Consider the following 71,486-nt stretch of genomic DNA (forward strand, 5'->3'; position numbering starts at 1 on the left):
CTCTCGTGGGTGTGGCGTCTCTTGATGCTAAGTCGGCTTCTCCACGTCTCACGGTGCCTGTACGGATTTCTACTTCAGCCAGCTCTTCCCTCTCAGCCGTGGCCTGCCTGGACTCTGGTGCCTCTGGGAATTTTATTCGGGAGTCCTTGTTGAATAAATTCCGCATTCCGGTGACCCGTCTTGTCAAGCCACTCCACATTTCCGCGGTCAACGGAGCCAGGTTGGATTGCACCGTGCGTTACCGCACGGAGCCCCTCCTAATGTGCATCGGACCTCATCACGAGAAAATTGAATTTTTGGTCCTTCCCAATTGCACTTCCGAAATTCTCCTTGGACTACCCTGGCTTCAACACCATTCCCCAACCCTGGACTGGTCCACTGGGGAGATCAAGAGTTGGGGTCCCTCTTGTTCCAAGGACTGCCTTAAACCGGTTCCCAGTACTCCCTGCCGTGACCCTGTGGTTCCTCCTGTACCCGGTCCCCCTAAGGTCGTTAGGGACTCTGCCTGCCACAGGAAATGCCTCTCCCCCCCTCCCAGTCCCATCAGGCAAGCCTCTGTGTCCCCTCATGGCCCTCGTCCTGGTGTCACACTGCCCCGTGCCAGGTCTCGCCCTCTGCCCTCCCTCCCCATTCCTACTCCTGCTGTTCTGCCTGCCGTTGAGGAATCCCTCCATCCTTTCCCGGTGTCCTCATCCCAGGGGAGGCAGTTACCGGACAAAGAGAAGGGGAGACCTAAGGGGGGGGTACTGTTACGCCTAGCGCTCCGGGTCCCCGCTCCTCCCCGGAGCGCTCACGGCGCCTTTCTCCCTGCAGCTCCCCGGTCAGTCCCGCTGACCGGGAGCGCTGCTCTGTCATGGCCGTTGGGGATGCGATTCGCACAGCGGGACGCGCCCGCTCGCGAATCGCATCCCAGGTCACTTACCCGTTCCCGTCCCCTGCTGTCATCTGCTGGCGCGCGCGGCTCCGCTCTCTAGGGCGCGCGCGCGCCAGCTCCCTGAGACTTAAAGGGCCAGTGCACCAATGATTGGTGCCTGGCCCAATTAGCTTAATTGGCTTCCACCTGCTCCCTGGCTATATCTGGTCTCCTCCCTTGCACTCCCTTGCCGGATCTTGTTGCCCTTGTGCCTAGTGAAAGCGTTTTGTGTGTCTAAAGCCTGTGTACCAGAACTTCTGCTATCCACCCTGACTACGAACCTTGCCGCCTGCCCCCGACCTTCTGCTAGGTCCGACCTTGCTTCTGTCTACTCCCTTGTACCTCGCCTATCTTCAGCAGTCAGAGAGGTGAGCCGTTGCTAGTGGATACGACCTGGTCACTACCGCCGCAGCAAGACCATCCCGCTTTGCGGCGGGCTCTGGTGAAAACCAGTAGTGACTTAGAACCGGTCCACTAGCGCGGTCCTCGCCAATCCCTCTCTGGCACAGAGGATCCACTACCTGCCAGCCGGCATCGTGACAACGTATATTTACGTCCTGCGCCGGCTCTCGCGATATGAAGCGGAATCCCGCCGCGATCCCGCATCATATCGCGTCGGTCCCGGCGCTCATCAACGACCGGGACCCACGGCTAATACCACACATCGCCGATCGCGGCGATGTGCAGTATTAACCCTTTAGAAGCGGCGGTCAAAGCTGACCGCCGCTTCTAAAGTGAAAGTGACCCGGCTGCTCAGTCGGGCTGTTCGAGACCGCCGCGGTGAAATCGCGGCATCCCGAACAGCTGACCGGACACCGGGAGGGCCCTTACCTGCCTCCTCGGTGTCCGATCGGCGAATGACTGCTCCGTGCCTGAGATCCAGGCAGGAGCAGTCAAGCGCCGATAACACTGATCACAGGCGTGTTAATACACGCCTGTGATCTGTGTAAAAGATCAGTGTATGCAGTGTTATAGGTCCCTATGGGACCTATAACACTGCAAAAAAAATTTTTTTAAAAAGTGTTAATAAAGGTCATTTAACCCCTTCCCTAACAAAAGTTTGAATCACCCCCCTTTTCCCATAAAAAAATAAAACAGTGTAAAAAAAAAAAAATAATATACATATGTGGTATCGCCGCGTGCGTAAATGTCCGAACTATAAAAATATATCATTAATTAAGCCGTACGGTCAATGGCGTACGCGCAAAAAAATTCCAAAGTCAAAAAAAGCGCATTTTTGGTCACTTTTTATACCATTAAAAAATGAATAAAAAGTGATCAAAAAGTCCGATCAAAACAAAAATCATACCGATAAAAACTGCAGATCACGGCGCAAAAAATGAGTCCTCATATCGCCCTGTACGTGGAAAAATAAAAAAGTTATAGGGGTCAGAATATGACATTTTTAAACGTATAAATTTTCCTGCATGTAGTTATGATTTTTTCCAGAAGTGCGACAAAATCAAACCTATATAAGTAGCGTATCATTTTAACCGTATGGACCTACAGAATAATGATAAGGTGTAATTTTTACCGAAATATGCACTGCGTAGAAACGGAAGCCCCCAAAAGATACAAAATGGCGTTTTTTCTTCGATTTTGTCGCATAATGATTTTTTTTTCCGTTTCGCCGTGCATTTTTGGGTAAAATGACTAATCTCACTGCAAAGTAGAATTGGTGACGCAAAAAATAAGCCATAATATGGATTTTTAGGTGGAAAATTGAAAGGGTTATGATTTTTAAAAGGTAAGGAGGAAAAAACGAAAGTGCAAAAACGGAAAAAACCTGAGTCCTTAAGGGGTTAAAGTGACAGTGGTCAGATGTTCAAAAAACGCTCTGGTCCTAAGGTGTAAAATGGTCTGGTCCTTAAGGGGTTAAAGGGGTACTCCAGTGGAAATCTTTTTTTTTTTTTTTTTTTAATCAACTGGTGCCAGAAAGTTAAAACAGATTTGTAAATTACTTCTATTAAAAAATCTTAATCCTTCCAGTACTTTTTAGGGGCTGTATACTACAGAGGAAATGTTTTTATTTTTGGATTTCTCTTCAGTCACGACCACAGTGCTCTCTGCATTACCTCTGCTGTCCATTTTAGGAATTGTCCAGAGCAGCATATATTTGCTATGGGGATTTTCTCCGGGACAGTTCTTAAAATGGACAGAGAGCACTGTGCTGTGACTGAAGAGAAATCCAAAAATCCAAAAGCATTTCCTCTGTAGTGTACAGCCCCTAATAAGTACTGGAAGTATTAAAGGGGTACTCCGGTGCTTAGACATCTTATCCCCTATCCAAAGAATAGGGGATAAGATGCCTGATCGCGATAGTCCCGCAGCTGGGGACCCCCATGATCTTGCACGCGGCACCCCGTTTATAATCTGTCCCCAAAGCGTGTGCGCTCCAGGTCTGATTACCGGCGACCACAGGGCCGACGGCGTGTGACGTCACGCTCCGTCCCTCAATGCAAGCCTATGGGAGGGGGCGGAAGATGTCTAAGCACCGGAGTACCCCTTTAAGATTTTTTAACCTCTTCAGGACATAGGGCGTATGGATACGCCCTGCATTCCGAGTCCTTAAGGACCGAGGGCGTATCCATACGCCCGTGGGAATTCCGCCCCACCGCTAGCCGGTTGGGGACCGGAGCCGGATGCCTGCTGAAATCGTTCAGCAGGCATCTCGGCATATCGCCCAGGGGGGTCATTATGCCCCCCCATGTTGGCGATGGCCGCAGATCGCTGGACAATTCAGTCCAGCGATCTGCAGCGATTCCGGGTCAATCGGGTCTCCGGTGACCCGGAATTACTGGCTGATCGGGGCCGTCTCTGACGGCACCGAACAGCCATAGCCTGCAGGGGTGAGGTGGCACTGGTGTCACCTCACGATCGCTCTGATTCGTCGGCCGGTTTACCGGACGACCAATCAGGGCGCCTGCTGCGGGTGTCACTCCCGCAACCCGCTCCGCCCCTCTTCCGGAGCACGTAAGCGGGTGCGGGATGTGTACCCCGGGAGCTGGGGACCCCGATCCCCGGCGTCAATGTTGGGCTCGGGGCCCCAGGAGCAGCAGCGGCAGCGGCCAGGGACTGACCTGATGCGGTGTGGAGCAGCAGCAGGAGGTGAATGACAGCCTCCTGCTGTTGCTTAGCAACAGCTCCCAGCATGCAAAAAGGGCCTGCTGGGAGCTGTAGTTATGCAACAGCAGGATGCAGACAACGACAACTCCCAGCATTCCCTTATGGGCATGCTGGGACTTATGGTTTTGCAACAGCTGGAGGCTGTTTTCTATGGAAAAGTGTACCTTCAGCTGTTGTATAACTACAACTCCCAGCTTGCACAATCAGCTAAAGTGCATGCTGGGAGTTGTAGTGGTGCATCTGCTGGTTGCATAACTACAACTCCCAGCATGCCCGTTGGCTGTCGGTGACTGCTGAGAGTTGTAGTTTTGCAACAGCTGAAGGCACAATGGTTGTGAAACGTAGAGTTTTTTTTTTTACCTAACTCAGTGTTTCACGACCGGTGTGCCTCCAGCTGTTGCAAACTACAACTCTCAGCAGTCACCGTACACCATGCACCGTACATGCTGGGAGTTGTAGTTTTGCAACAGCTGGAGGCACACTGGTTGTGAAACACTGAGTTAGGTCACAAACTCAGTGATACATAACCAGTGTGCCTACAGCTGTTGCAAAACTAAAACTCTTAGCATGTACAGCCTGTCAGCGCATGCTGGGAGTTGTAGTTTTGCAACAGCTGGATGTTCCCCCCTCCCCAATGTGAACGTACAGGGTACACTCACATGGGCGGAGGTTTACAGTAAGTATGCGGCTGCAAGTTTGAGCTGCGGCAAATTTTCTGCTGCAGCTCAAACTGCCAGCGAGAAACTACTGTGAACCCTCACCCGTGCGACTGTACCCTAAAAACACTACACTAACAAAAAATAAAATAAAAAGTAAAAAACACTACATATACACATACCCCTACACAGCCCCCCTCCCCTCCCCAATAAAAATGAAAAATGTCTGGTACGCCACTGTTTCCAAAACGGAGCCTCCAGCTGTTGCAAAACAACTCCCAGTATTGTCGGACAGCCGTTGACTGTCCAGGCATGCTGGGAGTTTTGCAACAGCTGGAGGCACCCTGTTTGGGAATCACTGGCGTAGAATTCCCCTATGTCCACCCCTATGCAAGTCCCTAATTTAGGCCTCAAATGGGCATGGCGCTCTCACTTTGGAGCCCTGTCGTATTTCAAGGCAACAGTTTAGGGTCACATATGGGGTATCGCCGTACTCGGGAGAAATTGTGTTACAAATTTTGGGGGGTATTTTCTGCTTTTACCCTTTTTAAAAATGTAAAATTTTGGGGAAAACAAGCATTTTTTTACATATGTAAAAGTCGTGAAACACCTGTGGGGTATAAAGGTTCACTTAACCCCTTGTTACGTTCCCCGAGGGGTCTAGTTTCCAAAATGGTATGCCATGTGTTTTTTTTTTTGCTGTCCTGGCACCATAGGTGCTTCCTAAATGCGGCATGCCCCCAGAGCAAAATTTGCTTCCAAAAAGCCAAATGTGACTACTCCTCTTCTGAGACCTGTAATGCGCCAGCAGAGCACTTTTCACCCCCATATGGGGTGTTTTCTGAATCGGGAGAAATTGGGCTTCCAATTTTGAGGGGTATTTTCTGCTATTACCCTTTTTTAAAAATGTAAAATTTTTGGGAAAACAAGCATTTTAGGTAAAAATTATTATTATTTTTTACATTTGCAAAAGTCATGAAACACCTGTGGCGTATTAAGGCTCACTTTATCCCATGTTACATTCCCCGAGGGGTCTAGTTTCCAAAATGGTATGCCATGTGTTTTTTTTTTTTTGCTGTTCTGGCACCATAGGGGCTTCCTAAATGCAACATGCCCCCCAAAAACCATTTCAGAAAAACGTACTCTCCAAAATCCCCTTGTCGCTCCTTCCCTTCTGAGCCCTCTACTGCGCTTGCTGAACACTTTACATAGACATATGAGGTATGTGCTTACTCGAGAGAAATTGGGCTACAAATACAAGTAAAAATTTTCTCCTTTTTATCCACTTGCAAAAATTAAAAATTTGGGTCTACAAGAACATGAGTGTAAAAAATTAAGATTTTGAATTTTCTCCTTCACTTTGCTGCTATTCCTGTGAAACACCTAAAGGGTTAAAACACTGACTGAATGTCATTTTGAATACTTTGGGGGGTGCAGTTTTTATAATGGGGTCATTTATGGGGTATTTCTAATATGAAGACCCTTCAAATCCACTTCAAACCTGAACTGGTCCCTGAAAAATATCGAGTTTGAAAATTGTGTGAAAAATTGGAAAATTGCTGCTGAACTTTGAAGCCCTCTGGTGTCTTCCAAAAGTAAAAAATCGTCAATTTTATGATGCAAACATAAAGTAGACATATTGTATATGTGAACCAAAAAGAAATGTACCGTATTCGTAATATTCATTTTCCTTACAAGCAGAGAGCTTCAAAGTTAGAAAAATGCAAAATTTTCAAATTTTTCATCAAATTTACGGATTTTTCACCAAGAAAGGATGCAAGTTACCAAAAATTTTTACCACTATGTTAAAGTAGAATATGTCACGAAAAAACAATCTCGGAATCAGAATGATAACTAAAAGCATTCCAGAGTTATTAATGTTTAACCTGTACAGGACCTAGGGCGTATGGATAAGCCTTCTGTACCTGGGTCTTAAGGACCCACGGCGTACCTGTACGCCCGTGGGAATTTCGGTCCCCGCCGTGCAGCGGGAGGGGACCGGGCCGGGGTGACTGCTGATATCGATCAGCAGGCACCCCGTACAAATGCCCAGGGGGTCATCAGACCCCCCATGTCGGCAATCGGCGCAAATCGCAAGTGAATTCACACTTGCGATTTGCGCCGATTCCGGGTCATACGGGTCTATGGTGACCCGGAATATAAGGGGGATCGCAGTTGTCTAAAACACCCACGATCCCCCTCTAGCGATAGGAGTGAGGTGGCAGGGGTGCCACCCCTCCTATCTCTGCTATTGGTGGTCTAGACGCGACCACCAATAGCAGATCAGGGGCGGGGGGGTTTACTTTAGTTCTCCCCGTTCTGCCCACCCACAATAGGCGGGGCAGGATGGGGAAACGACGGGGACCGAACGCCGAAGATCCACTTACCCGTCGGTGGAAGCTGCGGGACGGATCGGCGGCGGTGATCGGCGCGGGCGGCGATGTCGTGCAGCAGAAAAGGACGGCTCCCTGGATCCGACGGAAGCCGGTAAGTTGTCTAGCAACATCTAGAGGGCTACAGTCTGAGACTGTAGCCCTCCAGATGTGGCAAAACTACAACTCCCAGCATGCCCAGACAGCTGCTGGGCATGGTGCGAGATGCAGTTTTGCAACAGCTGGAGGTCTACAGTTTAGAGACCACTGCACAGTGATCTCTATACTGTAGCACTCTAGATCTTGCAAAACTACAAGTCCTAGCATGCCCACATAGCTGTTTGCTGTCTGTGCATGCTGGCATTTGTAGTTTTGCAACATCTGGAGGTCCAAAGTTTGGAGATCACAGTGCAGTGGTCTCTATCTGTAGCCCTCCAGATGTTGCAAAACTGCAAATCCCAGCATGCAGAAACAGCTGTCTCGGTATGCTGGGAGTTGTAGTTGCGATCCCTCCAGCTGTTGCATAACTAGATCTCCCAGCATGCCCTTCGGCGATCAGTACATGCTGGGAGTTGTAGTTTTGCAACAGCTATAGGCACACTGGTTGGAAAATACTGAGTTAGGTAACAGAACCTAACTGAAGGTTTTCCAACCAGTGTGCCTCCAGCTGTTGCAAAACTACAACTCCCAGCATGCACGGTCTGTCAGTACATGCTGGAAGTTGTAGTTTCGAAACAGCTGGAGGTTTGCCCCCCCATGTGAACGTACATGGTACATTTACACGGGCGGGTTTACAGTAAGTTTCCTGCTTCAAGTATGAGCTGCGGCAAATTTTTCGCCGCAGCGCAAATTTCTAGTGGGAAGCTCACTGTAAACCTGCGCCCGTGTGAATGTACCCTAAAAACACTACACTAACACATAATAAAGGGTAAAACACTACATAAACACCCCCTTACACTGTCCCCCCAATAAAAATGAAAAATGTATTGTACGGCAGTGTTTCCAAAAAGGAGCCTCCAGCTGTTGCAAAACAACAACTCCCAGCATTTCCGGACAGCCACTGACTGTCCAGGCATGCTGGGAGTTTAGCAACAGCTGGAGACACCCTGTTTGGGAATCACTGGCGTAGAATACCCCTATATCCACCCCTATGCAATCCCTAATTTAGTCCTCAAATGCGTATGGCTCTCTCTCATTTCAGAGCCCTGTCGTATTTCAAGGAAACAGTTTAGGGCCACATATGGGGTATCTCTGTAATCGGGAGAAATTGTGTTACAAATTTTGGGGGGCTTTTTCTCCTTTTACCCCTTATGAAAAGGAAAAGTTGGGGGCTACACCAGCCTGTCAGTGTAAAAAAATTTAAAATTTTACACTAACATGCTGGTGTTGTCCTTTACTTTTTATTTTCACAAGTGTTAAAAAGAAAAAAAGCCCCCCAAAATTTGTAACGCAATTTCTCCTGAGTACGGAAATACCCCATATGTGGGCGTAAAATGCTCTGCGGGCGCACAACAAGGCTCAAGAGTGAGAGCGCACTATGTACATTTGAGGCCTAAATTGGTGATTTGCACAGGGGTGGCTGATTTTACAGCGGTTCTGACATAAACACAGAAAAAGAAATACCCACATGTGACCCCATTTTGGAAACTACACCCCTCACGGAAAGTAACAAGGGGTATAGTGAGCCTTTACACCCCACAGGTGTTTGACAAATTTTCATTAAAGTTGGATGGAAAAATGAAAAAAATGCTGGTGTTACCCAAAATTTTTCATTTTCACAACGAAACATAGGAAAAAAGCCCCCCAAAATTTGTAACCCCATTTTTTCTGAGTAAGAACATACCCCATATGTGGATGTAAAGTGCTCGGCGGGCGAACTACAATGGTCAGAAGAGAAGGAGCATCATTGGGATTTTGAAGATAAAATATGTCTGGAATTGAAGGCTACGTGTGTTTACAAAGCCCCCATGGTGCCAGAACAATGGACCCCCCCACATATGACCCAATTTTGGAAACTACACCCCTCACATAATGTAATAAGGGGTACAGTGAGCATTTACGCCCCACAGGTGTCTGACAGATTTTTGGAACAGTGGTCCGTGAAAATGAAAAATGTAATTTGATGTAAATATTCACTGCACCCCTTATAAAATTCTGTGGGTGGTGTAGTTTCCAAAATGGGGTCACGTGGGGGGGGGGGGGGTCCATTGTTCTGGCACCACGGGGAGGCTTTGTAAACACACATGGCCCCCGACTTCTATTCCAACCAAATTCTGTCTTCAAAAGCTCAATGCCGCTCCTTCTCTTCTGAGCATTGTAGTGCGCCAGCAGATCACTTGATGTTCACACATTGGATATTTCCATACTCAGAAGAAATGGGGTTACAAATTTTGGGGGTCATTTTCTCCTATTACCCCTTGTAAAAATATAAAATGTGGGGGAAAACCAGCAATTTAGTGAAAAATATTTTTTTCTTCATTTACACATCAGACTTTAGCAAAAAGTCGTCAAACACCAGTGAGGTTTTAAGGCTCACTGTACCCCTTGATGTGTTCCTTGAGGGGTGTAGTTTCTAAAATAGTATGCCATGTGTGTTTTTTGCTGTTCTGGCACCATAGGGGCTTCCTAAATGCGACATGCTCTCCAAAAACCATTTCAGCAAAATTCGCTTTTCAAAAGCCAAATGTGACTCCTTCTCTTCTGAGCATTGTAGTGTGCCAGCAGAGCACTTGACGTCCACACTTGGGGTATTTCCATATTCAGAAGAGATTGGGTTACAAATTTTGGGGGGTATTTTGTCCTATTATCCCTTGTAAAAATGTAAAATTTTGGGGAAAACTAGCATTTTAGTGGGAAAAAAATAAATAAATCATTTACACATCCAACTTTAACAAAAAGTCGTCAAACACCTGTGGGGTGCTAAGGCTCACTGGACTCCTTGTTACATGCCTTGAGGGGTGTAGTTTCCAAAATAGTATGCCATGTGTTTTTTTTGCTGTTCTGGCACCATAGGGGCTTCCTAAATGTAACATGCCCCACAAAAAACAATTTCAGAAAAACTCACTCTCCAAAATCCCACTGTCGCTCCTTTCCTTCTGAGCCCTCTAGTGCATCCACAGAACACTTGACATAGACATATGAGGTATTTCCTTACTCAAGAGAAATTGGGCTACACATTTTAGGAAGATTTCTCTCCTTTTACCCCTTGTAAAAATTCAAAAACTGGGTCTACAAGAACATGCCAGTGTAAAAAATTATTTTGAATTTTCTCCTTCAATTTGCTACTATTCCTGTGAAACACCTAAAGGGTTAACAAACCTTTTGAATGCTTTGAGGGGTGCAGTTTTTATAATGGGGTAATTTGTGGGGGATTTCTAATAAGAAGACCCTTCAAAGCCACTTCAAAACAGAACTGGTCCCTGAAAAATTTTGATTTTGAAAATTTTGTGAAAAATTGGAAAATTGCTGCTATAGTTTGAAGCCCTCTGATGTCTTCCAAAAGTAAAAACTTGTCAACATTATGATGCAATCATAAAGTAGACATATTGTATATGTGAATCAATATATAATTTATTTGGAATATTAATTTTCCTTACAAGTAGAAAGCTTCAAAGTTAACAAAAAAAATGCAAAATTTTCAATTTTTTCATCAAATTTTGGAATTTTTCACCAAGAAACGATGCAAGTATCGACAAAATGTTACCACTGACATAAAGTAGAATATGTCACGAAAAAACAGTCTCGGAATCAGAATGAAAGGTAAAAGCGTCTTAGAGTTATTAATGCTTAAATTGACAGTGGTCAGATGTGCAATAAACGCTTCGGTCCTTAAGGCCAAAATGGGCTTGGTCCTGAAGGGGTTAATAGAAGTAACTTAAAGGAGTAGTCCAGTGGTGATTCAGTGGTGAGCAACTTATCCCCTATCCTAAGGATAGAGGATAAGTTGCAGATCGCGGGGGGTCCGACCCCTGGGGCCCCCCGCGATCTCCTGTACGGAGCCCCGACAGCCCGCTGGAAGGGGGCGTGTCGACCTCCGCACGAGGCGGCGGCCGACACGCCCCCTCAATACAACTCTATGGCAGAGCCGAAGCGCTGCCTTCGGCAATCTCCGGCTCTGCCATAGAGATGTATTGAGGGGGCGTGTCGGCCACCGCCTCGTGCGGGGGTCGACACCCGCTATCTCAGCGGAGAGCCGGGGCCCCGTACAGAGAGATCGCAGGGGGTCCCAGCGGTCGGACCCCCCGCGATCTCAAACTTATCCCCTATCCTTAGGATAGGGGATAAGTTTTTCACCACTGGACTACCCCTTTAAAAATCTGTTTAACTTTCTTGCATCAGTTGATAAAAAAAAATAAAAAAAATAATAGCAGTATTTCCAGACCAGGGTGCCTCCCGCTGTTGCAAAACTACAACTATCTGGAGGCACACTGCTTGGGAAACACTGACATACAGATATGCAGGCTGTCAGGCTTTATTCGTCGAAGACTGTTCGGGCATGCTTGGAGTTGAAGGTTTGCAACAGCTGGAGGCACCCTAGTTGGGAAACACTGATATATAAATATACAAGTGGCCAGCTTTATCAGATTTCAATCTCCCAGTGAAAATGTCCGGACAAAATATACTTTTAAAACCACATTTTACAGCCGCAATTCATATAGACAGCAATGAAGAGCCGCTAAGCCTTCTCAGCCTCCATACTAGACGGAACGGAACTGTGCAGCAGCTCTTACATCTCCCCGTAGCGTCAACGTGCCGCACTGCATGCCGGACAACGTAGTCTTTTGCCTCGCTAGCTCAGCAGACAACATGGCAGTTAGAGACTACAAATCCCATCACCGACTGAGAGCTGAACCCGGAAGTATAGCCTGCCGCTGGCTTCTCAAGGCTTTGCTACAAACATTCAAATGTGTGATCGATGGTAAGAAGTGGGTGATGCTGCCGCCCTGGTGGATGGAGAGTCTGTGATTGTACTAATGCATATTGCTATGGGGAGCAATAAGATATAGTCTGCAAGAAGGTGAGAGCAGTGCAACATTTATAAAGTGAATTGGCTCCTAAAACAAAGGGAAACCGTCAGCAAGTTTGTCTTAATTGTATCTATTTTAATAGCAATATGTGCAGAAACTTTTGCTGCTACTTAATGCATCTAAATTTCCACACCAGGGTGCCTTCAGCTGTTGCAAAACTACAACTCCCAGCATGCTCGGACAGCCAAAGGCTGTCCGGGCATGTTGGGAGTTGTAGTTTTGCAACAGCTGGAGGCCCACCTGGCTGGAAAATACTAAAAATAGAGCTTTTAGTAAATGTTGCAAAGGCAATCATGTTTATGTGGATGAATATCATTTTCGGTTTGGCGCATGAGACCGTACCCCCTAATAGGTCCTCATACACAGTGCAGTGCTCGTAATCTGTGTGAAAGCACCTCATATACCTATATCGTATGGGTTTCTACTATAAAAGTTAATCTTGGTGAACTACAACTCCCAGCATGCGCTGAGAGACAGAGGCGGACCCCCCCGCCCCCCTTTTAAAATTTACAATAATCCTTTTGACTCATGGATTTTAAATATTTAAAGGGATACTCTGGTGGAAAGTTAAACAGATTTAAATTACTTCTACTTAAAAATAATAATCCTTCCAGTACTTATTAGCTGCTGAAAACTACAGACGAAATTATTTTCTTTTTAAAACACAGAGCTCTCTGCTGAATCAAGAGCACAGTGCTCTCTGCCGACATCTCTGTCCAATTTAAGAACTGTCCAGAGCAGCATATGTTTGCTATGGGGATTTTCTCCTACTCTGGACAGTTCTTAAAATGGACAGAGATGTCAGCAGAGAGCACTGTGCTCGTGATGTCAGCAGAGAGCTCTGTGTTCCAAAAAGAGCCTAGAATAAATAAAATTTTTTACCGTTCAAGCCTTTTGCAAATGGATGTAAAAGGATCCCATTGATGTCTATGGGATTGTTTTGCAATCCTTTGTCAACCATTTGGTTTCTATTGCCTTTTTTTGACAGAAAAAAAAAGACTGTGCACAAAAAAAATAAAAAATAAAAAGAGCAACGTATATAATAAATTAAACATTAAAGTCTATTACAAAAGGATGAGATGAGCCTTTAACCACTTAAGAACCCAGGGCATACAGGTACACCCTGAAGCCCTGGTACTTAAGGACCCAAGGTGTACCTGTACGCCCGTGGTAATTCCGGTCCCCAATGCTTGTTGGACGGGGACCGGACCATGAAGGGATAGGAGTGAGGTGGCAAGGGTGCCACCCCTCCTATCCCTGCTATTGGTCGGTCAGAAGCGAACTACCAATAGCAGATTGGGGGCGGGGGGGTTAAAGTTTGGTTCCCCCGTTTTGCCCACCCACGGTAGGCAGGACAGAGGAACTGTAGTGTGACCGGCGGCGGTGGAGGTCCCTTACCAGCAGCGATCCTCTCCCTGGTGCGGCGTGCTGCAGACTGCTGAAACGGGTGAGCTGTTGCCTAGCAACATCTGGATGGCTACAGTTTGGAGACCACTATACAGTGGTCTCTAAACTGTAGCCCTCCAGATGTTGCAAAACTCCAGCATGCGCAAACAGCTGTTCTGCCGCAGCACAAACTCCTAGCAGGAAACTCACTGTAAACCCCCGCCAGTGCGAATGTACCCTAAAAACACTACACTACACTAACACATAATAAAGGGTTTATCACTACATATACACCCCCTTACACTGTCCCCCCCCCCCCCCAATAAAAATGAAAAACGTATCGTACGGCAGTGTTTCCAAAACGGAGCCTCCAGCTGTTTCAAAACAACAACTCCCAGCATTTCCGGGCAGCCACTTACTGTCCAGGCATGCTGGGAGTTTAGCAACAGCTGGAGGCACCCTGTTTGGGAATCACTGGCATAGAATACCCCTATGTCCACCCCTATGCAATCCCTAATTTAGTCCTCAAATGCGCATGGCGCTCTCTCATTGCCGTATTTCAAGGAAACAGTTTAGGGACACATATGGGGTATTTCCGTACTCTGTAGAAATTGCACTACAAATTTTGGGGGAGCTTTTTCTCCTTTTACCCCTTATGAAAAGGAAAAGTTGGGGTATACACCAGCCTGTTAATGTAAAAAAAATAAAAATGTTTACACTAACATGCTGGTGTTGCCCCATACTTTTTATTTTCACAAGAAATGAAAGGAAAAAAAGAACCCCCAAAATTTGTAACTCAATTTCTCCTGAGTACGGAAATACCCCATATGTGGGCGTAAAATGCTCTGCGGACGCACAACAAGGCTCAGGAGTGAGAGCGCACCATGTACCGTATTTTTCGCCCTATAGGACGCACCGGCGTATGAGACGCACCCAATTTATAGGTGCCAAATCTAAAAAAAATTACGATTCTGAACCCACCAGTGGTCTTCAACCTGCAGACCTCCAGATGTTGCAAAACTACAACTCCTAGCATGCCCGGACAGCCGCTGGCTGTCCGGGCATGCTGGGAGTTGTAGTTTTGCAACATCTGGAGGTCCGCAGGTTGAAGACCACTGGTATAGGAGGTAATACTCACGTGTCCCCGACGCTCCGGACCCGTCACCGGTTCCCTGGATGTCGCTCCATCGCTGTCGCCGCGTCCCCGTGGTGTCCCTGTCGCTCCGGACTTCTTCCCCGGGATCCACGCTCTCCGTCACCATCATCACATCGCCACTACGCACGCTGCTCCTATTGGATGACGGCGTGCGCGACGACGTGATGACGTCGAAGGAGAGCGCCGGCCATGCAGGGGATCCCGGCACGGAGAAGACACCGAGGAGGCAGGTAAGGTCCCTCCCGGTGTCCTGTAAGCTGTTCGGGACGCAGCGATTTCACCGCGGCGGTCCCGAACAGCCCGACTGAGCAGCCGGGTTAGTGTTATTTTCGCTTCAGACCCGGCGGTCAGCTTTGATCGGCGCGTCTGAAGGGTTAATACAGGGCATCACCGCGATCGGTGATGTCCTGTATTAGCGGCGGGTCCCGGCCATCGATGGCCGCAGGTATTCGCCGTATAAGACGCACCAACTTTTCCCCCCCAGTTTTGGGGAAGAAAAAGTGCGTCTTATACGGCGAAAAATACGGTACATTTGAGGCCTAAATTGGTGATTTGCACAGGGGTGGCTGATTTTACTGCGGTTCTGAGATAAACGCAAAAAAATAAATACCCACATGTGACCCCATTTTGGAAACTACACCCCTAACTAGGGATCGACCGATTATCGGTATGGCCGATATTATCGGCCGCTAATCACGATTTTGGGCATTATCGGTATCGGCGATTATGTTGCCGATAATGCCCCGCCCCCCGCACCGCCCCCACCGCGCCGCGACCCCCACCGCACCCCCGACCCACCGCACCGCGTCGCACCCCCGACCCACCGCACCGCGTCGCACCCCCCACCGTGATGCTAGGCGGTATACCGGTATGGATTTTTTCCCATACCGTTATACCGGTCGGGCCCCTCCCCCACCCTCCGAGTCAATAAAAAAATTTAACTTACCCGTAATGGGGGTGGTCCGGGCCATCCATCGTTCCTGTAGTGTCCGGGGGCGTTCCGGGTGGAGGGTGGTCCGGTCCGGGCTGTCCTTCTTCTCCCACGGTCTTCTTCTCCACTCCGGGCAGGCTCCGGCCTAGTACGCTGCATAGACGCCGCTACGTAGTGACGTCAGGTGTGTCGCTGCGCACGGGCGTCACTGTGCAGCGGCGTCTATGCAGCGTACTAGGCCGGAGCCTGCCCGGAGTGGAGAAGATGACCGCCAGAGAAGGACAGCCCGGACCGGACCACCCGGAACGCCCCCGGACACTACAGGAACGATGGATGGATGGCCTGGACCACCCTGACAGGTAAGGGGAGAGAAGCAGGTGGTGGCGGCGGCGGCCTATGGCCCCGCAAAAGCCACTGCAGATCATTGATTTAAAGCGCCCGCTTTAAATCAATGATCTGCAGCGGTGTCGCAGGGGGTTAAATAGCCGATAACTTATACCGGAATATCGGTATAAGTTATCGGCTATCGGCCCTAACCTGCACCGATTATCGGTATCGGCCCTAAAAAAACGATATCGGTCGATCCCTACCCCTAACGGAACGTAACAAGGGGTATAGTGAGCATTAACACCCCACAAGTGTTTGCTGAATTTTCATTAAAGTTGGATGGGAAAATGAAAAAAAAGTTTTTTTTTTAACTAAAATGCTGGTGTTAGCCAAAATTTTTCACAAGGGAAAATAGGAAAAAAATCCCCCAAAATGTGTAACCCCATTTCTTCTGAGAAAGAAAATACCCCATATGTAGATGTAAAGTGCTCTCCTGGCGCACTACAATGCTCAGAAGAGAAGGAGCACCATTGGGCTTTTGGAGAAAAAATCTGTCCAGAATTGAAGGCCACGTGTGTTTACAAAGCCCCCCATAGTGCCAGAACAATGAACCTCCCACATGTGACCCCATTTTGGAAACTACAACGCTCACGTAATGTAATAAGGGGTACAGTGAGCATTTACACACCACTGGTGTCTGACAGATTTTTGAAAGAGTGGTCCGTGAAAATGAAAAGTGTAATTTTTCATTTGCACAGCCCACTGTTCCAAAGATCTGTCAAACGCCAGTGGGGTGTAAATGCTCACTGCACCCTTTATTTGTTTTGGCCCCATGGGGGGGCTTTGTAAACACCCAAGGCCCCCAACTTCTATTCCAACCAAATTCTCTCTCCAAAAGCTCAATTGCGCTCCTTCTCTTCTGAGCATTGTAGTGCGCCAGCAGAGCACTTGATGTCCACACATGGGGTATTTTCAAATTCAGAAGAAATGGGGTTACAAATTTTGGGGGGCATTTTCTACTATTACCCCTTGTAAAAATATAAAATTTGGAGAAAACCCAGCATTTTAGTGAAAAAAAAAATTCATTTATACATCCAACTTTAACAAAAAGTCGTCAAACACCTGTGAGGTGTTAATGCTCACTGGACCCCTTGTTACATTCCTTAACGGGTGTAGTTTCCAAAATAGTATGCCATGTGTTTTTTTTTTTTTTTTTCTTGTTTTTTTTTTTTGTTCTGGCACCAGAGGAGCTTCCTAAATGCGACATGCCCCCCAAAAACCATTTCAGCAAAATTTGCTTTCCAAAAGCCAAATGTGACTCCTTCTTTTCTGAGCATTGTAGTGTGCCCGCAGTGCACTTGATGTCCACACATGGGGTATTTCCATATTCAGAAGAAATGGGGTTACAAATTTTGGGGGACATTTTCTCCTATTACTCCTTGTAAAAAAATGTTAAACAGGGATGTGGAATTTCTATCGCCCGACGCCCCGGACTAGCAGTTTTGGGCGCCGGGCAGGTGAATTTGTCCGGCCCTTAGCCCGGCTTCGGGCAAGCAGGGCCGGACATGACAAGTGCCGCGGCGATCTGCAGTCTGTATGGAGCGGGCACCCGACTCCTGCCCGCTCCATACTCTGCAGCCTGTGTCCTCGGAAGCAGAGCAGGGGAGATGAGAAGCTGTGTACAGTATTTGTCTTCTCTCCCCTGCTCTGCAGACGTGCGGGGGGAGATGAGGGGGCGTGGCTTATTTCTCCCCGTGCAGACCTGCGTCCTCTGCCTCTGCACGGGGAGATGCATGCGGCGCTCTGCAGTATGTATGGAGGGGGCTCGGGATTCCTGCCCGCTCCATACTCTGCAGCCCCTGGCTGTTCTCAGTAGCCGGGGGCCGCCGCTAATAGCCAGCATGTGGCGATCGCCGCGGCTGGCTATTAACCCTTTAGATCGCCGCTGTCAAAGCTGACAGCGGCATCTAAAGGGACATGTGAACGCTCCCTGGTGGGCTAGTGGGGTGGATCGCCCCCCCGCAGCGCGATCGCAGGGGGGCGATCCACTATGGAGGTAGCCGGAGGACTTACCTCTGCCTCCTCTAGTCCCAGCTCTGTCATTGATAGAGCCAGGCTGGACCAGGCTCTATCAATGGATCACAGAGCACACAGATTAATAGAGTTCAATAGAACTCTATTCATCTGTCTGAGGAATCGAATGATTCCTCATATAAGTGTAATAAAGTGTTAAAAAAAAATCATAATAAATAAAAGTTTTAATAAAAGTTTGAAAGACACATATTAACCCAGTGGTCTTCAAACTGTGCCCCTCCAGATGTTACAAAACTACAATTCCCAACATGCCAGGACAGCCGTTGGCTGTCCGGGCATGCTGGGAGTTGTAGTTTTGCAACATCTGGAGGGCCACAGTTTGAAGACCGCTGCATTAACCCCTTCCATGTTAAAAGTTCAAATCACCCCCTTTACCTATATAAAAACATGTAAACATAATAAAAATAAACCTATTCGTTATCGCTTCGTGCGTAATTGTGCAACCTATTAAAATATAACATTATGTATCCCGTACGGTAAATGTAAAAAAAAAATACCAAACCACACATTTGAAATTTTTATAATATCCCATAAAAAAAAGTTAAAAAGCGATTAAAAAGTCAGATCAATGCCAAAATGGTACCGATACAAAAAACTGATTATGGCGCAAAAAATGAGCCCTCATACAGCCTGGTATGCGGAAAAAAAAAATAAAGCTACAGGGGTTAAAAAATGGCAATTAAAAAAATTTTGAAAAAGTCCAGAATTAGTAAAACATGACGTAAACGATACAAATCTGGTATCGCTGTAATCAGGCGGCCTAAAGTATAAAACTAACATGTTACCTCAACCACAAGGTAAATGGCGTAGAAAAGAAAAACCACCAAATCTGCAAAATTATCTTTTACTATTTCAATTTCACTTCCCTTAATATATATTTATATATTTTTTTGGTTCAGAGAATATGTTATTGAAAAATTAAAAGGTGTCATTATAGTAGGTAGTTATGGCTATTATAGGGCGAGGAGGAAAAAACGAGAGCGTAAAAGCGAAAATTGGCCGGACAAGTGGATCGTCATGAGGGACAAGTAGATTTTGCTACATTTTAGTCCCGTGGACAAGTAGTTTTTTATAAAATTTCCACACCCCTGGTTAAATTTGGGGAAAAAACAGCATTTTAGTGAAAATTTGTTTTTCCATTTACACATCCAACTTTAATGAAAAGTGGTCAAACACCTGTGGGGTGTTAAGGCTCACTGGACCCCTTTTTACATTCCTTGAGGGGTGTAGTTTCCAAAATAGTATGCCATGTGTTTTTTTTTTTTTTTTTTGCTGTTCTGGCACCATAGGGGCTTCCTAAACGTGACATGCCCCCCAAAAACCATTTCAGAAAAACTCACTCTCCAAAATCTCATTGTCGCTCCTTCCTTTCTGAGCCCTCTACTGCGCCCGCCGAACACTTGACATACATATATGAGGTATTTCCTTAATTTTAGGGTGACTTCTCTCCTTTTACCCTTTTGTAAAAATTCTAAAACTGGGTCTACAAGAACATGCGAGTGTAAAAAATGAAGATTTTGAATTCTCTGCTTCACTTTGCTGCTATTGCTTTGAAACACCCAAAGGGTTAACACACTTACTGAATGTAATTTTGAATACTTTGAGGGGTGCAGTTTTTATATAGGGGTCATTTATGGGGTGTTTCTAATATGAAAGCCCTTCAAATCCACTTCAAAACTGAACTGGTCCCTGAAAATTTCCGTTTTTGAAAATTTTGTGAAAAATTTGAAAATTGCTGCTGAACTTTGAAGCCCTCTGATGTTTTCCAAAAGTTAAAACATGTCAACTTTACGATGCAGACATAAAGTAGACATATTGTATATGTGAATCAATATATGTCTATTTTCCTTACAAGCAGAGAGGTTCAAATAAAAAAAATTAAAGAATGCAAAATTTTTCATCAAATTTTGTAATTTTCAACCAAGAAATGATGCAAGTATCAACAAAATTTTTGCAATCAGAATGAAAAGTAAAAGCATCCCAGAGTTATTAATGCTTAAAATTACAGTGGTCAGATGTACAAAAATGCCCGGGTCCTTAAGGACTTTGGGTTTTTCCATTTTTGCACTTTCGTTTTTTCCTCCTTACCTTTTAAAAATCATAACCCTTTCAATTTTCCACCTAAAAATCCATATTACGGCTTATTTTTTGCGTCGCCAATTCTACTTTGCAGTGACATTAGTCATTTTACCCAAAAATGCACGTCGAAAAGGAAAAAAAAAATCATTGTGCGACAAAATCGAAGAAAAAATGCCATTTTGTACATTTTGGGGGCTTCCGTTTCTACGCAATGCATATTTCGGTAAAAATTACACCTTATCATTATTCTGTAGGTCCATACGATTAAAATGATACCCTACTTATATAGATTTATATTGTCGTACTTCTGGAAAAAATCATAACTACATGCAGGAAAATTTATACGTTTAAAAATGTCATCTTCTGACCCCTATAACTTTTTTTATTTTTCCACGTACAGGGCGGTATGAGGACTCATTTTTTTGCGCCGTGATCTGAAGTTTTTATCGATATGATTTTTGTTTTGATCGGACTTTTTGATCACTTTTTATTCATTTTTTAATGGTATAAAAAGTGACCAAATATGCGCTTTTTTTGACTGCAGGATGCAGGACTGGTTAGTGTCCCAGTAGGTATGGGGACCTTTAGGCCTTGTTCACATTGCCGTCGGACTCCGCTATTCGGAGTTCCGTCAGGAATCCGGCCAGAAGAACAGGAGTATAGCGGAGAAAAAAATAGTGCTATCACAATTTTTTTTCTCAGCTAAATTCCTGTAAAATTACTGGATCACCAACGGGCCCCCTGCAAGTGAATGGGGTCCGTCGGGACCTCATAGTAGCCACTTGCATCCGACCTAATTTAGGGTCCTATCATCTAAAAAAAAAAATAAAATAAAAAACTATCGGACCCTTTACCGGTCAAATGTGAACCTAGCTTTAGTGGTGGGGTTTTCAGGAGCCATTTTCTTTATTAAATATTGAAAAAGTTGTAAACAACAAAGGTCTTTAATTTTCACCAGTAAAAAGTTTTTGGATCTGACAGTTTCCATTTAAATGTTGGTGCAGAAAGAAAAAAGTGTAATGAAACCGAAACCTACAACACAAGTGAGCTATGAACATGTGGTGAGAGAAGACATGATTAATATTACCGCGTGGTGGATGGGGGACACGTTTTGATCAAAAAGTGCACTATGAGCCTCCATTTTTTTGACCAAGAGTGCTGCTTCAACCTTCTTTCTTGTATACTTAGTATTTTCCACAGCAGCGTGCACCTGTGTATTAGGTAGTTGTGCTGGCTATTTTTCTTTTTTGTTTTTGCTGTGCAAGTTAGATGGAGTGGCACCCTCTGTAGCTGTGCGCCCCTCCCTATTCACAGGAGGATTTTTTAATTTATAGTGGATCCAGCATATTACCCAGTCAGAGGCCATATACCCAGCAGAGGTGAGTGGAATTAGTATTAGAGTCCCATCCGAAATGAGGCCATCTCCGCGTGGTGGATGGAGGGCACATTTTAATCAAAAATTGCGCTAAGAGCCTCCATTTTTTCTTTTTTACCAAGAGAGCTCCTGCAACCTTCTTTTTTGTATCATTAATATTATACTAACATGAATTACACAGCCTCCCAGTGACTTTTTCCCCACCAAATTTTGTAAAAGCAAATCCACACCGCTTGGTACGAATTTGCAGTTGTGGTTTTACTTCTAGAAACTGCAGATACTCTGCCATGTTCAGCAAGAATCTCTCTCTCTCCTACGTTTGCTTTTTCAGACCTCCTAATCCCTTGTTGTTGTGCTGAAGACGAGCCATCGTGGAGTTAAATGTTACAATTATGAAATGTAAAGTACATTAATATTCTCTAAGCGCTGGTAGACACTTCAGCAATGGCGCCACTAAGGACCTGCAGAGCATCCATTTCAAGGGCCGGAACAGTGAAAAATGTCTGCATCCTCGCCAGCAGAAGGTGCATAGGATCCTTCCCAAAAGCTTCCTACACTAATCACAGGATCAACATGGACATTTTAAGGAAAATCTTATGCCAGGTAATAGTTCCCCCCCCCCCCCCCCCCTTTTTTTTTTGGCAATAAATAAATAAACAAAGCAAAAGTTGTCTGTTCCTAGCCTTAGGATACTTTCAAACAGGACAGTTACACTATGTATTTTCCATAGAAAAGCTGCAGTTTTGTACATGTGATTCTGCATCAGAAAATCCACATGTGGGTATAGACAATAAACAAAATACAGCTTAAATGGTCACTCTCATTAAAAATTTTTTTGCTATTGCACTCCTTATGGTAAATAAAACAAATCTTTCTAACTTTCTTTAAACAAAGTATTTTTTATGTTTTATTTGTGTTTAAAAAAGCTGGCACTAGGTATCTCCCTACTTGTCCAGAGCACATTTCCACATTTCCCTGCATCTTTTGCACAGACTTTATACTCCTGGCCTGGCAGAAGTCTAAACACAGGAAATGCAAATCCAAACTGGAGTGGGGAGGGGGGTGCAGCCTTAGTCAATCATAGCTCATCTCGCACAGTGAACTGTTCTGGGCTTTGTGTAGCAGAGTGAGAGAGGAAGTTCTCTCCTGTATGGTTTCAGATGATGTTACGCCTGCTGGGTAATGCCCCTTCCCAGTCTGTGAACGTGAACCTGAACCTGAGCAGAAAATACAGAGCAGTATCAAGGTAGAAAACTAAAGAATAATAAAAAATAAAGCCAGGGGTTAGTTTATCATGATGGCGGCAGTGAACTGGGAGGATTATAAAATTTATCAAGTTAATGAGAGGTACTCTTTAAAATTATTCCAGGCCTGTGACCATGCTGTGACCATGTATAGTAATTATAGAGAAAAATGTAATGTTTTGTACTGCCAATAAAAATAATAAAAAATAAATACAATATGTTCTAAATTATTCTTTTTCAGAAAAATACCAAATTTAAGAAAGTCTGGAGCAAGCACTCGAGGGCGGCAATCAACTATGTAAATGGAAGAATTTATTTTGCTAACTTTGGCTGTTGTTACAGCAGGTAATGAATGTAATTGTAAGTATATATTTTGGGCTCACTTTACACGTGTGTCTGATGGCTTTTTAACTATTTTTACGGCAAGAATAGCGTAGTCAGCTTTGTATTTCTTGCCAAAAAAAAAAACTCCATCCAACTCCATTAAAGCCAGTGGGGTCCATAAGAATTCCCCAGTGTCTATTCAAAAATAGATCGAGCATAACTGACATGGCTCCATTATAACCCCAAAACTGGGTGAAAGGTATGTGACTGTGTCATTCATAGCTACATTCAGCTTTTCACCAAATGGGAAAAGTATTTTAGAGTTTCCTTAGAGAAACTCCATGGCCTCTCATCCGCATCCTTTGTCAGGGAGAATAATTATAATATGATCTCACATTAGTACTGATGCCCGGTAGAGGTACATAGGATGTACCCTCAAGAATCCAATTGTTTTTGCCCATGTGATACAGAAGAAGCCACCTTGGTCCATATTTGGTGGGGATGCCTCAAAATCCAGCACTTAAGAAAGACCTGAAGCAACACGTCTGTTGGCAGGAGCAAAAATGGTCATCCCATTGGTTCTCTCTAGGTTAGTGGCTTGTACAACCACAAATTATCATGAGAACTGAAGAGATGATGGCAGAGACCAGTGGCAGCTCTGAAGTATTCTGGAGAAGGTGAGCGGTTGGTCATGGTTTACCGTATTTTATTAGGCCATTTTAGGCTCAAGAGGAAAAGGACATTTGTTCCATATTCCCTCTCCCAAAACAATAACTTTTTTTTCCCCTCAGTTTTTTTTACCCGCCCCATGGTGTTTAGTTTACATATTGTCTAGAGCAGGACTATAAATAAAAAAAAAAAGCTTTGGATAGTTGACGTATAGGAGGAGAAGTATAGTACAAAATGACTTGGTTTAATGTCTATAGGAAACTGTCCTCTATATTGTTGCTTTTTTGTTTTATCTATGTTCTGACAATTCTATAAAAACAGATTTAATCCTAGCTACATGCAGCTTGCTGATGTTTTCAAACTGTTGGAAATTTATATATATAATATTTTTTTTTCAGTAAACTTGTTGTATAACTTAAGAACCAGACTCTCCTCAGCCTGCCACGGTTCATAACATGGTATTCAGCTGACACAACAAATCGTGATAAGATAGACATTGGGCTTAGATGCCATTAGAATGTCTATACATGGAGAGAGCACAATCGAAATTGAGGGAAGTAATCTTGCGCTGCCAAAACTCCAGGACCAGATGAGTAGATAAGGAGTAAGAATTTTATTTAAACATACAGCGCGTTTCAAAGCCGGTATGGCTTTTTCATCTGGCAATGAAAAAGCCATACCGGATTTGAAACACGTTGTATGTATGTTTTAATAAAATTCTTACTCCTTATCTACTCATCTGGTCCTGGAGTTTTTTCAGCGCGGGATTACTTCCCTCAATTTTGATTGTGCTCTCTCCCTGTATCCATTACATGCCAGCCCAACGTGGGAAGCCTGCTGCAGCCTTGAAGCAACACATGCTATCTCCATTCTATGCTGTTTTGAGCGTTGTGCCTCGGAAGTGCACAACAGCATAAGGTGAGCTTAAAGGGTACCTCTCATCAAAAAAACTTTTGATATATTATAGATTAATGTATGCAGAATAACTTTACAATTGCATGTTATTAAAAAATATGCTTCTTTCTATTTAATTTTCCACTTTGAAGAAATGACCACTAGGGGTCTCCCTACCAGTCCTGGCAGCAAGCATTTCAGACTCATGCTGGAGTCCTAAACACTACGAGCTGCCAGTCTGCTTTGTTCACAAAGGAGAACACTCAGAGCTGCCAGCCTGCTTTGTTCACAGCCTGTTTGGCTGTGAACAAAGCAGGCTGGCAGCTCTGAGTGTTTAGGACTCCAGCATGAGTCAGAAATGCTTGCTGACAGGACTGATCGGGAAAAATACAATAGAAAGAAGCATATTTTTCATTAACATGCTATTGGAAAGTTATTCAACATTAATTAATCTAAAATACCGTATATCAAAAGTTTATTTGATGAGAGGTACCCTTTAATACTCACCACCTCATTTCCACATATATATTGATGATCCCGCACATGGAAGCGCTTCTGTTTTCTTTTGTTTCCATTAGAATGTCTATAGCTGCTTATTCAGCTGATTCTTTCCAACCAACCTTATACACATGTGCTTAGCTCAGTCAAGTATGCATGTGTTTTTTTTTTTTGTTGGGAGGCCCCCAAACACCTTGTGTGTCCTGCTAAGATTTGGCCTCATTTTCTCTAATGATAACAATTGTTGTTAATTGCTGTTTTTTACAAAATTTTTATTACAGTATTGGAAATAAACCAAAACAGCTGTATGAAATGCCTCGATGTGTAAAGTCAGAGAAAATTGAAGATGCAATGCTTTGTGAGTGTCCACTGGTAAGAATCCTTTATGATCTGTAGCTTCCTCCCACAAAGAAATTGACTCGATTCATAACATTATGTTAAGCTATTTAAAAGACTTTTTATTGGCTATGCTCAGGAAATGGGGTCAGTCCCCCCCACCCCTGTAGTTACCACTCAGCTTGATGCTGCTCCAGCGAAGCAGATGCTCCAGTAGATGGAAATGCTATGATTACATTGTGCATGTGAGGCTGGAGCTAAGGCCAGTGATGGCTGCAGCTTCACGTGCACAGTGTACAGGGACATCATTGTAGCATTTCCATCATGTGGTTACTGGAGCAGGAACAAATGGAGTGGTAACTACAGGGATTTTCCCCACCCTTTCTCTGCTCATAACAACAAATAATAATAGTGTTTTTTTTTTTTCTTTATTGTATTATAAATTTTGTACGTCAAAGACAAACAATTGGAGTAATAATACACCCACAACCCCCTCCCCCCAACTCTTCCCACCTTATCCTTCACCCATACTTCTTTCACTTGCAAATAAGCTAATTTCTTCTCTTCCTCTAACCCAAACTCATGACAAATTTGTGTCCACCTCTTCAAATTCCCCTCTTCAAATAAATGGGGTACCTTATTGATACCCTTCTCTCTCCAGTAATAATAATTGTTAAAGGAGTAGTCTAGTGGTGACTCAGTGGTGAGCAACTTATCCCCTATCCTAAGGATAGGGGATAAGTTGCAGATCGCGGGGGGTCCGACCGCTGGAGCCCCCCGCGATCTCCTGTACGGAGCCCCGACAGCCCGCGGGAAGGGGGCGTGTCGGCCTCCGCAGGAGGCGGCGGCCGACACGCCCCTCAATACAACTCTATGGCTGAGCCGAAGCGCTGCCTTCGCCAATCTCCGGCTCTGCCATTCAGATGTATTGAGGGGGCGTGTCGGCCGCCGCTTCGTGCGGGGGTCGACACCCGCTATCTGGGCGGAGAGCCAGGGCCCCGTACAGAGAGATCGCAGGGGGCCCCAGCGGTCGGACCCCCCGCGATCTCAAACTTATCCCCTATCCTTAGGATAGGGGATAAGTTTTTCACCACTGGACTACCCCTTTAATAACAATTTTTTTTCATCTTTTTTTTTTTTTTTTTCAAATAGACCGGAATGCCCTTCAAAGAGGACCTCTCAGGGGGACCCCACTTTAAGGAAAAATGTCATAGTACCAGCTACAAATATAAAATATTTTTATTAGGTCTGTGACCTGTTTGTGTATAATGTGTTTTGTGATTGTGATTTTTATTTTCTAAACTTTACTCTTCAGGGGGAACCTCTTCCTCAGTCTTCAGACTACACCTCCTCACTTATTGCTATAACTGCCCACAACTGGTTACTTCGTATTGCAGCTGATACTGGGGAAACTTTACAGCAGGTCTATCTTGGGTCATACAGAAAATTCAGGTAATTGTGCAAAATATATAAAATGTGCTCAGTTGTCGAATGCTGGAGACACACAAACCAGGATGTCAGCTCAAAAGAGAGAAGTCTTAATCTATATTTTATACCTTTTCCATTCTTTCAGATACTCTCTTGACTTTGGCTTAAAAGAGAAAAGGAGGGGAAAAGGCATTACAAACACACAGCTTAGTTCCAGATAAGCACAATACAGGAGCATTTCTGAATACTTATTATAGCCGCAAGTCCTGGCCTGACCACAGGTGTAATGACCCAGACTGACAGCACTGTATATCCCTATGATGCTGTCAGATTGGGGTATTAGACCTGTGGTTGGGCCAGGAGTTGTGTCCACCTTATTCCCATCTGAACTAACCCATTCACATCCTTTCCCTGGCTATCACTGGGACATCCAAGTGAATACCTTGCAGCTACCATGCTAACCTTTTGTCAGGGTGCAAATTATTAATGCTGCTATACTTATGCATTGGTTACCACCATGTTATCTACACAGATGGCCAATAAGGAAACTACTTGAATACTAAAATAAATTGTTTGCTTCTAAACGAAGGGGCTTTTTATACTGTGCCCATAAAGATTACGTTTTTAGGTGGATAAATTGATTTTCTTTTTTTGGATTCTGTGGTATTTTTTATGGCAAGAATTTCTCATGAATTAGAAGGATAAAGTAAAAACCCTGATTTGGCTTATCCCATACAGAGAACTCTTAGGCCATATTCACACAGCAGAATTCTGCCAGAATTTACTGCATATTATGTTTAATGGGATTCCGTTATCCTATTTAGACAGTCCAGTCTTAAAATTTTGCGGAATTGCAGACAGAATCCTATTGAACTCAATGGGGCTTAAATTTTGGCAGAACAGAATTGTGGAAATTTTCTGTCTGAACATAGCTGAGGACCCATTCACACTTTTGGAATAGCTGAGCTGAGAAATTCTGCTTTAAAATTTCAGTGAAGCAGCCTCCCATTGTTTTCAAGGGGATTCTTTAGCCCTGTACACATGGTAGAATTTCTGGAATTTCCACAGCCAAAATTCCACCTCAGATTTCAGCCTCTGAACATATCGCAGATCATAATTATATGTGAAATACTAAGGAAATCCTTAACACATGACTTGTTGGAGACCTTGAAAAGGAATTGAGTTAAGAAACTGCAATAGAGCATTAACTTTTTGTGCTGGGAAACAATATTATATAATTTTTTTTTCTTCAACAGGTATATTGCTTGGGATATTCCCCAACAGACACTAGTGATAAAGTCTGTCCAGAAAAATTGTATTTCGGAAAATCAGGTATGTGATATGGCTCAGGCGGGGTAACTGGCACTCTGACGTCAGCGGCCGCAGTACTGCCCAGCTTATCAAAAATTACGGAAAAATGAAGATTTTGGCCGATCTGAGTACTTTCAAGAAAAAATACTTCCTTTTTTTTTTTCTTCTTCTTCTTTGGACAAATGCCCTTTTTTGGACAAGTGCCCTTCTTTCTGTGCGTGATCCCCAAAGGATAGGGGATAAGATGTCAGATCACCGCGGTCCCACTGCTGGGGACCCCGGGGATCGCTGCTGCAGCACCCCGCTATCATTACTGCGCAGAGCGAGTTCGCTCTGTGCGTAATGACGGGCGATACAGGGGCCGGAGCAGCGTGACTTCATGGCTCCGCCCCTCATGACATCACGGCCCGTCCCCTTAATGCAAGTCTATGGCAGGGGGCGTGACGACCCCTTCCCATAGTCTTGTATTGACGGGGGCGGGCCGTGATGTCACGAGGGGCGGAGCCATGACGTAACGATGCTCCGGCCCCTGTATTGCCCATCATTACGTGCAGAGCGATCTCGCTCTGCGCAGTAATGATAGCGGGATGCCGCAGCAGTGATCCCTGGGGTCCCCAGCAGCGGGACCCCGGCGATCTGACATCTTGTCCCCTATCCTTTGGATAGGGGATAAGATGTCTAGGGGCGGAGTACCCCTTTAAGTTTTGACTGTTAAATTTCTTTGCACCACAAAAAACTGCTCTACAATTTTATTCATGATTTTATTCCCTCCCCACATCCCAGGGGAGGGAAAATGACTAATTGGGCCCAATTTGGACACTTGGAGGGGTGTTCTCACTTTTGTTAGACATTAATGGCTGTGTGTTGAGTTATTTTGAGGGGACACAACATTGAACATTGTTATAGGCTGTGCACTCACTACATTACATTGTAGCAGAGGGGCATTTCTTAAGTGTTGTCACTTGAAAAGATAGAATAATACATTTATAAAGAATGTGGGGGGTGGACTCTCTTATGTTAGATACTGTATCTTGTATAAAAAAGAAGCAACTTTGTTAATAGACTAGATTTAAGATTTCTTGTTATGTGTTTACAGCTCATAGGCAGATCTATATGTCTCCATGGTGACAGACTACAAATAAATCCTGTACAGTCTGATCTTACAGGGGGAGATTTATCAAAACCTGTGCAGAGGAAGAGTGGTGCAGTTGCCCATAGCAACCAATCAGATTGCTTCTTTCATTTTCCACAGGCCTCTTTAGAGGCCTGTGGAAAATGAAAGAAGCAATCTGATTGGTTGCTATGGGCAACTGCACCACTCTTCCTCTGCACAGGTTTTGATAAATCTCCCCCACAGTCTTTTTGTTAATCTTCCAAAAAAGACTACACACCTATACTGTTACCGTGGAGACAGATGGTAGCTCCTGACCCAAAATAATTGGAGAAATGCACATAAGGTTTTATGAATTAACTTTTAATTCTCTTTTATTTTTCTTTCAGCCAAATGTGATGTTTTACTTTGCAGTTTTCAATGTGTTCCCATTATCCCTGGTTGGAGTTTTGGAAATTGATAAAAAAGTAAGCATATTCTGCAGAAAAATAATTCTGTACACTTCTGTACAGTAGCTGTTTGCTAAACCATCTCTTCTACAGAGCTGTTCACATTAGTGTTTGGAGCTGTATTTGCAGAATCCATATACGGTAAATGACAGAAATTGGGAGTAGAAAAATACTGCAAGAGGGAATCTTTTCTCCGCTCAACTACTGCAAAACACCAGACAGAACCCAACAGACCCAATTCAACGTCAGTGGGACCCGTTGGTGTCCATTGTGACACAAATCATCTAGCTTCATTGTTTGTGCCTGCAACAAAGCTCCTGAATGCAGATGTGCATATAGCCTTACATATTTTATTAGGGGGAGGAGGCAATAGGCTACCATGTCCACTTGTAGGAGACATTAGGGACCATCAGGTACTTTCTGTAAACATAAGGTTTTTGGTCGATTGCCAAAATAAACTGGTGGGAGCCTCAGACAAATCTAATGGCAAGTTCCTGCACGTTTTAAGGCCATTTTATTTACTTTACACCTTATGCCAATTGATGAATTTGCAATAGGATGCTCTTAGTTTTAACAAACAAAAAAAGTAGCTACAAAATAGAAACATAGAATGTGTCGGTAGATAAGAACCATTCAGCCCATGTAATCTTCCCAATATTCTTAATATTAGGCAGTGGTGTTTGTAGTCATACAAACAAGTTTAGGATCCTTTTATTAGATCACTCCTGCTTGCAGAAAGAACAATCCTATATATATGACGGAATTGCTGTTTGCGTATTTCCCTTATAAAATTAATCTATAAGTGACTCTGAGAGCTGCATTTATTTGTGGTAGTTCTGTACTGAGGGTGCAGTGTTTAATCCGAGGATGACCAGAAGCGGGCATGTCCGCACATTGTGCTCTTCTGTTCTTTGATCACACGGCTAGAAACTGCTAGAAACTGATTTTGCTAATGGTTTGGAAAAACTAGATACCAATTTTGAAATTAAATCTTTAAGAATTGTGATGGCCAATCAACTGGCTAAGACAGGACCCTAAGCTCAGCCGGTGATTGGCTAAGCGGGCCATCACTGAAGCTTGGGTTGGGGGCCAGAGCACATTGAGTACAGAACACCTGAGTAACTGGGGCCTGTAGAGGAGATCGTTGGGGGGGGGGGGGGGGGGGGAATGGGGGGGGGGGGTGCGCTTGGACCTATAGGCCCAATTTTATCAAACTGTGTGATGAGAAAAAGTGAAGAGATTTTTCCACAGCAACCAATCACAGCTCAGCTAACGAGCTTTGGTAAAGTGAAAGCTGGGCTGTGATTGGTTGCTATTGGAAAATCACTCCAGTTTTTCTCACAAGGTTTGATAAATCTACGCCTTAGCCTATTTGTGACAGGAACATTTGGTTAATTTCCCCAACGTTTACTTCTATTTTGCAGGATTTAGAAGTACCGTATTTTTCACCCTATAGGACGCACCGGCATATAAGACGCACCCAATTTTAAAGGTGCAAAATCTAGAAAAAAAAAAAAGATTCTGAACCCACCAGTGATCTTCAACCTGCGGACCTCCAGATGTTGCAAAACTACAACTCCCAGCATGCCCGGAGAGCCATTGGCTGTCCGAGCATGCTGGGAGTTGTAGTTTTGCAACGTCTGGAGGTCCGCAGGTTTGAAGACCACTGGTATAGGAGGTAATACTCACGTGTCACCGCTGCCCTCGATGTCGCTCCATCGCTGTCGCTGCATCCCCGTGGTGTCCCCGACGCTCCAGACGTCTTCTTCCCCGGGATCCACGCTCTCAGACGACGTGATGACGTCGAAGGAGAGCGCCGGCCATGCAGGGGATCCCGGCACTGAGCAGACACCGAGGAGGCAGGTGAGGTCCCCCCCGGTGTCCTGTAAGCTGTTCGGGATGCCGCGATTTTACCGGGTTAGTGTCACTTTCGCTTCAGACGCGGCGGTCAGTTTTGATCGCCGCGTCTAAAGGGTTAATTGGTGATGTCCTGTATTAGCCGCGGGTCCCGGCTGTTGATGGCCGCAGGGACCGCCGCGATAGGTGTGTATTCGCCGTATAAGACTCACCAACTGCCCCACCTCCCCCCCCCCCCAGTTTTGAAAAATATGGTATATTGGATCAGACTTTTGAGCCCTGCAATATAAAAGCAAACATTTGGGAACTGGACTGACTGCTGCAGTATGTCATGTCAGCACACCTCTATATTGTAGACATACCTCACATAAGACCATAGCCTAGCTATTTTGAAGTAGTTTTTGAAGCCCAAACTAGGAGTAGATAAAAAAAAAAATCTGGTTGCATTTTATTTATGTAATTTCTTTACCATATAAGTCTTACATACTGCACCAAAAAATGACATAAAAATTGGTTATGTTAAAGCAGTCTCAGTGCTCTGGAGGCAGGATCTAGATGGAGTGTATTTTGCTTGTAGTGTAGACACTTTTCTATGCTAGAAGCACTTCAGTAGTAAGAAGAATTGAAAAAGAAAGTTCACGTACAGCAGATTTATTGCAGAACGTTCATCCACTAAAAATCAGTTTAGTTTGTCTGAATATGGTTGTTCCAGCAGCAAGCAGACAGCAGTTTATAAATGGGTAACTCTAATGTAATGGCGTATTTCCCTTTTTTAGTTTATGCCTAGGCTTTTGCAAAAAATAAAAAATAATAATTCTGCTGGTTCTTGAAATCTTGATCTGATCAGAGGGGGTAATCTGCAATAAGTATTATCACCTCTTCATTCAGTCTACGGGAGAACCTTAAACGGGTTCATGCAAACATTGAAGCAACTTAATCATGAGAAGGTTCAATAAAATCTCAAGAACGTCATATACACACAAATAGAAGAGACAGGCGCTTCATAGAGTAGTAACGTAGAGATCCCGTGGTGAGGTAAAAATATTAATAAATTGCTCACCCTGGGTGGTTGTGCAACTTCATACACAACAATGATATAAACATAGAATGATCCTAGGTTGACTGCTGCCCTCCGGTAGATGTACGGCAATATCAGGGAAAGACTTCAAAGGAACCCGGCTCCACGGCGCTGAACGACCACAACAGGTGAACCGTAAAAGGGAGTTTATTTGACCAGTATGCAACGCGTTTCGCTGCGCGTGCGCAGCGAAACGCGTTGCATACTGGTCAAATAAACTCCCTTTTATGGTTCACCTGTTGTGGTCATTCAGTGCCGTGGAGCTTGGTTCCTTTGAAGTCTTTCCCTGATATTGCCATATACACACACAAAGGTACCATTGCACTCGACCAGTGATATAGTAATTCCAAAAAGTTACAAATTATACACTACTTTCATGTATGATACATTCCTGCCTTTCAATTGAAAAACTGCATAAATAAAATTGAACGTTGAAACATCATTAGGGCCCCACTGCCTCTTGAAACGTGTAAGCGATCACCTTGTGACAAGAAGATAGTTTTGCCTCTGTATAAATAATTAGGTTATGGAGTATTAGGCCCAATTTGGGTGCCTGTTTATAAGAAGGACATGGCTAAACTGTTAATTAATGGTGATGGTGAAATAGATACCAAAACAGGTTATTTAGTGTGGAGAAGAGACGTCTTAGGGAAGATTTGATTACAATATATGAATGGACAATACAGAGATCTTTCTAGCGATCTTTTTATACCTAGGTCGGTAACCATGACATGGGGGCATCTTCTACGTCTAGAGCAACCTGGGGTACTTGTACTCCCAGGGGTCACTTCTTCAAATGCAGAGATGACGTGAGCAGTGGCTGCTGGTTCTAGCTGATGTTGTTGCAATTAGGAGCGGAGCAGAAGAAGCTCAGGCACCGGGCTGCTATGGATGGTAACTACTGTTTAAATTTAGTTCTCCACTGCTCCTTTAGACTGGGGATCTACTGCTATGGGCTATAGGAGTAGGTCCCTGGACCAGAGGAGCAGTGGAGAACCGAAGCTGGGCAGTAGAGAACTATATGGGGGCCTACAACTATATTGAGGCAGTGTGAGGTCCTACAACTGTATGCTGGAGGTGTGGGGGACCACAACTGTATTGGCGCACAGAGGGGGCCTACTTCCATATGGAAGCAATATGGGAGGGGGCACTATTATTGTTGGGCAATATACATAGGGGATTTATAAAGAGGTGGGCATTGGGCTGGGGAAAGGAGCCTAAAATCTTCATCTGGCAAGTTATGTGGAGACGAGTCTTGGCCTGTGAGAAATCTTAATGACAGTCTAGGTCGGATAGTGAAGAAGAGGAAAAGAGTCCGGGGGCCTTGGGAGAGGGGGGGAAGAGCAGGGGGCCTGGGAAGGGGATATGGAGTAAAGAAAAGCATATACATGTGAAATAACAGAAAGGATTATTTACTGTAAAAGCATTGAAACTAGTTTAATGAATCAGACATTACAACATCATGTGGCAAAAAGTTCCATAGTCTAAGGGGGGGGGGGGTTATAATATTACAGGTTCTGGATACTAGATTTATGTGGATAGAATGTTGGTCCAGGAATTTATTTCTCTGCTATGGGCCAATTGTCATCAGCCTCATGTTTTTTTTTTTTTTTTTTCTGGATCAACACAATAGGGTTGAATTAATGGACCCTTGTCTTCTTTCAACTTATTAATTCTTGAACCTGTCCTGTCTGTGTGGCTTTATGGGACCCAGCATCTTATTTTGCCTCTCTAAGTTTTCCTCTTGTCCTGGGACTATTATTTCAAATTGCTGGACAGCGAATGAATCATGTGATGGCACTAACATAGTATGAGTTTGGAGGGAATGTGTTACTGCTCTGGAAATAGTGCTGCATTTGTAACTTTCTGGAATTGCTACATCAGTGGTTGAGCGCTATGGTGCCTTTATGTGTAGGCGATGAATAATATTGGTGGGAAAAAGCTATGAATTCTGATATATAAAGTGTAAACTATATTGTATTACATACTATAAATGTGACAAGTCTTTTATAAAGCAGATTCATCCAGTTGGTCATCCATGAATCACTTGTCACCAATAGTGTTTGCCTTCAGACTTGGTACAGACCTTAAATGTGGAGATCAATGGCATTATTTGCCCTATTTATTTTTAATCTGCAGTCTGATAGTTGCTGCATTTAAAGTACAGAGTAAACCAAATGAAGACCGTTTAGTAACTTGATATCCGTATTAATATTTTATCTGGTCTTAACAGGTTTTTGGCCTTAATGTGACTGATGCGATGATCGCTGATGGCATACTGGTTGTAATGCACAGTCCTGGGTTGGTTCGGCTCTACAGTTTTGAGCAAATTGCTAAGGAGGTAGGTGTTAAATAAGTGCTCAAGTATTATTTGGCCGTATTATAGCTTTTATACAACAGGTGAGAGGTTTGGACCCACTCTTACATCATCCTAAAACCCTAGCATGGTCCAGGTTTCTTCATTCTATAACATAGCTGACTGGTAAACTGCAGAACTAGGTTTTGCCTTTTACAATGGATACAAATACTCAGATACCCCTAGACTTATACCAACCAGAAGCCACACATGAAAACTGTATAAGATCATATCAAATGACAGATGAAAAAAATGTATGACCTTACCATTAGATGTCTTGCTTAGTCAGTGATTGGCTGAACGGGCCGTCACTGCAGAGGCAAGTACATCTTGGAAGAAGCAGCTGAAGCATTCAGCAGAGGACAGGAATCCCCAAGGGAGCAAGGTAGAGAAGTAGGTTTTTTTTATTGGCATTGCCGCCTTAGCAACATATACATCTTTTCTAGTCTCCGGATAGCCCCTTTTTATAGCAAATCTGTTATGCCCAAAATGGTCACTGAACCACCAGCTTACGCGCTAAGCCCTGCTTAAGTTTTGCGCTTGCACCATCATTTTCTCCTGCAGCGCAAGTGAGCTGAGCTGTTGAAGCCACGGCCTCTGTTCTAACTCGCGCGCTGACAGACGGGAGCACTTCTGTCTCCGCTGTCATTTTTTATGGCATATGTGTCGGGTGTGAAAATAGAGTGTGACTACAGCTCACCATGCCTATGCTGCAATTGGAATCAACAGCTTACATATGGGAGCTGTAAGCCGAGCGCGTCAAACGGCAAGGAGGCAGGCATTCAGACAACAGAGATGTATGGCCCTAGGGCACAGAAAACCCAAGGCTACACCTCTTTAAGCATGGCCAGAATAACTACTTTTTTTTTTTTTAAATAAAAATAGACAAGCAACAGGTTTAAAAGTATAACATGAAAGCTTTTATTGTGATATATGTTAGTGTGTGTGGTTCGTTGACCATTTTGGGGTTCCGGTTTCTCTTTTTTCAAGGTTTTCCTTTAAAGGGGCTGTCAAGTGAATGTCTACTCCCCCCCCCCCCCCCCCCCCCCAAATACCACCGATTATGAAGAATGAAGCAACTTTGCACATGGCCTTGGTTTTTAGTTGATCCTAAAGTCATAGGGAGAAGACTGGTGCAGTTACCCATAGCAACCAATCAGATCGCTACTTTCATTTTTCCCAGGCCTCTTTAAAAATGAAAGAAGCACTCTGGTTGCTATGGGCAACTGCACCACTCTTCCTCTTCACAGGTTTTGATAAATCTCCCCCCATACTCTTTTATCTGCCCCCTACTTCTTGGTAACAGATGAAAGGGAATATCCGGATGAGACTACACAGGGTTTGTTTGTAGTCTGTTACTATGGAAATGCATACAAGGAATACAAAAGCTGATTGCAACGGTGTATGTGTTATGTTCACATGGGGATGTTTTATCAAAAGTCAATTTCATACAAACTCCTTTTATATCTAGTATGTTTTTTAGATGAATGTTTTCCTGAACCCGTAATAAAATATTTAGAAAGAAGCCTATCTGGTCAGAATAGGATGTGGCAACTTCATTTTCATGGGTTACCTGTTAATCTAGTGCTATAAATTAACATCTGTTGGTTTGCGATTTGTCGTTCCAATTCACACTGTCCTTCCAATCTTCTCTTTTTAGTGTATGCAGCAGAAATGTGTCATAGGGGAGACTTGCAGTTGGAGAGGTGAAACTGGGACGGTTGGAGACTTTCCATTTGGAATTCCTTGCAATATCACTTTGACAGGTACTGATTTTTGGTAAAGTATACAAATAGGAGAGCGGATATCCCAAGATTGAAAGTTATCCTCTATTCACAGGATAGCTAATTGGTATCTGACCGCTGGGACACCCACCTATCTCAAGAACTGAGGTCAGTTGTCCCTCTAATGCATGTAGAGGCAGTGCACATGCTCAGCCACCACTTCATTCACTATTTATGAGGCTTCCAAACATTGACAAGCGCTGTGTGTTTGGAAGCTGCCGATCCATTCACTTAGAGGACAATTGGCCTCTAATTATGTGGTCAGTGGTTGTCCCAGCAGTCGGACCCTCGCACTTAGTATTAGAGATGGGAAGTGCTGGAAAACGCCAACAGCTACAAAGAAATCTGCCAGCTATTGCATGCTAAAGTACAGCTTGTCCAATATGTGATCCTGCAGTCACCCATACAAGTTGCTGTCTATCGCATGTCATGTTAGGATGCTTTCACACTATAAGTTGTTCCGATTTAAAGACCCATTATAATATCCCATTAGGAAAACCCTTAAAATGGCCGTTAAACGGCCTTTACAAAATCCCATACGACTGTTGCAAAATCCCATTTAAGTCTATGGGATTTTGTGATTAGCCGTTATCACCTGTTATAGCTTGTTATGAATAGCGGACGTTATTTGTGTGACGGTAGAAAAAATTTGTGCATGTAACACTTTTTCTCCCGTCACAAATAACGTCCGTGATAACGGCTAATCACAAAATCCCATAGACTTGAATGGTATTTTGTAATGGCCGTTTAATGGCCATTTTTAAGGGTTTTCCCAGTTGGAACTGGTCTTTAACCCCTTCCCGCTATTGGACGTATGCATACGTCCAGGCGAATTACACGTTCGCGCAAATGGACGTATGCATACGTCCAAGCGATCTCCTGCTCTGCCGCGGGCAGCGCAGGAGATCGCGGGTGGGACTCAGCTGTCAATCACAGCCGTTAACCCCATAGATGCCGTGATCAGTTCTGATCACGGCATCTATGGTGTTTGCAGGGGGAGCGCTCTCCCCCTGCCCATCAACGGCGGCTCCGCGATAAAATAAGGGGGATCGAGGGTCCCCCTTGAAGACACCCTCGATCCCCCTTGAAGAGATAGGAGTGAGGTGGCAGGGTTGCCACCCCTCCTATCCCTGCTATTGATCGGCCGAGCGACCGACCAATAGCAGACTGGGGGCGGGGGGGGTTAAAGTTCGGTTCCCCCCCGCTATGCCCACCCATCGGTGTCTGGGCACAGCGGGGGGAACCGTGTAGTGGCGGCGGCAGCGGCGATCACTTACCCGGCGGCTGTGATCACGGCGGCGGTGGAGGTGAGTATGACGCCGCGTGTCCGGGAGTCTGTTGCCTAGCAACATCTGCAGGGCGACAGTTTAGAGAGTGGTCTCTAAACTGTCGCCCTCCAGATGTTGCAAAACTACAACTCCCACCATGCCTTGACAGCTGTTTGCTGTGTTGGCATGCTGGGAGTTGTAGTTTTGCAAGATTTAGAGGGGTTCAGGCTAGAGATCACTGACAGTGGTCTCTAAACTGTAGCCCTCCAGATGTTACAAAACTACAACTCCCAGCATGCCCAGACAGCAGTTTGCTGTCTTAGCATGCTGAGATTTGTAGTTTTGCAACATCTGGAGGGCCACAGTTTAGAGACCACTGTCAGTGATCTCCATACTGAACCCCTCTAAATCTTGCAAAACTGCAACTCCCAGCATTCAGGAACAGCAAATGGCTGTCTCGGCATGCTGGGAGTTGTACTTGCGTGCCTCCAGCTGTTGCATAACTACATCTCCCAGCATTCCCTTTGGCAATCAGTACATGCTGAGAGTTGTAGTTCTGCAACAGCTGGAGGCACACTGGTTGGGAAATACCGAGTTAGGTAATAGGTTCTATTACCTAACTCGGTATTTTCCAACCAGTGTGCCTCCAGCTGTTGCAAAACTACAACTCCCAGCATGCACGTTCTGTCAGTGCATGCTGTGAGTTGTAGTTTTGCCCCCCCCTCCCATGTGAATGTACAGGTTACATTCACACTGGCGGCGGATTACAGTGAGTTCCCTGCTTCAAGTTTTGAGCTGCAGTGTGAATGTAACCTAAAAACACTACACTAACATAAAATAAAGAGTAAAACACTACATATACACACGTACACTGCCCCCCCCCCCACCACCCCTTCCCCCCCAATAAAAAATGAAAAACGTATCCTACAGCAGTGTTTCCAAAACGGAGCCTCCAGCTGTTGCAAAACAAAAACTCCCAGAATTTCCGGACAGCCATTGACTGTCCAAGCATGCTGGGAGTTTAGCAACAGCTGGAGGCACCCTGTTTGAGAATCACTGGTGTAGAATACCCCTATGTCCACCCCTATGCAAATCCCTAATTTAGGCCTCAAATGCACATGGCGCTCTCACTTTGGAGCCCTGTCATATTTCAAGGCAACAGTTTAGGGCCACATATGCCTAACAAATTGCCTAACAAATTTTGGGGGGCTTTTTCTCCTTTTACCCCTTATGAAAAGGTAAAGTTGGGGTCTACACCAGCATGTTAGTGTAAAAAAACAAACATTTTTATACACTAACATACTGGTGTTGCCCCATACTTTAAAATTTCACAAGCGGTAAAAGAAAAAAAGCCTCCAAAATTTGTAACGCAATTTCTCCTGAGGACGGAGATACCCCATATGTGGGCGCAAAGTGTTCTGGGGATGCACAACAAGGCTCAGAAGGGAGAGTGCACCATGTAAATTTGAGGTCTAAATTGGTGATTTGCACAGGGGTGGCTGATTTTACAGCGGTTCTGACATAAGTGCAAAACAATAAATACCCACATGTGACCCCATTTTGGAAACTACACCCCTCACGGTATGTAACAAGGGGTACAATGAGCATTTACATCCCACAGGTGTCTGACAGATCTTTGAAACGGGTCTGTGAAAATGAAAAATAAAATTTTTAATTTGCACAGCCCACTGTTCCAAAGATCCGTCAAATGCCAGTGGGGTGTAAATTCTCCCTGCACACCTTATTACCTTCCGTGAGGGGTGTAGTTTTAAAAATGGGGTCACATGTGGGGGGGTCCACTGTTCTGGCACCACAGGGGGGCTTTGGAAATGCACATGGCCAAATTCTCTCTCCAAAAGCTCAATGATGCTCCTTCTCTTCTGAGCATTGTAGTTCGCCCCCAGTGCACTTCACGTCCACTTATTGGGTATTTCCATACTCAGAAGAGATGGGGTTACAAATTTTTGGGGGTATTTTCTGCTATTATCCCTTGTAAAAATTTAAAATTTGGGGGAAAACAAGCATTTTAGTGTAAAAAAAAAAATTTTTTTTTTTACATAGTCAAAAGTCGTGAAACACCTGTGGGGTATTAAGGTTCACTTTACCCCTTGTTACGTTCCCCAAGGGGTCTAGTTTCCAAAATGGTATGCCATGTGGGTTTTTTTTTTCTGTCCTGGCACCATAGGATCTTCCTAAATGCGGCATGCCCCCAGAGCAATATTTGCTTCCAAAAAGCCAAATGTGACTCCTTCTCTTCTGAGACCTGTAGTGCGCCAGCAGAGCACTTTTCATCCCCATATTGGGTGTTTTCTGAATCGGGAGAAATTGGGCTTCAAATTTTGGGGAGTATTTTCTGCTATTACCTTTTTTAAAAATGTAAATTTTTTTGCTAAACCAAGCAAAATTATTTTTTTTACATATGCAAAAGTCGTGAAACACCTGTGGGGTATTAAGGTTCAGTTAACCCCTTGTTACGTTCCCCGAGGGGTCTAGTTTCCAAAATGTTATGCCATGTCGTTTTTTTTTTTTTGCTGTCCTGGCACCATAGGGGCTTCCTAAATGCGACATGCCCCCCGAGCAAAATTTGCTCTCAAAAAGCCAAATATGACTCCTTCTCTTCTGAGCATTGTAGTTCGCCCGTAATGCACTTCAGGTCAACTTATGGAGTACCTCCATACTCAGAAGAGATGGGGTTACAAATTTTGGGGAGTATTTTCTGCTATTAACCCTTGCAAAAATTTGAAATTTGGGGGGAAACGCACATTTTAGTGAAAATTATTATTTTTTTTTTACATATGCAAAAGTCATGAAACACCTGTGGGGTATTAAGGCTCACTTAATTCCTTGTTACGTTCCTCAAGGGGTCTAGTTTACAAAATGGTATGCCATGTTTTTTTTTTTTTTGCTGTTTTGGCACCATAGGGGCTTCCTAAATGCAACATGCCCCCAAAAAACCATTTCAGAAAAACGTACTCTCCAAAATCCCCTTGTCGCTCCTTCGCTTCTGAGCCCTCTACTGCGCCCGCCGAACAATTTACATAGACATATGAGGTATGTGCTTACTCGAGAGAAATTGGGCTACAAATTCAAGTATAAATTTTATCCTTTTCTTTGCTGCTTTTCCTGTGAAACACCTAAAGGGTTAAAACACTTACTGAATGTCATTTTGAATACTTTGGGGGGTGCAGTTTTTGTAATGGGGTCATTTATGGGGTATTTCTAATATGAAGACCCTTCAAATCCACTTCAAACCTGAACTGGTCCATGAAAAATAGCGAGTTTGAAAATTTTGTGAAAAATTTTAAAATTGCTGCTGAACTTTGAAGCCCTCTGGTGTCTTCCAAAAGTAAACACTTGTCAATTTTATGATGAAAATATATAGTAGACATATTGTATATGTGAATCCCAAAAAAAATATTTGGAATATCCATTTTCCTTACAAGCAGAGAGCTTCAAAGTTAGAAAAATGCAAAATTTTCTATTTTTTCATCAAATTTTGGGATTTTTCACCAAGAAAGGATGCAAGTTACCACAAAAATTTATCACCATGTTAAAGTAGAATATGTCACGAAAAAACAATCTCTGAATCAGAATGATAACTAAAAGCATTCCAGAGTTATTAATGTTTAAAGTGACAGTGGTCAGATGTGCAAAAAAGGGCTGCGTCCTAGAGGTGAAAATGGGCTGTGTCCTTAAGGGGTTAAAAAACAGAGCAGCTTTATAGTGTGAAAGCAGCCTTAGAGGAATTGCTGTTTAAAAATAGATAATTCTTGAGTGCAACTCCAGATATATTGGTTGTCACCCAGATTTCTTTCACAATGACCAATTTTAGATTTTTTGGGGCAACTTTAAGGAAATTAATGCAATAGATAATTTTTTGGGCATGTTTCAAATAAATTTCTTTTTAAAATGTGGTTTGTTTAAGACCAGTGATTTATGGCATATTATAAAGAAGATTGTTGCTGTACATGTCACAATAACCTGTGGTGCCATTTTTTGTTTTTCAGAGAGACCTCCAATTCTGTTTGAAGTGCCTTGTCTTGAAAATGCTTTTCAAGTTGGTGGCTATCCCTGGCATTATATTGTTACACCCAATAAGAAAAAAGAGAAAGGAACCTATCACATCCTGTCCATGGATGACCACAGCCTGGTAAATGATCCACTTTAAGGGCAATGTACTGAAATTTCAAGGCATTCATGTGTTTCCTTATATACATGGTGCTGTAGCAGAAAGGAGTTGTATTACTTAAAGGGGTACTCCCGTGGAAAACTTTTTTATTTATTTATTTTTTTTAAATCAACTGGTGCCAGAAAGTTAAACAGATTTGTAAATTACTTCTATTAAAAAATCGTAATCCTTCCAGTACTTTGTAGAGGCTAAAAACTACATATTTACTTTTTAGATTTCTCTGATGTCATGACTACAGTGCTGACCTCTGCTGTCCATTTTAGGAACTGTCCAGAGCAGCATATGTTTGCTATGGGGATTTTCTCCTTCTCTGGACAGTTCCTAAAATGGACAGCAGAGGTCAGCAGAGAGCACTGTGGTCATGACATCAGAGAAATCTAAAAAGTAAAGCATTTCCTCTGTAGTAGCCCCTAAAAAGTACCCCCATAGCCCCTAAAAAGTACTAGAAGGATTAAGATTTTTTAATAGAAGTAATTTACAAATCTGTTTAACTTTCTGGCACCAGTTTATTTAAAAAAAAAAAAAAAAAAAAAAAAAAAGTTTTCCATGGGAGTCCCCTTTAAAAACTGCATTATTCTATATCAGTGGTCTCCAACCTGCGGACCTCCAGATGTTGCAAAACTACATCTCCCAGCATGCCCACACAGCCAACGGCAGTCAACACGTTAAAGGGGTTATCCGTATCATGAGATTAAAACTTATCTTCTATCCGCACTGATCATGAGAGAGGTTGTCAGTCATCTCTTCTAGAGAATGAAGCAGCAGTGTGCATACTAGACCACTGCTCTACTCTTCTCTATGGGTCTTCTGAACGTTGCCGAGCACTGAATTTGTCTATGTTCATAAATTTGTATCGGTCAACCCTGCAGCCCCCTAAAAGGCCAAGTAGGAACGACCGTAGTAATCTACTGTCAATTAGTGGGGGTCATATTGCTCTCACCCAATCCAAAAGAAGATGGCACCAAATTCGTTAGTGAGAGATCCCGTTTATAATAGAAAATGTCACGTTGAAAATGCAGTCTAATCTGCAGACATCATATTATTAGAGGAGGTGAACAGATTTTACATAGTTTTTAGGAAAAGTTCCAGTGTAACTTTATTCGTGTAAATCTCTGCTCATTTTAGGCTAAGTCGTTATGTGGGCGGTCCTGCTCAGTGATTGACAGCTCTCTATGTGAACAATCATACACAGCTGTCAATCACTGAGTTGGACCGCCCCCATCTTTTCCCAGCATGAGCAAAGATTTACATGAATGAAAGATAAGTTACCCTGGAACTTAGACCATAAAACTATTCATCAATCTGCTCAGTGCTCCTCTCACTCTAAACATGATGCCATCAGAATGGGCTGCATTTTCATCGGGACAAGTTCTCTTTTAAGGTCACCGAAATTCCAGCTTCCCCCCCAGTCATATTCACAAGTTGTTTGCAGGTTGCTATAGAGCTTATCATAGTTTTCAGATAAGTTAACACTTACATCTCCAGATAGCTCTTCTAAATATTTGGTAATACAGGGCGGACAAAAATTTCTAGGGAACAGGGAGTAAGGAAGTAAAAGTTGCGCGTTTTTTTTTTTTTTTTTTTCTTCAAATTATAAAATTTAACCTATGTCCCCACACAAGTGTACCAGTAATGTAAGTGAAGTTAATGGGGAATGCAGGCCCCTTACTGTCAAGACTAAGGCACATCAATTCCTTCGGCTACCTAGCCCCCGCCAACCTTCAGGACAGAAGCAGGAAACATTTTTGCTGCCTGTTGAACATATATATATTAGGGATCGACCGATATCGTTTTTTTAGGGCCGATACCGTTACCGATAATCGGTGGAGGCTAGGGCCGATGGACGATAACTTATACCGATATTCTGGTATAAGTTATCGGCTATTTATCCCCCCGCGACACCGCTGCAGATCATTGATTTAAAGCGGGCTCTTTAAATCAATGCACTGCAGTGGCTTTTGCGGTGCCATAGGCCGCCGGCGCCTCCCGCTTCTCTCCCCCTGCCTGTCCGGGGGTCCTGAGACCTATCACCGCCCCCGACCTGCAGCACCGCGACAGACCCCCCCCCCCCCCCCGCACCGGCCGCATTGCCTCCCCCATCCCCGGTTTTATAATAACCTGTTCCTGGGGTCCACTCCACATCTGGCTTCGGTGGCGTCCTCCTGAACTGTCACTCTGCGCGCTGACGGTGACGTCACGTCGCGCACGTCACGTCACTCGTCATTGCGCACAGCGTAAAGCAGGACACAGCAGGAGCAAGAAGTAGCGTGGGCCCCGGGAACATTATCGGCTTATCGGCAAGGTAATTGCCGGTACCGATAATGCCCAAAATTGTGATTATCAGCCGACAATATCGGCCATACCGATAATCTGTCGATCATATATATATATATATATATATATATATATAATAATATATATATATATATAATATATATATACACAGTAAGTGGAAGGCAGGGAGGATCATAAACTGTCTGCCTTCTCACTAAATAGTTTGGCTGTCAGAGGCTGCCCCGACAGCATGCTCTCCTGCCACTACAGCGGGACATTTAGTTGTTTGGCAGTCCACAAGTGGTTGATGATGTAGTATAATTTATTATGTTTTTTTTTCCTTTGTTGGTGCATGTAAACACAATTGCCACTATAAACAGGCACATTTTTACTTGATGTAACATGGTTAGTTATTATCATTTCCATCTCTGGTTATTCACTTATATCCCTATTTCCTTATATCCCGTTTGACTGTTTCAGGCAAAGAATGGAATACGTGATATGAAAGCTTGTGCTTTAGAGCCTGATGTGATCCACTTTCACCCTGATTCTTCTGAAAGAATCATCCATTTTGAACCCAATCAGATTAGGTGAGTAAAATGTATTATACTGAAAAAAATAATAATAAAATTTAGCCATTGCTGGATGCAATACAAATTATAGTGACTGCATTTCCTCATTTCCTAACACTGTGAATATGTGGTTATCTGTGTTTCATTGGGCACCTTAGCCAATCATATGGCAGATAGTGTTAGTTATTTGCCTTTTGTTTGGATTAAAAGCTGTACATGTCAAGTAGAGCAGAACTTTTGCATGCACAAAGCTTCCCATAAACATACGATCTTTGACGAACACACATTTGTTGAACTGCTGTCTCCCCTAATTGTTCCATACATATGAACTGTCGGCCGGGGTAAGAGTCAGGAGACCACCATACATGTTGCATGGCTGACTGGTGGGTTCAGCCAACAAGTGTAATGTGTAAGGGGCATTCATTTTGTGTTTGATAACATTACTGTTGGTTCAAAAGACGTGTTATAAGCAAATCCTACTTTTTGCTTTTTTACATAGTTAGTCTTTACTGCTTGTTTTGCTGTAGTGTTTTAAGACTGAAGGAACTTCATGATGATGCATATAAATATGAGGTTACTGAGGATTTCATCATATTTGCCACCAGAGACCCTCAGGTATGTAGAATGTTGTATGTTTATGCATTGTGGGAATGACTGGCATTTCTTATGCCGTTCTAAAAAAAAGTCCAGATGGGCCAGCTGGAGTAGATTTCATGCTAAGGCCCACACACTTTCTCCAAATGTTGCAGGAGAGGCGTACTAACAGTTGCCCCAACACTATATTTTGTGATCACCTTGGTGACTTTTCATCTAGTGTCCAGAGCATGGAGGTGCTACCAGGAGACAGGTTAGTACATCAGGAGACATGGGGGGAGGCTGTAGGAGGGCAACAACCCAGCAGCAGGAACGCTACCTCTGCCTTTGTGCAAGGAGGAGCACTGCCAGGGCCCTGCAAAATGAACCCCAGCAGGCCAAAAATGTGCATGTGTCCACTCAAACGGTCAGAAACAGACTCCTTGAGGGAGGTATGAGGGCCCGACGTCCACAGGTGGGGGTTGTGCTTACAGCCCAACGCCATGCAGGACGTTTGGCATTTGCCAGAGAACACCAAGATTGGCAAATTCACCACTATGACTAAGGCTTTCTAGTGCAAGCCGAAACATGTCACTTTTTATCGTGTTCCTGTATGTCTACTTTGGCGTATTAATAAAAAGAATCGTTCCTGTGTCAAGCGCTGGACATTTCCCGTTTTCTTCTAGAGTCTGGAGACACCATGGAGAACGTTCTGCTGCCTGAAACATCCTCCAGCATGACCGGTTTGGAGGTGGGTCAGTAATGGTGTGGGGTGGCATTTCTTTGGGGGGCAGAACAGCCCTCCATGAGCTTGCCAGAGGTAGCCTGACTGCCATTAGGTACCGAGATGAGATCCTCAGACCCCATGTGAGACCATATGCTGGTGCGGTCGGCCCTGGGTTCCTCCTAATGCAAGACAATGCTAGACCTCATGTGGCTGGAGTGTGTCAGCAGTTCCAGCAAGAGGAAGGCATTGATGCTATGGACTGGCCCGCCTGTTCCTCAGACCTGAATCCGATTGAGCACATCTGGGACATCATGTCTCGCTCCATCCACCAACGCCACGTTGCACCACAGACTGTCCAGGAGTTGGCAGATGCTTTAGTCCAGGTCTGGGACATCCCTCAGGAGACCATCCGCCACCTCATCAGGAGCATGCCCAGGCATTGTAGGGAGGTCATACAAGCACGTGGAGGCCAAACACACTACTGAGCCTCATTTTGACTTGTTTTAAGGACATTACATAAAGTTAGATCAGCCTGTAGTGTGGTTTTCCACTTTGATTTTGAGTGTGACTCCATATCTAGACCTCCATGGGTTGATAAATTTGATTTCCATTGATAATATTTGTGTGATTTTGTTGTCAGCACATTCAACTATAAAGATGAAAGTACTCCATATGATTAGTTCCAGATCTAGGATGTGTTATCTTAATGTTCCCTTTATTTTTTTGAGCAGTGTAAAATAGAACCCTTGCAAATAACATCAGCAGAGGAATAAATAAAAATAAAAAATAGATATATGTATATATATTTTTTTAGAATGTGACATTGAAAATTCAAGAAAAAACTCTTCCACCCAAAATAGGCTATGTTCTAAAAGGGTTTTAAATTTTTCCTCAGCATTTCTGGGGTTTAAATGGCCACTGTCATTTAGACCACGTTTTGCATAGCTCAATAGTACAAGAAAATGGAAGAAGCTAGGCAAGACAAACTAGCAGTCCATGGAGAGATCAGGTTACATGCTGCCTAACAAGTTTATGGGTATTAAGAATGATTGGAGAGAGAGACAGAAGAAAACAGACTGTATTTGACCCCAGACTTCATTTGAAATTTAGCCTGCTCTGTACTGCTCTATAATGGTCTCCATGCTGCTACTTCTGAGCTTGTGCTTTAGAGAGAAGGGTCGGTCCTCTCTTCTGTGTGTGAATGCAGTGTATAGGAGCCATCATAGTGGCACACTTACTAGCTCAGGGACAACTGGAAATTAGAGATGGTGTTTACTGAGGGAACCTTGTGAAAAATGCCATATACAAATTATATAATGGCCAAAAATAGTGGTACTTGTCATGTGCACACAATATGACAGCTTATCCTGAAAAGCTTTTCTGCACGCACATATGCTTCAAACATGTATTGTGATGTTGAGATAGATTATGGTTTCCTTTTTATACTGAAAATTTATTTTATGCATTCACTTCTGGCTTTAACTTAAAAACTGCATCAAATACATCCTGTGTGTTAACCGCTTAGGCAATTTTATTTTTAGGTGGACAATCAGGTGACTTTCACAGCCTCTGGGAGAATGGTGAAAAAGCGGTATAATAAACTAGATGATGATCCAGACCAAGAGGTAAATGGGTTAAATGCCTGCACTTCATTTTCCGTATAGTAACATGTATTGTGTGTTAGAATAAGTACATAATTATAAAAAAAATTAAAACATTTAGAACTCATTGAGAGCATTCAGTCGGATGTTCTGTGATCTCCTGTTTTTTTTTGTTTTTTTTTTGATGTCCTGTTCAGACATTCAAGACGGTGGTGTATGAAGATGAGCTTGAACTCCTAATAGTGGTGGCTGTAACGCAGACAGACATAGAAGGCAAAGCGCATGTAGATCTTCATTGTAATGAGACTGGGAAGATTCTTAAGAAGATCACACTGGAAGAATCTTGGGATGTAGTAAGTATTATACATATATATGAGATTAGAGAATTACTAATCAATTTCCTATAACATAAACTTAGTCATAGCTTGACTTTTCTTTACCCAGAGCAAATGATTCCGTTTGCTACCCAAGCCCTGTATCCAAAGCTCAAGGCAGAAAGCCTTCTTGGTGCTCCTTACTGGCACAAGCCCCCATCTTGCTACACCTCTACCCTGACAGATCATCATTAGTATCCTCCTATGATGATGGCTTGTGGAAAGATTTAATACACTGGAAAATTTTGTTTTCTGGAATCCCTTTGATTAATAGGGCCACAGTGTTCCTCCAAGCATTCACCCTTCGTTTTCTGTGTAAGTTGGAATTTCTTGCCCAACCATGAAAAAAGGAAAGAAATTGGGGTGTATTCACACTGTTTGTGCCATAGTTAGCATGTACATTGGGAAAGTTTCTGATGTTTTTGCTAGACGTGATGCAGCACAGAACCAGACATGTTACCTCTATCCAGGATTTCTCCTTCTATCCCAAGGAGTCTGCGGCTTATAGCAACTGCCTTTACAAAGGCAGGCAGGTAGGTCATTACCTGTCCCAAAAACTAATCAACACACAGTTAAAGGGGTACTCCAGTGGAAAAAAATGTTTGTATATGAACTGTCCAAAGCAGGAGAGGTCTCCTACGGGGGTTAGCTCCTGACATGGACAGTGGTGTCAGCAGAGAACACTGTGGTTAGACATAAAATAAATTAAAAAAGAAAATAACTTCCTCTGGAGCATGCATATAACAGCTGATAAGTACTGGAAGGATTCAGATTTTATAATAGAAGTAATTTACAAATCTGTTTAACTTTCTGGCATGAGTTGATTAGAAAAAATGTTTTCCACCAGAGTACCCCTTATATAGGGACAAATGAGTAAGGGGTTTACATAGAACACATTGGTAACTTCCCTAGCATCGTTTTGTCTGGGAGAGATAAAGATGACAATAAGGTAAAACATTCAGTTCTTCCAGTCCGACCAACAACCCACATTAGCAAAGTGACAAGTCCGACTAACTGCATTTTGCTCTGGTACCTGACTCATTAGCAGAGACAATAGGGGAGATTTATCAAAACCTGTCCAGAGGAAAAGTTGCCCAGTTGCCCATAGCAACCAATCAGATCTCATTTCATTTTTGAAAAGGCCTCTGAAAAATGAAAGAAGCGATCTGATTGGTTGCTATGGGCAACTCAGCAACTTTTCCTCTGGACAGGTTTTGATAAATCATCCCCATTGGTTTACAAGGCGCACACAGTTGTTCTTCAGGTCCAGCCACAAACCCCCATATCCTGTCCCATTTTAGCTCAAATAGACAGCTGCAGTTCATCTGCAAAAATGTCTTCATGCATCCCACACAGGATCCACAGCAGCGCAATGGCTGGATCCATGAGTGGCAAGTGACACCTTTTCATAGAGTATAGGGCCAGTTATGAGGGGTTCCGTCAGTGACCACTTCCAGAGAGAGGCCAAAAGTGCAAAAAATGCAAGATGGAATAGCATAGCATGGGTAAAACTGATCCTGTGCTTCACATAGTGCTAATATTATGAGGGTGGACACTGTGGTACATCCTCTTTTTATGATGACCTATATACAATATACAGCAACTAACCTGCTGTACTATTTAATAGCTACTTAGAGTACTTCTCGTGAGCTTGTGAAATTTTATAATGCTCCCAGTTCAATGCCCTCATCATGATAAACCACCCACTAAATTTATTTTTATCATTTTTTAGTTTTCTAACTTGATATTGCTCTGTATTTTCTGCTCAGTCAGATTCACAGACTGGGAAGGGGCGTTCCACCAGCAGGCTTGACATCATCTGAAGCCATATAGGGGAGAACTTCCTCCCTCACTCTGCTACACAGCCCATAGCAGTTCAGTATGTGAGATGAGCTATGATTGGATAAGGCTGCACCCCCCACCCCCTCTCTCAGCATTTCCTTATTTTGGACTTCTGCCAGGCCAGCAGGAGTCCAAAGTCTGTGCAAAAGATGGGGGAAAATGTGCTCTAAACAGGTGGGAGACACCTAGTGGCAGCTTTTTTAAACCCAAATAAAACATAGAAAACTTCATATATATTTTTATTTATTTAAACAAAGTACATTACAAAAGCAAAAATTAGCCTTATTGGGGGACACAGAGACCATGGGTATTATGCTGCTGTCCACTCGGAGGCTGACACTAGGCAAAAAAGAAGTCTGCTCCTCCCAGCAGGATATACCCCGCCCACAGGCACTGAGCTAATCAGTTTTAGCTTAGTGTCATTAGGAGGCAGACATAGGTCTGGAGTTCTCTCCAGACCTGGTCTTTTCTGTTTGTTATTTTCTAGCTAGGGATGTCTAGTTAGCATTTTTTCCTTTATTTTTCTAGGTTGGGTGACCGGAGCATGGTGCTACCTCTCTTGTTCACTCAGTCCATTGGAATCCCGTGCTTGATCAGCCTTGTCTATCCCCTAGTCTCTTGCGGGTGACGGGCGGCATGGTGACCTCAGGGTTAGCGGTGCCTTTTTCTCTTGGCCGCTATTCTCCCCCTAGGATATCCCTTCCCTGGTGGCCACAGAGTCGTTCAGGTCCATCTCCCTCTGTATCTTGCCTTTTTAGGCTCTCCTTGCCTTGGGCTCTCTTCCAGATGGCCCCTTCCATGCCTTGGGATCTGGATTGATTTTTCCTGATGCTTACGCCACTCCGGGTATTCTTGTCTCTGGCCATGGCAGGGTTCTGGTCCCGCTCTTCTCCGCCGTTTCTCTGCAGAGGCAGGCTGTTCGCCGCACCGTGTCCCGCCCCAGCCTAGGGGCTCGTCAGCCAGAGTGTTCACTCCTGCTTGAGGTTCTTCGCCTCTCCTGGATTGGGACTCCAGGGTCCCTCCATTTCTTTCTGGATCTGGGATTCTCTGTTTCTCTGGGTGGTGGCTCCGGTGTTCCGAATGGCTCTGCTCCTTCCCTCCGGTCTGTTTGCGTTCCTCCTTCTCCCTCTCTTGCTAGGCAGCGTACTCTTGGATTCTCTCTTCCACCTGGATTTTCGCGGGTGACCTTAGGATTGAGAATTTGAGTCAGGACCTCGCGGTTCGGGTGGTCGGCGGGTGCATCTTGCCCTAGCCTTCTTTCTGGTCAGTTTTCTTCGTGTGCTCGGGAAGGTTCATGAATTTTGCTTTATTTCTCTCTTCGTCCCGTTCTAGTGGCTCTGGTTTCTGCCTTCCGAGTCTTGCTGGACGTGCGCAGCTGTTTTTTTTTCTGTTCTCTCTCCTCAGCCTCTGTCCTATGGTTGCGGTAGGCCTCCTGTCAGGGCTCTCTTCAAGCCTCTCTGTCGCGTTTCTCTTCTGGAAGTGGCATTTCCTAGCCATGTTTGTCTTGTTTAGATGAATCTCTGCATTAGAGGTACTCTTATCTCTCTGTTCCGTGTTTTAGCCGGGCCACGGTGGTCCTGTGTCTAATTTCATCAGAGGTGTTTTCTGCTCTCCTGCTGGGACGGGTTTGGTTCAGCAGGCCTCCAGAGCGACCAGTTGTTGTCTTCAGTCTGCTTTCGGACCCCAGTCTCTGCACAGTTCCCTCCTTTTTGGGTCCTGCCTCGCCCCTCATGTTTTGCTGGGGCTTTTTGGTGGTTTGTTGCCGGCTTCCGTTTTTTTCTGAGCCTCGTCCATTCTGTTGGGCGAATGGCTATGGATCAGTCTCTGGCCTTACCTTCCCTTCTCTGGCAGTTGTTTAACCCACCCCAGGGACTGTTTTGGGACGTCCCATGGTCTCTGTTTCCCCCAATAAGGCGACCGAGAAGAAGAGATTTTACAGTGAGTACAAAAAAATCTCTCTTTCTCAGTCGCCTTATTGGGGGACACAATGTTACTTTTCATGTCCTTCGGACGTTTTCTTCTTTTGTGGTTTGGCTTCTACTGCTTTGTGACACAACTGATTAGCTTAGTGCCTGTGGGCGACTTCTTTTTTTTTTTTTTTTTTTTTTTTTTGCCTAGTGTCAGCCTCCTAGTGGACAGCAGCATAATACCCATGGTCTCTGTGTCCCCCAATTAAGGCTACGAGAAAGAGAGAGAGATTTTACAGTGAGTACAAAAAAAAATCTAATTTTTAATGAGTGTCCTTTTAATAAATTTCACTTGTTCATGAGACTAATATACAGCCATTTTTTTTACTTGTTTTCCAGACTCACAGCCATGCCTTAGTGTTTGATCGGGACACCTTAATCCATATAGAAGAGAGACCAAACCATAACTTCTCATGTTATGTTTATAAAATGCAGTGCAGCTCTGATGATTCCTAGTGTATATGAATTTATGGATACTGAGAAAATACTTATTTTTTTGTAAAATCCTTCTTTGTTCTGTATCCATGTTTTAAAGGCAATAAATGTGTAATGCATTTTTTTTTCTGTTACTAATTTTCACACAACAGTACACTCCTCACTTCTGTATTATGGGCTACAGAGCTCCGTATGTCACTGTTTATCCTTAGCTGTAACCATGTGTTATGGGTTTAGCACGACAGGTCACTCTACAGTATTCTTTAAGTGAAATGATGATAATCTGAAGTTTTTACCGGTATCATTTTTGTTTTGATGGGACTTTTTGATCTTTTTTTTCATATATATATTTATATAAATTTTTTTTTTTTTTTTTAGGACAGTGTTTAAGTGCGTCCCCTTATGTAAACAGGATATATAGCCGAAAATGACAGTCTGTTTTCTGACCTTCCTTATGTGGCACCTGCCTATATTTTATCATGGACATTCAATAAAAATTTTTGGTCTTTGAGATTGTGCTAAAAAAAAAAAAAAAAAAAAAAGTGCCATAAAACTTCACTTTTAATTACAAAGTCTAAAATCCACCAAATGTAACATACAGTGATAACAAATATTACACGTGTCCCCTAAAATAGAGCTGCTACATCCCACAATCAATAGACTCATTTCTGGTGTCCACATTTAGAATAAAACAGGACACCATACCTATTCAATACACATTGGATATTAAGAAAAGCTTAATACAGCACTTAGGGGACATGTGTAATATGTGTTTTACATTTGGTGGATTTTAGATTTTGTTTTACGGCACCTTTTATTTAATGTTGATTAAGCTTTAAAGGGGTATTCCAGGGAAAAAACTTTTTTTTATATATATCAACTGGCTCCAGAAAGTTAAACAGATTTGTAAATTATTTCCTATCTTAATCCTTTCAGTACTTATGAGCTTCTGAATTTAAGGTTGTTCTTTTCTGTCTAAATCCTCTCTGACACCTGTCTCGGTAAACGCCCAGTTTAGAAGAGGTTTGCTATGGGGATTTGCTTCTAAACTGGGCGTTTCCCGAGACAGGTGTCATCACAGAGGATTTAGACAGAAAAGAACAACCTTAAATTCAAAAGCTCATAAGTACTGAAAGGATTAAGATTTTTTAATAGAAGTAATTTACAAATCTGTTTAACTTTCTGGAGCCAGTTGATAGATATAGATATAGATATAGATATATATATATATATATATCTATCTATATGTGTATGTGTGTATGTGTGTATGTGTGTATGTGTGTGTGTGTGTGTGTGTGTGTGTGTGTGTGTGTGTGTGTGTGTGTGTGTGTGTGTGTGTGTAATGTGTGTGTGTAATGTGTGTGTGTGTGTGTGTGTGTGTGTGTATATATATATATGTATATTCCTGGAATACCCCTTTAATTCCGTAAGGTGATAGGATTAGGAGTATGTATATCCTTACTTCTAGAAGTGTTGATTATAGAGATTGTGCCAAAGAAGCTTTAGCTTTTTCTTGTGTAAAGACATCACTGATAACAGCGAGCTGCATCATTCTCCTCCTATTGGCCCATCTGAAATTACTTTAAAGGGGTACTCCGCCCCTAAACATCTTATCCCCTATCCAAAAGATACGGGATAAGATGTCTGATCGCAGGGGTCCTGCCGCTGGGAACCCCCGCGATCTCTCCTGCAGCACCCCCTGTCATCTGGTGCACTGAGTGAACTTCGCTCCGTGCCTGATGACTGGTGATGTTAAGCCCCGCCCCCTCAATGCAAGTCTATGGGAGGGGTTGTGGCGCCCTCTGGCCCCTGCACCACCAATCATGAGGCACTGAGCGAAGTTTGCTCCGTGCACCAGATGACAGGGGGTGCTGCAGGAGAGATTGCTGGGTTTTCCAGCGGTGGATAGGGGATAAGATGTCTAGGGGCGGAGTATTTCTTAAAGGGGTACTCCGGTGCTAAGACATCTTATCCCCTATCCAAAGGATAGGGGATAAGATGCCTGATCGCGGGGGTCTCGCCGCTGGGGAGCCCAGTGATCTTTCATGCAGCACCCAGTTACCATCAGCCCCCGAAGCATGTTCGCTCCAGATCTGATGAGTGCTGATCACAGGGCTGGAGTATTGTGCCATAATGCTCCGCCCCCTCATTGCAAGCCTATGGGAGGGCTGCGTGACAGCTTCGGGGGCTGATGGTAACTGGGTGCTGCGTGAAAGATCACGGTGATCCCCAGCGGCAGGACTCCCGCTTTGAAGGGGTTCAACACGTAAGGATTGTCACACAATCAACAGAGCAAGAGATGGGAGAACAGCACCAGGTTTATTGGCAGAGATCACAAAACAAAACACAATCCACACAATGAGGGGGTGATCTGGAGTCTGGGCAACAGAAGGGCACAGTCACTGAGCAATGGGGAAGGAACAAACTGCAGATCCCGGGATTCAGCTCCGGGTCCAACACTCCACACTCCAATGTATTGTCCACAGATAACAGCTCCACGTCTTGTGGTACTTCAAGTCCCCTAGGACCTCCGATCCGCTCATCAGTTCACAGGGGTCCACAGATAACTCCAGCACGATTCCTTGTTCCAGAGGGCGGCCCCCGCCTCGGCTCGTCTATCCCAGCAATTCTCCAGATTCTGGGGCACAATCTCCAGGGCAGTGTTGTACTAGCAGCAACTCTTACCCCAGAGATCATCACAGCAACTGCAGGCTCTGCCCTCACATCAGGTCCTGTCTCCGGGACATCACACACTCCCCTCAATCCCACACCCAGCTCTTCTTATCTTCCCAGTCTCCTGTAGGGGGAAGGGGGGTCACTGCCAATGGCTCCAAGGTGTCTGCCCCCAGACATGAGGTGGTCAGCAGGAATAATTTGCATTCCTTTGGTCAGTATCCCCCCCATCTTCCTTTGTCCATCCAGACCCTATTTGAACACCCTTATGTCTAGACATTTCAACCATGACAACAGATCCCCCTGCCCCTCCATAACACATAGACAAATGACCTAAGTTACCTACAGAATACATCAGAAACTCAGGAATAATTATGTATTGGTGCACCATCACACCCGCGATCTTATCCCCTATCCTTTGGATAGGGGATAAGATGTCTTGGTGCCGGAGTACCCCTTTAAAGTCTTCAGAAACCTTTTCTGTATCTGCGGCAGGCTCTCTCCCTCAAAGTGAGATGCAGTATGTAAGAGGGGAGGCATCATGGTAGTCTTTCTGTTGGATGGGTTAGGATGCAGAAGAGAAGAACTGATTGGTAGCGGGCACATCACACGGTAAAAGTTCACCCGCTCAGTGTGGAGAGAATATACTTTACATAAGAACCAACAGCTTGAAGCACTGAATTGTTGCAAAACTCATTTCATAGTCTCCCATACTTTTTTGAATGGTTTGAGAAATCTTTGTGCCGTCATCTTAACTTGGAATTCTGTAGTAAATGCTTTTATTGTTCATATTGGCAGCAGCATCTGTGTGTGCAGTAGACACATGCTGAGATGGACTTCCTGCCTAGGTTTAAGTGCCAAAGATGCCATCTACTGCTCCGACTGCATTTTCTGCATCTGATTCTAAGCTGGCACTAATATGTCCAACAATTCTGAATACATAATGGGATTGTCAGGTCCAATTAATACAGTGATCCCTCAACATACAATAGTTTCAACATACAATGGTCTTTTCTGGGCCATTGTAACTTGAAACCAGACTCAACATACAATGCTACGGACAATCCAGATCTGTGAAACGTGTCAATGACTGGAAGAACTGACCAATCAGAATATATTACTGAAGTGTATGCACTGACTGGTGTCTGGTGTCTCTTTACCTGTACCAGGGTTAGCTGCTCCTTTGGACACCAGGTAAGGGCGGCTCCATTTTACATTTTTAGGACACTGTGTTCTGTACAGGACCCTGAAGAAGCTCCTGTCCTCTACATAGACCAGCGTTTCCCAACCGCGGTGCTTCCAGCTGTTGCAAAACTACAACTCCCAGCATGCCCGGACAGCCTTTGGCTGTCCGGGCATGCTGGGAGTTGTAGTTTTGCAACAGCTGGAGGCACCCTGGTTGCGAAACGCTGACATACAGTGATTTACAGCTCCCAGCAGATCTTTCTTACTTTTATATGTATGGAATTGCTTTTTTATATTAGTTATCTACTTATTTTTGTTTAATCCTCACTTTTTCCTATTTTTGGATGATATTTTGGGGCTTCAGAACCAATTCCCAGGTTTCCATAGAGTTATGTTCTCAACATACAATGGTTTCAACATACAATGGTGGTCCTGGAACCAATTAATATTGTAACTTGAGGGACCACTGTATATGTAAAAATCCAGGAAAACTGGTTTTAACATAATATTCTACACTTGCTCAGACTTTTTGACTGTGGGTCAGATTCTTAAATTTTTTTTTAATGCTTAAATAGGACTGTTGGTCAGTTTTCCTGACATGTATGTTTAGTTAACACTTGGGACCAAAGGTAAAATGTTTCTCCTTGAGGAGCACATCCTAAAGATATGTGAGAATGATAGACCATTTCATCTCCAGTGGGAATTCTGGGATGAAACATATGCATAGCAGCGCTCTGATGCCACATTTTGGAGGTAGCTTTCCCTTCAGATCATTGTATGTTAAGAAGCCTTAGGACATGACTGGAAAGAATCTGTAGACTGCAGTTTAGGGGTTATTGCCCCCCATCAGTACAGATTAGGGTGCCTGGCTGCAGAGAGTCCTTTTGCCGGGGAACCATAGGGATGTATTTCTCCTTTTAGAGAGCATCATGAAGACATGTGGAGACTTATTGGCCATTTTAACTCCCCTGGTGATTCTGGGATGTGCTAAGCAACCCACATTTCGGGAAATGTTATCCCTTTGGTCCTACGATGAAATGCCTTTCTGAGGCCAACTACTGCCCTGTTCTGTACTGACAAGCGGCAATAATACCTAAACAAAGGTCTACAGATGGGCTGGAGAGTTGTCTGGCTTGGCGTACATTCCTAGTTATGTCCTAAGGCTTTATATTGGGGTCCGACATTGAGTTGAGGGGAAAGCTAATTCCAAAATGTGACATCAGAGGGCTGCTTTCCATATCCTTCTTCCTAGTAAATATTTTTATTTCCCATGAAACATTTATTTTACAGCATCTTTTCTTAAATTATACCACCAGTAAGAAGTTAAAAGTACATTCACATTAAAAACGAAAAAAGAATAATTCTCAGTTTTTTCAGATATGCAATAGAGCAGGAAGTACGAGGAAGGGCCCCGTCACCACAAGCACCCAACATCTCCCTATCTATATTGCTGTCCCTTCCATCCTCTTTCATTTGATTGATAACCTCTGTGCTGATGTTGATCTCTATTCCTTGGTCTGAAATCTCATCTTATCTTCCTGATGTATTTATTGCAAATGTATCTTGCCACTGGGTGAGAATAGAGTGATGACAGGGCAGATTTACAAAAGGGAGATTAAAGGGTTACTCCGCTCCCCAGCGTCCAGAACACTGCCGTCGCGCCCCCTTCCCATAGACTTTCACTGAGGGGGCAGGCCGTGATGTCACGAGGGGGCGGGCATGAACATGGAAGCCCGCACACAGCGTTAAGGAACTCAATGTTCCGGACGATGGGGAGCGGAGTAACCCTTTAAGGACTGCAGAGAGGCTGTCAATCATAGGCAAGAGGCAGTAATAGGAGAGGGAGAGGCTAGGCACTTGTGATGATTGGGACAACTTTATGAGCACTTGCCAGGAATTTATATTTGCATAGGAATTTATTTTCTTATCTGAAAAACTTGGGAAAGATAAAGGTATTTAATGTGAATTTTTTTGACCCTCTACCTTGCAAAGTGACTTTGACTGTACCAAACTATCTGGCAGGTTCCCTTTTAAGGTTAGGGTCACACAAAATGCAGATGCGCTACTGCCAGTCTCTAAAGTGTGCCTTCAGCTGTTTCTCCCCTGTCCTGCTTGGAACAGCTATCAGCAGATGGAGGGAGCTGTGAGTCTCGTGTGACGCGCAGCTCTCCAGACGTCACGGCTGCTCCCTGAGCTAGGCCGAGAGCGGCCACAATGTCTGGAGTACACTGCGCATGCGCAACTTACAGCTCCCTCTGTTTCTGCTCATGGCAGCAGATTGCTGCTGCGAGGAGGACACGGGGAAAACAGCTGGAGGCACACTGTAGAGACAGGCAGTAATGCATCCGCAGTGTCAAAGACGAAGCGGATGCGCTACGTGTGCCTTTACCCTAAGGGTACGTAATCCGCTGCAGGTTTTCACAGCATAAAATCTGCAAGCCAATTTACGATATGTTGCCAACATAATAACTTCAATGTGTCTGCAATCCACTGCGTAGCGGATTATGTATATGTGAATGGACCCCAAAACTATGTTGTAGTGTTCCTGTTATTCCTACGGAAATGTATGAATAAAAATGGAATACTACTCTTACTGTATCCTTTGTCAACTGACTGGATTGATCCTCTTCAGTAGATCTAGATTACTTTTTATGGAATCACCTCCCATTGCAACAGTGTATGTATTTTTTTTTATTTTTTTAAGAAGTTATGTCTCTTATTTTCATCCATTTTTCCCTTTCACATCTGTTTTCTTTTTTTTTTTTGCTTTGTTTTATAACCTCAGTTTTGCAAGATGTGGAAAAAGAATGTGGGATGGAATTCATTTTTGTTGACCCCCTTTGTTACGAAACAGCAATGATTGTAATATGTGGAAGGTAGACGCAGCACTGAGAAACTTCACTAGAATTCCAGGAATTATAACCTCAATAAGTCAGGCTTTACATTGCTGGGGAACCCTGCAGCTCCTGGGCCCCCACTAAAGTATTTGCTCTTGCTAAATTCTTGGAAATGAGGGGGGGAAAAAATTACTAAGTGTTTTTTGTGCATACAGTAGCTTGTGTCTATATAATGTCTATGGATATATACATTTTTGTGTGTGTGTGTATCACCATATTCTACAGTGATGTACATTGTTGTTGTATGTCATTATTGAGGCTTACAATCTAAATTCACTTATCAGTATGTTTTGGAGTATAGGAAGAGTACTGGAGTACCTGGAGGGAACCCACAGAAACATGGGAGAATGTGCAAATTCCATGCAGATGTTGGGGAGTGGTTAGAGAGAGCCAGAGGCAGATGGACATATTCAGGGAGAGTACAGCAGGAGCTTATAGTGAGTACCAGATCTCACACCTATGCTCTATAATGTCCTCCATGTTGCTGCTGCTTTTGAGGGTGTGCTTTAAAGATATAAGGGAGCATAATCTCCCTTTCTGTCTTTTGAGAAGTGTATTGGAGGTATTATAGTCTCTTCAGCAGCTCAGGGACAATTGCAAATTAGAGATGGGGCCTGCAGAGGAGAAAACTCTTGAACATTTTCATATACAAGGTATATTATGGCTAGAAATGATGCTACTCCTTAATCTGAAAAGTTATCTGAAATCACAGGTATGCTTTAAAATCAATTAAAAGCGCTACAAAAATCCAGTGTAGACTTAGCCTAACACACATCTGGTGGTCATGCTTGCCTTTAAACCCCTTGTGGCAGGCAATTTAAAATATCATAATAGCAATAGAATTAAGAATAGGGATCATATGATTCACAACGTGTCTTTCCACATGTTTCTCTGGATTTTTTTGAGCATGTGATCTCCTGCTGCCATTATGATATGTTAAATGAATTTCTAATAAACAAGTGTTGGTTTTAGTTACTGGAGAGCAGGCTGTGCACAGCACCCAGGACGAGCCAACCACTAGTACTCGGGTGGAAAACAATTGTTTTCAAATCAACTGGTGCCAGAAAGTTAAACAGATTTGTGAATTAAATCTATTAAAAAAAGTCTTAATCCTTCCAGTACTTATCAGCTGCTCTATGCCCCAGCGGAAGTTGTGTAGTTCTTTTCAGTCTGACCACAATGCTCTCTGCTGACACCTCTGTCCATGTCAGGAACTGTCCAGAGCAGGAGAGGTTTGCTATGGGGATTTGCTCCTGCACTGTGGTCAGACTGAAGAGAACTACACAACTTCCTCTGTAGCATACAACAGCTGATAAGTACTGGTAGGATTAAGATTTTTTTTAATGGAAGTAATTTATAAATCTGTTCATTTTCTGGAGCTAGTTCATATGAAATAAATTGTTTTCCACCGGAGTACCCCTTTAATAAAATACGCTTTGTTATGTTTCATGCTGGTCTGCCTATCTGCTTCTGTTCACTTTCCCTGGATCATGCCCTCTCCGGGTAACACACTTTCTGATTTTCAACAAAGACTGTCCCCAGTTCAGGCCGAGAGGACAGTTGTTCCAGCTTCCTCCTTCTAGTAGGAGAATAGTCTAGTCAGAAAAGGGAAATAGCAGAGCAAGGACTCTTCTGCAAAAACTTTAAGGGGTTTTCCAGTGTTTTATAAAAAAAAAATGTAATAATATAATGCTACTGGGGTGGGGGGAAAGTAGGGCTTGCAACTGGAGTAAGCGCTGCATGGCTATCTAGTCACGATAAACTTTAGCATACGCCCTCCGATAGGAAATCATGCTGCAACCCATCAGTAAATTCTTCAAGTATTTATATCACAGTTAACAAACATCTGTAAGCCCTATACAGTAAAGTAGTAGCTACCTGGACTGCACGGTTTCTCTTGTACCATTACTTAGTCAGAACAACGCTTTACAGAGCAACTATCAAGTCAAAGTAAAATTCTATTCCCTGGAATGCAGCAGAGTGGTCCAACTGGAGTCAGGAGAAAAAGTGCCGGACTTCAAAGAGCGATATCCACCGCAATATATCCAAACATATACATGGCGTTATAACCAGTATGTAGGTTTATTTCAACCCTACACAGATACGTTCTGATACATAACACTATATCTCTCAATGTGATTACAGGCAGTGGGACTTCCCTTCATAATATAATTACCTCTTTCTATTTGGGCGGGCAGCCAGCCCCTGGATAACAACTGTGAGCTGAAGGAGTTACAATAGTCTCACCCGGCCGTACAGCAGGCTTTTGCCAAACAATTTGCACCGGCGGGGCTTTCATTTGGCGCTTGGCTTTATTACTCAGGAGCCAGCAGCTTAGGCTGAATCCTGATTGGATCACTGGCTTTGTGTGTCCCACCTTTTTGGATCACTGGTTTCTATCAGCAGCCAGGACCCATAGCCAGATTGAGCCAATGTCCGGCATTAACTCTTCAGATGTTGCTAACAAAGTTGATTGTGGCATCTAAAAATGGCTGCCGGTTAGCTCAGGGAGCTCATCAAGACCACCACAACGAAATCACGAGGTACCAATGAGCTGAGAGCATAGACAAAGGTTTCTTACCTGGCTTCCATCTGTGCAATCGGCAGGACTCTGTTCAGGCCCCAGGCCTGTCAATCAGCCTACTTTGTGAGCCAGGAGTGTGTCACAGAGGCTCACTGCACAGAGCCCCGCTTATCCTCAGTGTACAGAGCCCTGCTTGTCCTCAGTGTACAGAGCCCCGCTTATCCTCAGTGTACAGAGCCCCGCTTGTCCTCAGTGTACAGAGCCCCGCTTGTCCTCAGTGTACAGAGCCCCGCTTGTCCTCAGTGCACAGAGCCCTGCTTGTCCACAGTGTACAGAGCCCTGCTTGTTCTCAGTGTACAGAGCCCTGCTTGTCCTCAGTGCACAGAGCCCCGCTTGTCTTCAGTGTACAGAGCCCTGCTTGTCCATTTACACTTCCTGTATTTTGTCTCTACACAGAGTGACGACAGCATTTATTACCCAAAAATATACACATTTTTTGACTAATGTATATTATAAATATACATATATTGTATTATCTACAGTGTATAAAAAGTTTTTGCAAATGACTAGAGATGAGCGAAGTTACTGTGATTCGATTCGTCACAAACTTTAGCCTGCATAAATGAGTTCAGCTTTCAGGTGCTCCGGTAGCTGGAAAAGGTGGATACAGCCCACCGTAACACCTGAAAGCTGAACTCCTTTATGCAGGCTAAGGTCAGCAAACGCCGAGCCGCGAGGTTCGTGAGAAATTGAATCACTGTAACTTCACTCATCTCTACAAATGACTGGTGCATTTTTCAAGATATTGCACTGCAGTCCTGATATTGAGATAACTTATCCAAACACATTTCACAAAGCTTAACATTACTCCTTAAGTACAGTACATGCCTTATCTTGATTCTTGGTTCATTAGAATATCACAACACAATGCTGTGTTTGATTTACACACTCGCGATAGCTATGGCTAGATTTGTATGTGTGTAGAGGGTATTATGTCACATGTGGCAAACATATGTACACATGATCTCCATTTTCCCAAAGATAGTGGTTCTGATAGCACTGTGCAAGATAAGTTACTTGAGAATGACGTGATCAGAGGACAAATTTTCAGAAATCCCTTAGACTTTGCATGGAACTTCCAGAAATTTGTCCGTCAGTCTCGGAGAATGTCTCAGGCTATGAGATTGACGTCAGGATATGTTTAAAGCTCTTGGCAGAGCAACATAATAGGTACCATTTAAAGGGTTACTCCACCCCTAGACATCTTATCCATTATCCAAGGATAGGGGATAAGATGTCTGATCATGGGGTCCCGTCGCTGGGGACCTCTGTGCACGGAGCGAGCTTCGTTCCGTGCCAGATGACTGGCGATGCGGGGCGGAGGGCTGTGACCCCTCCCATAGACTTGCATTGAGGGGGCTTGGCTGCGGACGACGCCACAAGCCTCCGGCGCTGCACCCGATGCTCGAAACGAACGCCAGGTGCAGCAGGGAGATTGTGGGGGTCCCCAGCGGCGGGACCCCCGTGATCAGACATCTTATCCCTTGGATATTGGATAAGATATCTAGGTGCGGAATACCCCTTTTAAGGAAAATAGAGCTTTTTAACTTGTATCTGAGCAATATCAGCTCCTAGTGATTTGCATGTCCTCACACTTCTACCCTTCATAATACTGACATGCGCATTAGTGCTGTGAGCAGGCCAGGGACAAATGTTTTGCATTAGAAGTCCTCTAACTTTTTTCGTCACAGATATTAATTTACCTGTAAAAAAAAAAAAAAAAAAACTTTTAAAATGTCAAAAGTTTTTACCAGTCCAGGTCTGACCCCCAACTGATTAATAGAATAAGTGGGGAGAGAAGTGCTCTTCTCTCCCTGCTCTGTGTCTATGTGAGCAAGACAATCCCATAGAGTTGTATCATTAGGGCCGTCTCAGTAATGAGACACTGAGCCATGAAAGAACGCACTTCTGGCTTGCTCAGATAAGACAGTAGTGAGCCTTTTCTGAGGTAAACTACTGTGACAGAGAGGCTTTTTGCTGCCTTAAAATCTATTAAGCAGTAGTATTGGCTCTCCTATTTACATCAATGGTCTGGTCCTTAGCAGACAGGAGGAGGGGGGACACGGGGACAGAGATCTGCTTTCAGAGAGTGTGATATGATGTCACAGCCCAAGCAAGACAGCTCAGCTCAGAATGAAAGATCTGTGCAATATGGCTAATAACATTATATTATTAAGTTACTTTATTATACATTTTGACACCATGCACATGTTGTTTCTTTCACTTGACAGTCCATTTAAGTCCTGCACTGCACCAAGGGAAGTGTGACCAAATTCTATACATTCATCCTGAAGTCTTGTTATCCTGTGCCATAAAGAAACTGCAAGGATCGGATCCTGCGCAGACTACTTCAGTACACCCTGTTTTCGAGCTACAACTGTGTTTGGAGTATTACTCTGCACACCAGGGCTGTACTTGCCATTAGGCACCTGTGGGCCTGGGCCTGAAACGGCAATGCTGAGGGGGCAGCACTGCAGTGAGTAAAAAATAAAGGATAAATACTTTTGATGTAGCTGCTGCCTCCATGCGGAGGCCTGGAGAATAAAAATACCCCCCTTTGGTTGAATCTACATTGGCCAGAACTGCTAAATTTACCTTCAAATTTGCATCCACAACCGCTCATTATGCTGTTGATTTTATGATTGATTTCACGACTTTCTCTACATAAGGGTGAGATTCATGGTGCGTCTGCAACAAAATCCACATGTAACTAATATGTACAGTAACTAATATTTATCTGCATGAAAAAAGTATGAAGTCTGTGTGATTAGCCTAAGGGTAAGCTCACACTTCGGTAGGACCACGCAGCACTGCGCCATCACCATTGACAGCTATGCAGTGCTCGCGGACTTCCACTCAAAGAATGAACATGTTTTTTCTTTGCGTGAAATAATTTCAGCTGAAATTCCTCAGTGTGAACGAGTCACGCAGAAGACTCATTCACACTGATGTTAATGTTCACTGCACGTATTTTCTTGGGAATTACGCAGTGTGACATAACGTATGCGGAATTCTGCTTCGAACTCTGCATGGAAATTCTGCCGCAACAGAGTCCCGTTGAATTCAACAGGATTCTGCTGCGCTGTACATTTCTGTGCCACATGTTTCCATCATGGAAATCACGAATTCCGTGTCCGCAGAAAGAATTAACCTGTTCATTCTTTCTGCAGACTCCACATGAAATGCATAGCCATCGAAGAGATTTTTTTCCCACCAGCAAAAACGCCAGGAAAAACTGCCAAAGATTTTCCTTGCATTTTGGCAGTTTTTCTGGCGTTTTTCCTGGTGTGCGGAAATAGCCAGTTTTGTCCCCTGGGGCAGTTTTCTCACTGTCTTCAGGTACCACTCTGTGAGTCGGATGCTGAGCTCCCGGTCCACAGAGGGTAAGGAGATGAGGAAGGATGTACAGCATCACTACTCGCCTCCCCCTGCCATATAGTATACAGGGGGCCATAGTGTACCCGTGTATACTATACAGGAGCCGGGAATCCTGTCACTATACTGACAGGACTCCCTGCTCCTATAGCCCTTTGGGCGGTATACAGAATATACAGCTATCTATAGATAGCTGTATATAGTGTATACAGAACACGAGGTCCACTTACCTTCCTTGCTCCCTGTCCCTGCCGGGTCCGTGTAGCTCCACCCCTAGTGATGACGTCATTAGGGTGCGGAGCTACAGACGGGAGCCAGGCTAGTAAGTCTGAAGCTCTGTTCACATTGTCCATTTTGTATAATGTGAACAGACCCTTCTGCCAGTGTCTACCCATACAGGGAGACTCCAGCTGTTGCTAAACTACAACTCCCAGCATGCCCAGAGAGCCAAAGGCACCAATTGGAGTCTTTCTGTTTAGGAAGACATTGCATTATGGGCGCTCTCCCCAGCGGAGAGTAACAAAAAGGTCCTAACCAATTTTTGTGTTTTTTTTTTCCCCCTTCTCACTTCAGATTTGTGTATGTAGAGGATTACGGCAGATGAACTGTTTTTTTTTCTTCTTCTAATAAAATGGTTAATGAGGGCTGTGGGGAAGTGTTTTTTAAAATAAAATAATTTTTCCAATGTGTTGTGTTTTTTTTTTTTATAGAATTTTCAGGCTTAGTAGTGGAAGCCGGTCTTATTGATGGAATCCATTATTAAGCCAGGGTTTAGCGTTAGCCCCAAAAACAGCTAGCCCTAACCCCCAGTTATTACCCCAGCACCCACCGCCACAGGGGTGCCAGGAAGAGCTGGTACATACAGGCCCGGAGCGTCAAAATTGGCGCTCCTGGGCCTAGGTGGTAACAGGCTGGCGTTATTTAGGCTGGGGAGGGCCAGTAACAATGGTCCTCGTCCACCCTGGTAATGTCAGGCTGTTGCTGCTTGGTTGGTACTGTGCTGAGAATGAAAATATGGGGAAACCTATGCGTTTGTGTTTTTTCCATAACAAAATAAAAAATAAATAAAACGCATAGGGTTCCCTGTATTTTCATTCTCAGCACAATACCAACCAAACAGCAACAGCCTGACGTTACCAGGGTGGGCGAGGACCATTGTTACTGGCCCTCCCAGGCCTAAATAACACCAGCCTGTTACCGCCTAGGCCCAGGAGCACCATTTATTTATTTATTTTTTTTTTTTAAACCAGTTATAGTAAAATACAAGAATATATAAAAACAAAATATAAAAATTTGCATCAAAACAGTGTACATAGCAAGTGCAAATATTACAGGTAGGTAGTTTCAAAGTTCATAAGGCAACACCGATATTCCCTCTCTCTCTCCGGAGTGAACGTTTCTCACGAAGGGTTTTTAATCAACCAAAATGCACCATGACTCATGACGGATAGCTCATTCATGCTGTCAAATGGATAAACGTAGTCCTCCTAGCATTCCACTCAATGACTCCAAACAGTACCATTCAGTCGAACTAAACGGAGTGACTATATCTATGATTTCTGACATTGAATAATGTGAAAGGATAAACACCCTCCATTTATCAAAGAATTTTCCAGTATGTGTATCCCTGTGGCGTTCAGTATCCAACCTGTCAATCCCACAGAGTAATTTGAGCTGAGAGACAAGCATGGCCTGAGTCGGTATTTCCGGCCGTAGCCAAAGACATCTCAGGGAGAAAAGACATCTCAGGGAGCACCATTTTTGATGCTCTGGGCCTGTTGGTACCGGCTCTTCCCGGCACCCCTGTGGCGGTGGGTACCGGGGTAATAATTGGGGGTTAGCGCTAGCTGTTTTGGGGGCTAACGCTAAGCCATGGCTTAGTAATGGATTCCGTCAATAAGACCGGCTTCCACTACTAAGCCTGAAAATTAAATTTAAAAAAAACACGTTGGAAAATTTTATTTTATTTTAAATAACACTCCCCTACAGCCCTTGTTAACCATTTTATTAAAAGAAAAAAAAAACAGTTCATCCGCCGTAATCCATCGATTCCACCATAATCCTCTGCATGCACGGATCTGAAATGAGAAGAAAACAACACAAAAAATTGGTTAGTACATTTTTGGCGCTGGCCGCTGGAGAGAGTGCCCATAATGCAATGTCTTCCCAAACACGGAGCCTCCAATTGGTGCAAAACTACAACTCCCAGCATGCCCAGACAGCCTTTGGCTGTCTGGGCATGCTGGGAGTTGTAGTTTAGCAACAGTTGGAGTCTTCCTGTCTGGGTAGACACTGCCAGAAGGGTCTGTTCATATTATACAAAACGGACAATGTGAACAGAGCCTTAGACTAACCAGCCTGGCTCCAGTCTGAAGCTCCTACCCTAATGACATCATCACTAGGTGGCGGAGCTACACGGACCCTCCCGGGACTGGAGGGAGGAAGGGGATTTCTTCATCTTCTGTATACACTATTTACAGCTATCTATAGATAGCTGTATATACTGTATACCACCCAAAGGGTTAACCTACACTATCCAGCAGTGTAAGTTATCTCTTTCCTTGCCGGGCTGCACAGCTCAGCAAGGGGGGTTAAGTGATCCAGCAATGCAGGGCTGGACTGGCCTACCGGGATGCCGTGAAAACCCTGGTAGGCCGGATGGGGTGGTATCTGCCTATCTACCTATCTGCCTGATCTAAAGGGGGGGCTACCTGTTCACCTATCTGCCTAACCTAAAGGGGGGAGCCTGCCTGCCAACCAACCAACCGACCTACCTAATCCAAAGGGGGGGGGGGGAGGTCTGTCTGCCTGCCAACCGACCTATCGGCTTATATCTAAGGGGGGAGAGTGTGCCTGCCTGCCATCCGACCTATCAGCCTAATCTAAGGGGGGGGGCTGCCTGCCTGCCTGCCAACCAACCTATATACCTAATCTAAAGGAGGGGGGAAGCATGCCTGCCTGCTAGCCAACTGACCTATCTGCCTAATTCCCTCCCCGGTGATGTCCTGAGCTGTCACTGTGCCGCGCACTGACGAGTGATGTAGTGTTGAGGACGTCACTTGTCATTGCGCAGCGCACAGTGACAGCGCAGGGCAAGGGGGGACTGGCCCTGCAGAAGCTGCTGCAGGAACAGTTTATCGGTGTATGACACGCAGATAGACTTTAGGCTAAAAAATTTTGCCAAAAAATGTGTTATGCGCCGATAAATACGGTCTATATTATATATATATGCCTGCCCTCATGCCGGCTGTTGGCTGGCATAATGATGCAGGGCCGTGGGTCTGGTATGCAATAATTTCCAGTGCTGGTTTTTGTCCCCAGTCTGGCCCTGCAGCAATGTGTATACTGTATACACATTGCAGGCTCACTGTAAGTTATTGCTGGGCAGTAGATATACAATGTATATCTACTGCTTAGCATCAGCTGTTCTCCCAGCTCTGTAGCCCTGAGTAGAGCTGATCCCGACTTTCACTTCAGGAGGATCACAGGGGTTGTCAGGAGAAGGGACATCTGCTGTGATTTGTACCTTACTGCAGGTACTACTGCTCCCAACATGGAGCACACTCTGCTCCATGTTGGGAGCTTTAGTACCTGCATTAATAGACAGATCACAGTGAGTGTAACTCCTGACACCCCCTGTGATCCTCCTGTATGATGTATAGATGCGGCCGGCCGCTCTTCTATGGTCCCCTGCACTGATGTATATATACACATATTCATATTTCCCACAGAGAGTTGTGATTGGCTGGAACCATCTGACCTATCACTTCTCTCTGCGGGAAATATGAATAGGTGTATATATACGGCAGTGCAGGGGACCATAGAAGAGCGGCCGGCCACCCGCACCTATACATTATACAGGAGGATCACAAAGGGGCGACCTGGCAATTAATACAGGTACTACTACTCCCATCATGGAACAGTGTGTTCCATGCTGGAAGTAGTAGTACTACCTAAAAAATTTAAGAAAAAAATAGTTAAAAACACACACACACACACACTATATTTATATTATTGTCGGCTGCATTTTTAGTGCCCCGCCCGCCCACATAAATTGATCCCTGTTTAAAGATGAATACAAATTTCGTTCTAAAACAGATACAATTCGTTAAATACAATTTTTTTCCCATCACTACTGTATCTTTTTCATTTTTTTTTATGTTTATTAAAAAAGGCATCGCCATCACTTTTTTGGTTCGCTAATGTCCAAAAAAGAATAAAAACTGCCTGCAAAAACGCCAAAGTTAAAACCTACATGGCATTTTTCTTGGCGTTTTTACTCTCCCATAGACTTCTATGGGAAGAAAATGCCATGATTTCTGTGCAAAAAACGCCAAATGACGTTTTGGAAAACCAGCCTCTGAACCCAAAATTGCTGAAAAACGCCAAACTGAAAAACACCAGGTGGATCTGGCATTTTGCAGTTTACTATTGACTTGGAGCTAACATCTGGACGCTGAGTTTTTTCACTGAAAAAACGCTGTGTGGGAAAATTGGCGTCTTTTATGTTGTTTTTGCAAAAAAAAAATCCTCAGTGGAATTCCAGCCTAAGACTAAGTTAACTCCTTGGGGACGAAGGGCGTATGCATACGCCCTCACGTCCCGTCACTTAAGGACGGAGGGCGTATCCATACACCCTCCGTATTTCCGATCACTGCCGCTCGCCGGGCGGTGATAGGACCGGGATGCCTGCTGATATCTATCAGCAGGCATCCCGTGGCAATGCCTAGGGGGGTCTTGAGACCCCCCCATATCGGCGATCGCAGCAAATTGCAGGTCAATTCAGACCTGCGATTTGCCGCGATCCGGGCAAATCGGGTCACTGGTGACCCGATCTCCCGGAAAATAAGACTGATCGGAGCTGTCAGAGACAGCTCCGACCAGCCTAAAGTATAGGAGCGAGGTGGCAGTGTTTCCACCCCCTCCTATCCCCTGCCATTGGTCGGTCAGGCTGACCACCAATGGCAGGAGGGGGGCGGGGGGTTACAGTTCATTTCCCCCCGCTCTGTGCACCGATCGAAGTCGGTACAGAGCGGGGGGAACACTGGCGGTGAGGGGGGGGAACATGGCCCGGCTTACCCGGACCGGCATCGGCGGCGGAGGCGGCGGCATCCCGGCGCAGCGGCGGCAGGAACAAGCGGCGGCAGGAGGAAGAGCGGCGGCCGGAAAGTGCGGCTGAGAAGGCTGCAGTGAACATCGCGGTAAGTGATCTTCACTGTGGCCTTCTAAAAGCTGCAAAACTACAACTCCCAGCATGCCCACACAGCCAAAGGCTGTCTGGGCATGCTGGGAGTTGTAGTTTTGCAACATCTGGAGGGTCACAGTTTGGAGACCACTGAGTAGTGGTCTCTAAACTGTGGTCCTCCAGATGTTGCAAAACTACAACTCCCAGCATGCACTGACTGTCTGGGCATGCTGGGAGTTGTAGTTTTGCAACATCTGAAGTGGCACAGTTTGGAGACCACTATATGGTGGTCTCCAAACTGTAGCCCTCCAGATGTTGCAAAACTACAACTCCCAGCATGCCCAGACAGTCAGGGATGCTGAGCGTGTAGTTCTGCAATATCTGGCCCTTCAGGTGTTGCAGAACTACAACTCCCAGCATGCCTGGACAGTCTGGGCATGCTTGGAGTTGTAGTTTTACAACATCTGGAGGGCTACAGTTTGGAGGCCACTGTTCTTCCCCAGTTGTTGCATAACTACAACTCCTAGCATGCCCAGACTGTCCAGGCATGCTGGGAGTTGTAGTTATGCAACATCTGAAGGGCCAGATATTGCAGAACTACACGCCCAGCATCCCTGATTGTCTGGCCGTGCTGGGAATTGTAGTTTTGCAACAGCTGTAGGCACACTGGTTGGGAAACACTGAGCTAGAGTCTGTTTCCTAACTCAGTGATTCCAACCCGTGGGCCTCCAGCTGTTGCAAAACTACAACTCCCAGAGTGCACTGACAGACCGTACATGCTGGGAGTTGTAGTCTTGCAACAGCTGGAGGCACATGGGTTGGAATCACTGAGCTAGAGTCTGTTTTCTAACTCAGTGGTTCCCCACCAGTGTGCCTACAGCTGTTGTAAAACTACAACTCCCAGCATGTACGGTCTGTCAGTGCATTCTGGGAGTTGTCATTTTGCCACAGCTGAAGGTTTGGGGTGCCCCCCCCCTTGGGGCG

General features: G+C 44.2%; 1 protein-coding gene across 13 annotated transcripts; it reads left to right on the forward strand.

Annotated features, from left to right (window-relative positions):
* Positions 1-11,840: 11,840 nt before the first annotated feature.
* Positions 11,841-53,112, forward strand: DCAF17 (DDB1 and CUL4 associated factor 17). 13 transcript variants are annotated; one of them, XM_056534372.1, is made up of 17 exons: positions 11,870-12,084; positions 21,072-21,128; positions 21,774-22,045; positions 22,928-23,031; positions 25,353-25,443; positions 26,723-26,859; positions 28,092-28,167; positions 29,647-29,724; positions 34,875-34,982; positions 36,658-36,763; positions 42,057-42,199; positions 44,993-45,102; positions 45,612-45,699; positions 47,926-48,009; positions 48,183-48,338; positions 52,320-52,406; positions 52,508-52,883. In XM_056534372.1, the coding sequence occupies exons 3-17, from the start codon at positions 21,887-21,889 to the stop codon at positions 52,622-52,624; spliced, it is 1,644 nt and encodes a 547-aa protein (XP_056390347.1). In that variant the 5' UTR covers positions 11,870-12,084; positions 21,072-21,128; positions 21,774-21,886; the 3' UTR covers positions 52,625-52,883. The 13 variants fall into 13 exon arrangements, 12 of the variants coding, with proteins under 12 accessions (XP_056390346.1, XP_056390352.1, XP_056390347.1 ...); XM_056534375.1 differs by having other exon boundaries at positions 11,931-11,985; XM_056534371.1 differs by lacking the exon at positions 21,072-21,128 and having other exon boundaries at positions 11,841-11,985.
* The last annotated feature ends 18,374 nt before the right edge of the window (positions 53,113-71,486 follow it).

The sequence above is a fragment of the Hyla sarda genome, chromosome 8 (genome assembly GCF_029499605.1).
Source record: "Hyla sarda isolate aHylSar1 chromosome 8, aHylSar1.hap1, whole genome shotgun sequence".
Lineage (NCBI taxonomy): Eukaryota > Metazoa > Chordata > Amphibia > Anura > Hylidae > Hyla > Hyla sarda.

Coding starts and splice junctions, on each gene's coding strand:
- DCAF17 (XM_056534371.1), top strand. CDS start 21,887: ATGGCGCCACTAAGGACCTGCAGAGCATCCATTTCAAGGGCCGGAACA. Junction 29,725..34,874: donor TTTTGGAAATTGATAAAAAA/GTAAGCATATTC, acceptor TGGTCTTAACAG/GTTTTTGGCCTTAATGTGAC. Junction 34,983..36,657: donor TTGAGCAAATTGCTAAGGAG/GTAGGTGTTAAA, acceptor TTCTCTTTTTAG/TGTATGCAGCAGAAATGTGT.